Raw genomic sequence first — 67,129 nt, 5'->3', positions numbered from 1 at the left:
ATTAAAGAAGATACAGAAGAATATAATTTGAGAGACTACTTTGAAAAATATGGCAAGATTGAAACCATAGATGTTATGGAAGACTGGCAGAGTGGAAAAGAGAGAGGATTTGCTTTTGTAACTTTTGATGGTCATGACACAGTTGATAAAATTGTTGTTCAGAAATACCACACTATTAATGGACATAATTGTGAAGTGAAAAAGGCCCTTTCTAAACAAGAAATGCAGTCTGCTGGATCACAAAGAGGTCGTGGAGGTGGATCTGGCAACTTTATGGGTCGTGGAGGAAACTTTGGAGGTGGTGGAGGTAATTTTGGACGTGGTGGAAACTTTGGTGGAAGAGGAGGCTATGGTGGTGGAGGTGGTGGCAGCAGAGGTAGCTATGGAGGAGGTGATAGTGGATACAATGGATTTGGAGGTGATGGTGGCAACTATGGCGGCGGTCCTGGTTATAGTAGTAGAGGAGGCTATGGTGGTGGTGGACCAGGTTATGGAAACCAAGGTGGAGGATATGGGGGTGGTGAAGGAGGATATGATGGTTACAATGAAGGAGGAAATTTTGGTGGCGGTAACAACGGTGGTGGTGGCAACTATAATGATTTTGGAAATTACAGTAGACAACAGCAATCAAATTATGGACCCATGAAAGGGGGCAGTTTTTGTGGAAGAAGCTCTGGCAGTCCATATGGTGGTGGATATGGATCTGGTGGTGGAAGTGATGGATATGGTAGCAGAAGGTTTTAAAAACAATAGAAAAAGGGCTACAGTTCTTAGCAGGAGAGAGAGCGAGGAGTTGTCAGGAAAGCTGCAGGTTACTTTGAGACAGTCGTCCCAAAGGCATTAGAGGAACTGTAAAAATCTGCCACAGAAGGAACGATGATCCATAGTCAGAAAAGTTACTGCAGCTTAAACAGGAAACCCTTCTTGTTCAGGACTGTCATAAGCCACAGTTTGCAAAAAGTGCAGCTATTGATTAATGCAACATAGTGTCAATTAGAAGTACATTCCTGAGGTCTTTTATCTGTTCTAGCTTTGTCTTTGTCTTTTCATTACATCAGCTATATTGCCCTGTAAATTGTGGTAGTGGTACCAGGAATAAAAAAATTAAGGAATTTTTAACTTTTCAATATTTGTGTAGTTCAGTTTTTCTACATTTTAGTACAGAAGCTTTAACAAAATGGAGTAGTGAAGGTGTTTCCTTGTGAGTTAACAAGCAAAGATCATTGTTAATTACTATTTTGTATGGAGTTTGCTAAAGTTAACTGTAAAGAACCACCTGCTGACTTGCAGTTTAAGGGGAATCTATTCTCCTCATTTCCAAACCATGGTATGAATGGGGGCTGACATGTGGAGAGAATAGATACTTGTATGTATGCATCGTGTGTTTTGGATACATGGGATTGGGTATTTAAATTAGCATATGTGTGAATTTAATAGCATTAAGATTACCTTCAAATGAAAAAAAACTCTCAAAATCCCTAAAAAAAAATAAAAAGAGTCTCACAGACTTTCCTTTCCCTGGCTGGCTTTGAACCATGGTCCTCTCAGATCAGCTTCTGGAGCAGCTAGTATTTCAGGCATTAGCCATTGGTGCCTGGCTTGGGCTATGTCTTTGATATGCCCAAATGCTATTGACCCGAGTTCTACATGATGGCCCACAGTGGCTACCTGCTCTAACACCCCTAACGCTCTCCCAAGTTATAGCAGAACATCCCCAGTGCCAAAGTGGCTGTTGGCTGAAGGCCCACACAGGGTACATTCTGCTGCTCCAGCTCTAGCTGTCCCACTGCTGTGGGTCTGGAGGGGGTGGGGGTAGAAACATTGGGTGGGTGGTAGGAACATTGCAGATGCTCCCAGAACTTCTGATCTCTGGGGGTTGGGGGAAGGAATTGCTCCTCCCCCCCATGCCCGAGGTCTAAGTTACCCAGATCTGAAGAGGCTTCCTTGTCCTGGATACTTTCAAACTTTCTCTTTGACAACTGCTACTTTGTTTTCCCAGGTAAATGGAGCCCACAGGACCCAGGGTTGCAGCTGGAGCCTTCCCCTCTCCTCACATCGGCTCCTTCCCGTTCCCAAGCATCCTGTTTCTCCCAGTTGAGACTAGGATGTCCATGGTGGATGTGGGGAGAGAAGCAGGTAGGACTCCATTGATCACAGCTAGTTTAGAATGTCAATGGTCACAATGAAATCCCTTTGTACAACTAAGTTAATAAAAAAAAAGGGGGGGGAGATCACTAATGCAGCAGTTAAGATATCTTGAGAAAGAATGCATACATTGTTTTAAATGTTTAAACTAGGTCAGACACCAACAGCTCATACCTGTCCTTTTAGCTATGTGGGAGGCTGAGATCTGGAGGATTGTGGTCTGAGGCCAACTTGGGCATACATTTGAGACCACTTTTCAACCAATAGCCTGATGTGTCCTTGTCCTCCTAGCTATGTTGAGAGGCTGGGATCTGAAGGATCATGATTCCAGGTCACCCTAGGCAGAAAAATCCATGAGATTCTATCTTCATAGAAGAAACTAGATGTGGTGGCTGATGCTTGTGTTCCCAACTATCCTGGGAAGCATAAAACAGATGTATTTGGGTTCAGGCCTGGGTCTGGCTAAAGAGAGAGTGAGAGTGAGAGCGAGAGTGAGCGAGCGAGCGAGAGAGAGAGAGAGAAAGAGAGAGAGCAAGAGAGAGAGAGAGAGAGAGAGAGAGAGAGAGGGAGAGAGAGGGAGAGAGATGCTATTTCTAAATAACCAATGTAAAAAAAGAAGTGGCAGAGACTCATCTCAACAGTAGAGCACCAGCCTAGCAAGTGCAACCTGAATGCAACACCAGTGCCACCAAAACAAAACATAAAACAAACAACAAACAGAAATATAAAAATCAGGTCAGTCTTGGTGAGTACACCTGTAATCCTAGCCTTGGGAGTATAAACAAGGAAGACACACAAATCAAGCTTAGGTTCCCTTTGAAGATGACCTTTCCATCAGCTTCTCTGACATCCAGATTAAAATCTACCGGTTCAAATGAGTCATCTTCTAACCATTTACCAATCTAAACCTACCATCTATGTGCCTTGGTCTTTCGCTGCTTTTATTGTCCCCAATAACTGGTTCTGAGGGTTTTCCACATCCTCTGTTGACATTACTCACTGTCTGATATATTTTTTTTCCCTAGCAAGAAGGTTATATAGCTTATTTAACCATCCCTCAACCAGTGATTGCTTCTGTCTTTCCACTACTGCAAACTATATTTTAAAGAGTATCCTTTCCCATGCTTTCCTGAATACATTGCCAGGAGTTCTGGGCCATAAATCCAGAAGAGTGAGTCTGGTGGCTGTGTGAACTTCTAAAAATGAAGAGGCTTGAACATTGTTGTTGTTGTTGGTAGTAGTGGAGGTGTTATTTGCAGTTTGTTGTTGTTGCCTTTTGTTGTTTAGAGTACAGCAAGGAGGGGGGCGGCACAGAAATGGAGGGAGGAAGGGAGAACCCAACGCAGTCATGGTACCCAACAGACTGTATGTGGAAAATGGACTAGGCAACTTTGTGGGCAGGGATAGGAGGCGGGGAAGGCGAAGGAAGGAGGAAATTGTCCAAAAAGAAATAGACTTGTTACCGGACTTATGAAATGGTTACCACTCTGTGACAACATCTTAATCATAATAATTACAATAAAATTAGAGTAAAAAATGAAGACACTTGGAAATTTCCAAAGTACCTGCTACAACTCAGTGTCCTGGGCTGGAGTGGGTTTATTGCCTGCGGTGTTAGCAGTTACTGGAGACATGCAAATCTGCTGTCTTCGAGGGCATCTTGCTGCCTTAGCTGGAGAGAGCATCTGGGAGGTGGCTGTTTCCAGAAACTTCCAGCCACCCTTCTCATTTTGCCTTCTTCTCTTAAGGTACTTGGTGCTTCCCCAAATTCTGAGCTTCTCTGGGGGTGGGTAGGCTGGGAATTTGTGTGCTTCTCATGGTTTACCTGTCCTTAGGCTCTTGTTCAATCGTCTGTCTCCCTCCTGCTAGGTGATGACCTTTCTGGTCTTCTAATCTTTTACTCTCTTTAGATACTCCTTAGCTGTCACCTTAGCAGGGTTATAGATAGGAAGGAGTGAGTGTTAAGATGGCCACCGAGTCTGCTCCACTTTGCCAAAAGCTGGTGTGTCTCTGTAATCCCCTACAGAGAGTCGGTCAGTCTCTGAGAGACATGAAGTTCTTGTATTTGTTTTTGCATCTCAGCACCTAGCAACACACCTGGCATGGACACAGTCAGTGAACAGAGAAAAGCATAGAAAGACCCTAAGGACTTCCTGCTGATGGCCCCTGGCATCCAGGTGAAGGTTCTTCTCACAAATGACAAGTAAGTTCATGAAGTTGTCCACATGACTACCGTTCTTTCAGCAGGAAATCCCTTGTTATTTATTTATTGCCAGTCCTGGGACTTGAACTCAGGTTTGGAGTTCTTGCTTGGCTCTTTCACTAAAGCCTGCCAACTCAACCATTTGAACCATACCTTGGAAAAGTCTCATGGAATTTTTCTGCTGGGTGGGTGCTGCTTTTGAACTACCATTCTCAGATCTCAGCCTCCCGGGTAGCTAGGATTACAGGTGTGAGTAACTAGCATGGGACCAGTAAGAGTTCTTACGGGATAGAAAATTCTATGATCTCCTACATTGAGGGAAATGCTACTTAAAGTGAAATAAGAATTCTTGTAATCCTAATGATAATAACCACGTACCCTTTAACACCCATAATATTATGTAACATAATAACAATGTTGCTTGAGGACAACTATTTGCCCTGCACTCTGACCAATCCTTTTACAAGTACCATCTCATTTTATTCTTAGACACAGTCCTATGAAGCAGTCCTCATCACTATTACCACCATATCTTCCTTTTACAAATGGGAGATGGATGACTTCATGGTCTCCAGCCCTCTGCATTGTGAAACCTAGAAAGGAAGTTGCAGGAAGCAGTGTCTGCCTTTATAGGACAAGGTTTTCTTTCTTTCTTTGTTTTTGGTGCCAGTATTGGGCTTGAACTTAGGGCCTGGGTGTTGTCCCTTAGTTTTTGGCTCAAGGCTCTACCACTTGAGCCACAGCTCCACTTCTGGCTTTTTGGAGTTAAGAGTCTTATAGCTATGTCCACTCAGATTGGTTTTGAATCACGATCCTCTGGTAGCAAGCCTCCAGAGTAGCAAGGACTATAGGCATGAGCTGCCAGTCCCCAGCTAAGGATTTCTTTCTCTGGAATTGCATGGTGCTAGGCTCTGGTAGAATCTAGCATCCAGCCCCAGACTGGACTGTAGGAAAGAATATTCTGCTCCTTCTCTCTTCACCAACTGTGCCTACCTGGGAGCTAGGTGGCTTTGGGCACATCCTTGGCCTAGATCAGATCCTCTGATTCCTGAGGCCTACCCTGTGTGTCCCTCCGATGCAGCCCAGTCCCCAGGCCTGGAGACCTGGGCTTTGGAAGGGAGCTCCTCCCACTGCTTTCTGCCCCCTTGAAGCCAAGAGGAGGTCCAGAGATGCTCCGTGGTGGGCAGTCTGGTTACTGAATGAGAGCAGAGCTGGAACTTTCAGTTCCATCTCTGTGGGAAGATAAGAGCTGCCAGATTGTGCAGTTTGTCCTCCTGAGCTACTGATATGCCAGAGAAGGTGCCAAGAGCCACATAGTGCCTAGCTAGGCCGAGAGAGAAGGTGGGGGCAGGGGGGGGGAAGAGAGGGAAAGAGGGAAAGTGCGAGAGCTGTTTTTTTTTTTTTTTTTCCAGGACAATACTGTAGTCCAATCTGGGGAGGAATTCTCCTGGAAGTGGCACAAGAATTTGAGAGGAGAAGGACCCTAAAGATTTGTTTGGGGTGGAGTTGGGAACTGAAGATTTCTTCAGAGCCTCTGTCATATTCAGAACCTCAGGGTCAGGAGGCTGAAAGCCTAAATCTGATGGTACTGGCTGTGGCCCTTTGTGGCAAGTCACAGCCAGTGCTGTTTCCCCATCTGTAAATGAAGATAAAGCACCTTTTCCACAGGGTTGTAGGGAGGCTTCTGGTGATCTAAAAAGGGCCTGGGGGAACTCAGAACCCCTTAATCCCCTTAATCTTTGAAGCAGATGTGATTCTTTGTTTCTTCCTACAAAGTCACTTTCCAGATCTGCCCTATCAGTCTAGAAAATCAGTGGTGCTCAGTATATAGCAACCATCTGGCCATTCCTCCAGGCTTCCCACCTCCCCCTTCACCCCTCCTCAGGGAGTAGGCTTTTCCTTTGGGCCAGATAAGGAGTGACTCACTGCAGACCAACCCTGGAGGCTACAGCCTTTGTTGAAGGCCCAGCCACACCCTGTTTTCACCACGGGCCTGGAGCTCCCCAGACCAACTCTGTGTCCTCCTGGGATGGCTGAGGGTTGCTCCTGGGTGGGTTAAGGTTGGGGCTTGAATGTATGTGGTTTCCGGCTCTCCTTCCAGGAGAAAATGGTGACTAGAAGACAGTTTTCTGGGGCCAAGGAGAGTTTCGGAGGCCAAGGAGGATTCTTCATTTATTCACAGAGGAGGACTGAGCTGGAATATCTCTCCTTTCACAGGGGGAAACTGAGGCCTGGAAACAAGGAGTGATTGTCCCATCTCCCTAATGCTCTCTCAGGAGCACAGGGGTTCTGTCTTGAGACTGAGGAACTGCTCTGATGTAATGAGAAGAGGGAATCATAGGGATAATTTCAAGTTCAGGAGAGGTCAAGGACTGGGAGCTTGCTTGATGCTGGTATAGAGCATTTGGCCAGGCAAGAAAAGTAGCCAAAGTGTCACACAGGACTGGCTGCTATGTGTGGAAGGAGGGGCTCCTTCCAGTATTACAGGAGAGGTCAAGGACTGGGAGCTTGCTTGATGCTGGTATAGAGCATTTGGCCAGGCAAGAAAAGTAGCCAAAGTGTCACACAGGATGAACACAGGACTGGCTGCTATGTGTGGAAGGAGGGGCTCCTTCCAGTATTACGGAAACTCACTTTGTGTCCAGGCACTAGTGTGTTGCTGGAACCAGCCCATTGGTTCAGTTTGCTGTCTGTCTCTCCAGCCCCCTCCTTCTTGTTGGAGGAGAAGGAGGAGGAGAGAGGAGAAGGAGTAAGCTGTAACCTCTCCACCTAGACATTATCAGAATTCAAGATTCCATCCCATTTCTGTCTGTGGGGAGCAGGTATTAAATGCTTTACGTGCAGATTCCCTGCCTGTTTTCCTGCTTAGGCTCCTCATCTTGGGAACACTGAAGTAGTGGAATAAACAAATAGAGCTCTTGGGGCTGTTAGGGATGGGGCTGTCCTGGGGGGTGGGGGTGGGGAGGTGGTGGTAGGTCAAGATGGTTTGTCAGCATGGGAGTGTGCTGAGGCCAGGGCAGCTGCTGGAACTGCTCCCAGAGACTGCTTCCAGGTGTCTATGGTGACTTGGGGGCATTGTATGGCCAGGGCCCAGAAAACTGCCTTTGTTATAAGGTTCACAAGGGAAGTTGGGGGTGGGGTGGGGTGGGGGAGGGAGGTGGGTTCTGAGGGTGTGTGGGAATCTAGTACAAATATTTGGGCAAAGGTCTAGTTTTGATCCCAAGTGGGGACCTGTATAATCTCAAGGAGCTGTGATTCCTGGAGTGTTTCTCTTTAAAGGGCAAGGGTCAGCGTGGAGATTGGGGGTGGGAGGCTGGTGGTGGTGGAGAGCCAGAATGGGGGCCAGCTTCCCAAGTGGGCTGGGCTGGGGCGGCTCTGGGGGAAGGCAGGGGCCTGTGGTTCCTGGGAGGGGACAGTTGAGGGCAGAGCTACCAGGAACTGACCAATGGGGAGAGTGCAGTAAACTCATCTGGGCTCAAATATCCACCCCTGACCTTGCCCTGCAGCCCCACCTGTCTCAGGCATAAAAGGCCCCAGGTGAGGAGGATCTCCCCACTCCTGCAGCCGACCTCCATCGACTCTCAGGCCAGTGTCCTCCGGTCCTCACCCGACTTGCCATGACCACCTACAGCTACCGACAGTCCTCAGCCACCTCGTCCTACGGGGGCTTGGGCGGGGGCTCGCTGCGCTTTGGGACCGGGGGTGCCTTTCGTGCGCCCAGCATCCACGGGGGCTCAGGCGGCCGAGGGGTGTCTGTGTCCTCCGCTCGCTTGGTGTCATCAGTCTCCGGGGGTTATGGTGGGGGCTATGGTGGCTCCCTGGCTGTGTCCGATGGGCTGTTGGCCGGCAATGAGAAGATCACCATGCAGAACCTCAACGATCGCCTGGCTTCCTATCTGGACAAAGTGCGCGCCCTGGAGCAGGCCAACACCGAGCTGGAGGTGAAGATCCGGGACTGGCACCAGAAGCAGGGGCCCGGGCCCTCCCGAGACTACAGCCACTACTTCAAGACAATCGAGGACCTCCGGGACAAGGTAGGTGCTGGCGGGGTGCCAGGGACAGTGCACCTGTTGCTGTGGTGCGCCAGCCTGGAGGGACTAGATGAGGTTGGGGTACAAGACTGCAAGTGGCCTCTTAGGGCTTGGGAGTGCCTGCAGGCCAGAAGAGAAGCCGGAGACCGGGAGGAGAGGGGAGGGGAGGGGAGGAGAAGGGGTGGAGCAGGTAAGTGGGCAGGGCCTGGAGAAGCAGCTGGGAGGGAGTGCAGGCTGCTGGGCTGGGCTGGAGCACTGGGAGAAAGGTGGGTTTGCAGAGTGGGAGGAGATAATGCACAGCTCTGGAGGTGTGGATTTGGAGCTGCAACTGTTTGGCCTGGTGGGTGGGTAGGTGTGTGGGGGGGAGAGGGGGAGGGAGGGCAGAGCTTAATGGTCCACCCAGGGCCAGATCTGCCCCTGCAGTGACCTTTGTGGGTGCCCTCCTTCCCCCTCCTTCCCCCTATTCTTTGGCTGAGCAGGTCTAGTTTTTATCAGGCTCTGGCTTTCTCTCACTCCTCTTCTGTCCAGGGGCTACACAGGCTTAAGAGGAGTTCTAGAAAGAGAGGGAGAGCTAGTGGTGACTCCAGGGTCAGGGAAAGGGGGGACATAGGCAGGGGCTCCTGTGTTTGCTTTAGTGAACCTCTGCCAGGGAGAACCAGGTACTGGAGCAGCTTCTTGTGGGGGTGAGCCACACAAGATTTAAGCCCTAGGAGGCTGGGGTGGAGCAGGAAAGACTTCTCCCATGAAGAAATGTATCAGAAACAAAAGGAATGCACCCTGGGTTTCACCCACCCGCAGCAGGCCTGCAGCAAGCCCCCATAGATTCCTGAGTCCTGGGGAGGTGGGCTTATAGATTCCTACCCACAGACCATGGAGAGCTTGTGATGTCTGTAATTAGCTAGAATTGGGCATTTTGCAATTCTTAAGTTGTGACCTATAGTGACAATATTGTGTGTCACACACCTTTCTTTCTCCTGTTCTCTGACCTTCCTCACACACACACACACACACAATTTTTCCCTTCCTTCCTTCCCTTCCTCCCTCCCTCTCTCTCTCCCTCTCTCCCTCCCTCTCTCTCTCCCTCCCTCCCTCCCTCCCCCTCTCTTTCTTTCTCTTTCTTTCTTTCTTTTTTTCTTTCTTTCTTTCTTTCTTTCTTTTCTGTGTGCCAATACTGAGTCTGAAACTCAGGGTCTCATACTGTGCTTGGCTTATTCATTCAAGGCTGGTGCTCTACCACTTGAGCCACAGCTACTTCTGGAGTTTGGCTGGTTAACTGAAATTAAGAGTCTCCCAGATTTGTCTGTCTAGGCTAGCTTTGAACCAAGATCCTCAGATCTCAGCCTGTTGAGTAGCTAAGATTATAAGCATGAGCCACCAGTGCCCTGGCTGACAAAGTTCTTTTTTTTTTTTTTTGGTCGGTCGTGGGGCCTGAACTCTGGGCCTGGGCGCTGTCTCTTAGCTCTTCAGCTCAAGGCCAGTGCTCTACTACTTGAACCATAGCCCACTTCTGGCATTTTCTGCTTATGTGGTGCTGAGGAATCGAACCCAGGGCCTCATGCATGCGAGGCAAACACTCTACCACTGAGCCACCTTCCCAGCCCCTGACAAAGTTTCTTGAAACAGTTTTTACCCTATTGAGGGTAACCTCTGTCTGAGTTTTATATTCTCCTTGTTTCATTAAAAAATATGCAAGTTACTATCCAGTGACACAGTGACTAATCATTTGAGACTTGCTCTTTTGAAGTATGTTGAACCCAAGTACCCTCATGAGTGACTAGCTGGATGACATGATTGCAACCCTGATACCCCTCCCCCAGCCCCCTTTCCCTCAGGCTTGCCTGTCTGTCAGCTTCCTCCTCAGCATGCCCTCCTGCTCCAGTTCATGGGCATGGGCTGATACTAAGGCCAAGGAGCAGGTGCTAGGGAGAGGGAGTGCATTCATTTTTTCTCCATCTCCTGGGAAGAAAGTGAGCAGACAGTGCTGCTATGCCCCCGTGGTGCCAACCTCCTTACCCTCTCCCTTCTAGATTCATGGTGCCACCATTGAGAACTCCAGGATTGTCCTGCAGATCGACAATGCCCGTCTGGCTGCAGATGACTTCCGAACTAAGTAAGTGTCTGCTTTGGGGGCTGCGGAAGCCAGGGCACCAGGGTGCTATGTGTATGGGGAGCCTCAGGCCTTTATGGGGGACTAGACCCTGCCCTCACCCACTCCCAGCAGGCCTGAAGCAAGTCTCCCATAGACTCCTGAATCCTGAGGAAGTGGAGTATCATTAGAAGTACAGAGCCAGCTCTCGCCTAACTCCTATTTTCTCCAAAAGGTTTGAGACTGAACAGGCCTTGCGCATGAGCGTGGAGGCCGACATCAACGGGCTGCGCAAGGTTCTAGATGAGCTGACCCTGGCCAGGACTGACCTGGAGATGCAGATTGAAGGCCTAAAGGAGGAGCTGGCCTACCTGAAGAAAAACCACGAGGAGGTAGGTCAAGCTAGGCCTTCTGCCATGGCCATACTTGGTGTGGCTTCAGCTTGGCCCTGGGTGGCCTTAATGGCTCCCAGGAGCCAGGTAGAGGATAGTGACCACCCAGTCCACTTCTCAGTGCTGGCTCCTAGACCTACACGCACTCTGAGGGAGGTGGAAGTCACCTGGGGCAGGTCCAACAGGCTCTGGGCCCTGGCATGTCTACCTCTTCTGTGTCTTTCCAGGAAATTAGTGCCTTGAGGAGCCAAGTGGGTGGCCAGGTCAGTGTGGAGATGGATTCCACTCCGGGCACGGACCTAACCAAGATCCTGAGTGACATGAGAAGCCAGTATGAGGTCATGGCTGAGAAGTACCGGAAGGATGCTGAAACCCGGTTCATCAGTCAGGTATGCAAGGGACCCCGAAGCCCTTTTGGGGAATGGCAAGGAGAGAGGGCTTGATGCTTTCCCCTGCTCTGCCAGATGCCTGGCCCCAGTGCCTTTTCTCTTCCTATGCTTTTGTCATAGACCGAGGAGCTGAACCGGGAGGTTGCTGGCCACACCGAGCAGCTCCAGGCGCACACATCTGAGGTCACAGACCTGCGACGCACCCTCCAGGGTCTTGAGATAGAGTTGCAGTCCTGGCTCAGCATGGTACGTTCAACTTCAAGGGCTGCACGCTTGTACCTTTGCAGCCTTGGGCATCCTGATTGGTGCCTATGTGTCCCGGTTCTCTTTGGGAACCAGTCTCTGCCAAATCATGCCCCTTTTCTCTCTCCCCTTAGAAAGCAGCCCTGGAAGGCACGCTGGCAGAGACAGAGGCCCGTTACGGGGCCCAGCTGGCACAGATTCAGGGGAAGATCAGCAGCATTGAAGCTCAGCTGAGTGACGTGCGTGCTGACACCGAGAGGCAGAATCAAGAGTACCAGCAGCTCATGGACATCAAGTCTCGGCTGGAGCAGGAGATTGCCACCTACCGCAATCTGCTGGAGGGCCAGGACACCCACTACAACAACGTGCCTGGCTCCAAGGGTTTCTGAGTGGGCAGATTCCTGAGCATCTACCCTCCTGCAGGGAGAGTTCTCGGGGACCCCTAGCCCCGACTCATCCCCTGACCTGCCAAATAAACCTTTGTAGCCCAAGGGAGGAAGTTGTTTGGTTTGTTATTTTAGACCATGGAGACATGGGTCAGGCCTAGGCCCTGTTTAGGTTTTATTGGGACCCGACTTCATCTTGTCTCAGGAGAGAGAAGGGAGGGCATCTCACACACAGAAGCTGTAGTAACTTCGATTTGTACCAGGTCTTCCTTTATCTAACCTGTTTTTTTTACAGGTTCAATACTCTGTGAAATAAACAATGTTCCCATTTTGCAGAGAGGTCAAACTAAGGCTTCAAGAGAGGAGGCCTTGCCTATGTAACTTGCCTATGTAACTGCTCATGGCAAAGTAGGATGTGAAACTTCCTAGATAGAGTTTTCTTTCCTTTGCATGCCCTTGCTCACTGGTGTGTATGTGTGTGTGTGTGTGTGTGTGTGTGTGTGTGTGTGTGCAGACCATATATTGAATATCTTCTCTGTGCCATTTAATGGAAACAGTTGAAAGGTAGTATGAGGAGCTGCTTTTTTCTTTGTTGTTGTTGGTCGTGGGGCTTGAACTCTGGGCCTGGGTGCTGTCGCTGAGCTCTTCAGCTCAAGGTGGCGCTCGACCACTTGAGCCACAGTGCCACTTCCAGTTTTCCGAGTGGTTTATTGGAGAGAAGAGTCTCATGGACTTTCCTGCCCGGGCTGGCTTTGAACGGTGATCCTCTGATCTCAGCCTCCTGAGTGGCTAGGATTGCAGACATGAGCCACCAGCACCCAGCTTGGGCTGTTTTTTATAGATTAGGAAATGGATTCAGAGAGGTTCAGTACTTGTCTAGGGCCACATAGCCAGAATAAGAATCTTAAGTTTCCTGATGCATAGCCCACACTGTCAATTGACATTTGTGCAAGCCTTCCTCCGGAGGAAGGCTCAGTCCAGGCATCTCCTGACAGGGGTCTCCTGACAGATTTCTCCACCTTAACCAAACCCAGGCTTTAGTGTCATTTTCTGTAACTCAGAACTGGAGAACATGTCCTTGTTGGTGTATGTCTTGGGGCATGCGTTAACACCTTTATCTATTCCTAGGTGGTCCTGAAAAATAAAAAGCCTTTTACACTCACTAGCCCATACCTGGGCCCAGAGCCTGGAATGGGACCCAGCTGTGACCCAGACCTCCCATACCGACTCCCCCAACCTGGCTTGTTCTGGGCTGCCCTGGGCCAGCAAAGGGACAAAGTCTCAGCTTCCTGGTACAAATCTGCCCCTGGGTGGGTACAGTCCTGCCCTTGTGGTTTATAGTTAGTCTTGCCTCTGAGATTTACAGCTCAGCCACTAAGAACTGAGGTCAATTCAAGGTAAAAGAGGCCCATAAAGCAGGGACCTTTGCTGGCTGAGGGCTCAGGCTAAGCCTGTTGGAGCCGTGCGGGAGTGGGTAATGGTATGCCGTTCCTTGCTGAGGTCTGGAATACCATTGAACGGGGGCTTCCCTGTGTCCAGATCCTGAAGGAGATGTGATTTCCTGCTTCTTCCTGTAGGACTCAGAGATTCTTTACCTTGCTCCAAATCCCTTCTCTGTGGTCTCAGAGCCCGGCTTTTTCTTGGCCCTTCCCTGGCTTCCCAGGAAGATTTGGGAGCTGGTGGCAGACACCAGACTTCACTCCCAGGTTCAGATTGCTCAGAGGTTCTGTCCCTGCTCATAACAGCCTTTATTGCCACAGCTGAAACCCTTCCTCTGCTGCAGGGGGTCCTAAAATGTGGCTGAGGGTGGGGTCTGGCCCCCCCTCCCCCCGCCAGGTGTGGCAGGTAACTGTGTCCCAGGCCTTTCTTTGTGTGCGAAGGGTGGGGATACTTTTCTGTTTTAGCCTGGAAGCTGTTTCTGAGAAGACCTGGGGTAGGTGGAGAGTAGACGTTAGCCACCATGGCTGCTCCTTGTGTCACGCATTATTGCTCAGTTATCTTACTATATCTCTCTATCAGGCTGGACTGGAGTTACTTCCATTTTTCTAATTGGTAGACTGAGGCTCAGAGAGAGGAGGCATCATTTCCTGAAGCTGTACACCTAGTCAAGGGGAAAGAAGGGACTTGAAGTTGAATCTCTAGGGGCTTACATTGATGTTCCCTGTCCTTGCCGCCTCTTTGGGGGACAGGGGAGGTGTGAATGGGATCTAACATTTGTGGGGACTGTCTTACAAAGTGTCAGTAAACTCTCACTGTAGTCCTGGGGCTGGGGTCAATCTTATTGGTTCAATTGACAATCAGGAATCTGGCATCACAAGGGTGAGTCATAACCAGAGATGGAATTCATCCAGGCTCTTTCCACTGGGCTTCAAGGGCCCCATCTGAAGGAAGGCCAGCCCCATGCCAGAAATGCCAAAGATGTTTGTCTGGCTACAGTGGGTTAAGGACGGAAACTGGCAGACACACTGGAGCCAGAGTTCAGTCCTTGTAAAGCCATCCCAAACCTGGAGCTCACAGGAGGGTCCAGGATACAGTCAAGGAATTTTGTATTTGTGGCCAGGACAGCCAATAACGGGTAGGTGCTGCTCTTGGGGTGGACCAGGGAGTGGAGAGAAAGCTACCGTGAGGGTTTCTGGAGGAAAGTGAGCGTGCAGGAGGGGATCTGGCCTGGATCCAACCCTCCTTCACCCTGGAGTAATGGACGAGTGATTGTTCAGCTGTGTTAATTGCTGGGGCCGCCATGTCTGCAGAGGCTTTAATGAGCTCTGGCTGATTTAGGTCTGATTATTATTCTTTCAGAGGGAAAGACAATATCCTTCCACCCATGAGACAATGCTACACTGTGCTTGGCACTTGGACGCCGCCTGGCTGCTGGGAAGCGAGGCAAGGAAGAGCCCATCTGACCTACCTGGGTGTACGGTTTCCCCTACAGCCCAGCTCAGAGTCCAGCAGGAATTTGGAAGGAAGAACTCCCTTTCTTGTGTCCTGCTTGAGTGTGTGTGTGTGTATGTGTGTGTGTGTGTGTGTGTGTGTGTGTGTGTGTGTGTGTGTGGAGGGGGGTATCAGAGTATTAGAAATGCATGGCTGTCCAGTGTCAGAAATGAATAGACGCACAAGAGATAACACGAGATTTCATCAAGGCAATTTACTTTTGTACAAAAGGGTGAAATACTGTTATTCTATCTAGAGCCAAGTAGACACTGTACAGGACAGTTTGCTAGTTTTTTTTTAATATCAATCCAAACTCTTCCTCCTCCTGTCAAGGAGTTGGGCTCAGAGTCTAAATACAATAGACTACCGAGATTAGAAAGGGGGCCAGCATGGCTGGCTGGGAGTCGGGATGGCTGGAGGAAGTTGATGGGGTCAATGGAAAGCTCCCACTAACATCCCTTGTAACTTCTTCAACACAGGATTTATCTTCCTAATATGGCTAGCTGGTAACAAGCAGGACAGATGATAGCTACAGTTGAAGTAAACGAAGCAAATAATTCCAGGCAGTATCAGTACACAATACCAAATACACTTTTGTTTGACAGAAAAGACTAATTTTTTTTTTACTCTCAAGAGTACTGACAGTGCCCTGGTGTAGCTACACCATCTTGCAGGAACAGCTTTGCCTCTTGGAGTTCCTATTTTATTCCTTTGGAAATGTGGGCAGGATTACCTTTTGTGTCATAGGATTTGAGAGGATGGTAGAAGAAAAAGTCCTTTGTAAGCCACCAAGTTTGTGATGGGAGTAGGGGATTCTGTGATTACAGCAAAAATAAGATAGCTGGATGCTGGTGGCTCACTCCTGTAATCCTAGTTACTTAAGAGGTTGATGCCTAAGGATTGAGGTTCAAAGCTGGACCAGGCAGGAAAGTCCCTGAGACTCTTACCTTCGATTACCTACCAAAAAGCCAGAAGTGGAGCTGTGGCTCAAGTGGTAGAGTGCCAGTCTTGAGCAAAAAGAGTTCAGGAACAGTGCTAAGGCCCAGAGTTTAAGCCCCAGACTGACACACACACACACACACACAAACCATCTGATTGACCAGTTGGATCTGGCTGTGGTCAATGGTTGCTGCTAACCATAAGAAAATGTTAAAGTTTAAGTTCAAGGACAGAACCTTTCCAGAGTGTTTGCAATCCACAATCATACCTCCCTTAGATCTCAGAGAGAGAGAGAGAGAGAGAGAGAGAGAGAGAGAGAGAGAGAGAGAGCGTGCACTGAGAGTGAGTACCCTGTGCTCCAAGGACACTGGGCCTTAACAAGTAACCTATCTATAAAGTCTTACATATGTCATTGTTCAAGGCAGGTTTTGAACTTAGACCTGAGGGATTCCAGAGTGCTGTCTGCTGCCATTCTGTGATGCAGCCTTGGGCCAAGACCCCCTCCTCCGGCCTCCCTAGCTCATCAGTCTTGCTCACCTTTCCACATTCTGGCTTTGGACTCAGGCTCACCAATATCCAAGTGGCACTAACCCACAGCTGCCAATATCTCTGGGAAGTGGGGTTCCTGAGCCGGTGGCAGAGGCAAGGGTTTTCCTGAGTGTGCCACTGCCCTCTCTGGCCTAGCCTTCTTCTGTGAGTGAGTGAGTGCTGCTTTGGTCCACCGGCTCTGGTGCCTTCCACCTGCTTGTGAGGGGCAGGCGGGGTGGGGGTGGGGAATGTGTGGCACTCCTTCTCTCCTCCCCACAACACGTGCAGAGCCTCTTGGCTCAGCCCCTCCCCAGCCTGCAGGCCTCCAGGGGACAAACCGGGGTTAATCTGATTCTGCTAAGTAGGGACATGCCTCTCTCTGGAGAAGGCAGGGGCTTCTTGGAACTTGCTCCAGCCTTATCTGCAGAGGTTTGCCCCAACGTGCCCCAGGAATAAGCAAAGATTCAGTGACATGTGCAGTTGGCAGGTGACAAGACGATCCATCAGCTCCTTGTCAGTGCCAAGCTGGCTGGGCTTTGGCAAGCTGGCTAGGACCATGGGGCTAGAGGCCGAAGGAAACTAGAAAAGGGGGAGGGGGCTTCAGATATGGCAGGTGGGTGGGGTGGTGGTGGAAGTGGGAGAGGTGAGAGGAGGAGGTTTACAGCACTGCTAGGGAAAGGACGGGCACATGGACCCCTCTGATCACCTTGGGTGGAACTTGACTCACGACCCCCGCCCCCTCTCCTGTCAGCCTGAACCCATAGGTTCTGCATCCCCTTCCTAAGATCTTAACCTCTCTGCTCTCCTTACATCCGGAGACGCATGCGGGTGTGTGGGGGATGGAGAGTGGAGGGCTGTCTGCTTTGGGGGGTGGCTCATGGGCTAGGGGCAGTGGAATTTAGCTTTGGGCACAATTGGTCTCATTAGTTATGGACCAGGCGGAAGCATTAGGAGCTGTGCTGTGGTGAGACATTTTGTTCTCAGTTGCTTTCTTTCTCCTGGAGTGGACAGATGAACCTGTAATTGAAGTGTTAAAACCACAGCCCAGGGCCAAACACCATTAATTCTGAATCATCTCTTTTGTTGCCTTAAAAAAAAAAGAAAAAAAACCCCACACGAGCCACGTGGAGGTGTGGAGGCAGCTGTGTTTGTCAGGCAGGTAGAGGGGTTGGCTTGGCACAGGGGGAGGAGATTAAGGCCCCACAACCCCCCTCCGAGGGGTATATAAAGAGTCCTAGGCTGGGGTCCTCCGCAGCTCTGCCCTCTGGGTTCAGAGCAGCTCTGCAACTCCTAAGAGCATCTCTCCTGCTTGCTAGGAATTCACCATCGCTCGCTGGCCTGGCCATGGCTACTACATTTCTGCAAACTTCTTCCTCCACCTTTGGGGGTGGCTCTACTAGAGGGGGCTCTCTCCGGGCTGGGGGAGGCGGTTTTGGTGGAGGAAGTCTATATGGGGGAGGTGGAAGTCGTAGTATTTCAGCTTCTTCTGCCAGGTTTGTTTCCTCCAGCTCTGGTGGAGGCTATGGGGGTGGCCTGAGCTGTGGCTTTGGTGGTGGGGCTGCTGGTGGTTTTGGTGGGGGTTTAGGTGGTGGTTTTGGTGGGGGTTTAGGTGGGGGCTTTGGTGGGGGTTTAGGTGGTGGCTATGGTGATTTTGGTGGTGGCGATGGAGGTCTCCTCTCTGGTAATGAGAAGATCACCATGCAAAACCTCAACGACCGCCTGGCCTCCTACCTGGACAAGGTCCGTGCCCTGGAGGAGGCCAACACCGAGCTGGAGGTAAAGATTCATGACTGGTACCAGAAGCAGAGTCCGGCCAGTCCAGAACGTGACTACAGCCACTACTTTAAGACCATGGAAGAGATCCGGGATAAAGTAAGTTCTTAGATGTCAATGAAAGGGTGTGTGTGGAGGGAGCAGGTGTCTGGCTGTCCTCATGCTGCCTTGGGAAATCCCTTCTTGCCCCACTCATGACAGTGTCCTGTGTAACTTGGCAAACGTGGGGTGCCTGTGCAGTTGCGGGTACATACCTGTTCCACTTGGCAGGGCTGGGGGACAGAGAGGTTTGGGAATCTGGTTAGGACCGCTGGGACACAGGTAGGGGCAGACTAGCTTGGTCTCTCTGTCCCCCAATACTTTGAGGGTGCTGCGTGAAGTGTTCCCTTACCTTCTTGGCAAGATTGGCAAGAGTAAACTCATGAACTCAAATGCTGGGATCTCTTGTCTGTCTCATCTTTTAAAGGATGCTTTCTGTGCCAGAGGCACTGTGGGGAACTCAGTAGACAGGCTCTACCCCTCCCCTACTTTCTCTTCCACGCCCCGAGACTGTTTTCTTATCTGTAAAATGTCTTGCTTAGCCACGCTCCTAGAGCTTCCTACTCACTAGAATGTTCTGTAGAGCCAGGGCTCGGTCAGGATATGTAGGAGGCAGCCATCCTGAGTTGGGATGAGGAGGCTGAGGCTGATCAAGTGTCCATCCCTTAAGAAAGCTATCACCAGAACTGACCACACACACCCTAACCTAGAGCAACCCTGGCGGGTGGTTCCCCCAGGGGACTCCAGGCAATATTCCCTCCTCCTTAGTCTTCTGTTCCCTGGAGAGCAGTCCCTGGGGTATTGCAGGAAGGGTGGCATGGACCAGAGCAAGTACATGGGTGCTGGAGGTGAGGCTGGATGGTGGGCCCCAGCAACTCTACAGGTTTCCATTGGTGGTGTCAGAGGGGAAGGTGGCCATTCAGGGGGACCTTGAGCACAGCACAGACCAGCAGTCCTCAGACACAAATCCTTGTCTATTGTAGATCCTGGCTGCCACCATTGACAACTCCCGGGTCATCCTGGAGATCGACAACGCCAGGCTGGCTGCAGATGACTTCAGACTCAAGTGTGTTCCACTGCTGTCTTCCCTTCCTGCAAAGACTCCTCCCCCCACCTGTTCTGTACCCCGTTATTCATCCCTCCTTTTCCTGACTCCTCCCCTTTCCTGACTTTAGGTTTCTTCTGTCTTCCCAGGTATGAGAATGAGCTGGCCCTGCGCCACAGCGTGGATGCTGACATCAACGGACTGCGCAGGGTGCTGGATGAGCTGACCCTGTCTAAGACCGACCTGGAGATGCAGATCGAGAGCCTGAATGAAGAGCTGGCCTACCTGAAGAAGAACCATGAGGAGGTCAGGGAGCCGGGCTGCAGCTCTTGGTCGGGGGAGGCAGAGCTGGGCTGGTATTTTCTCATAGTTGACTGGGGTTCGGTGGCTCAGAAATACCGGCCCTTCCTAACTTAAACCAATGGAGGTCCCTGTGGCCAGGAAGGGGCACTGTCTTCTGGTAATTCAGACCTAAGGCCAGGCCAGGAAGGAACTGTCTTGGATTGATTTATGAATTCACACAAGAAACCTGCGATCTTGGGGTAGGGCGGGGGTTCTCACTTGATGGGCTCTAGAGGAGGAGGAGGCTCAGCGGAGCTGAGGGATCTGTCTTGACTCTCTTCTGCCTTCTCTCTCTAAATGGGCTCCCCCACCCTGCAGGAGATGAAGGAGTTCAGCAACCAGCTGGCTGGCCAGGTCAATGTGGAGATGGATGCTGCACCAGGCTTGGACCTGACCCGCATGTTGGCCGAGATGAGAGAGCAGTATGAGGCCATTGCGGAGAAGAACCGCAAGGATGCCGAGGCTTGGTTCTTCAGCAAGGTGAGTCTGACCTTCCAGTCCTGCCCTGCCACGCCCTGCCCTATAGCTCCTAGTGCAGGGGCCCACAAGGGCTCATGGTCTTTTTGTGTGACCTACAGACGGAGGAGCTGAATAAGGAGGTGGCCTCCAATACAGAAATGATCCAGACCAGCAAGACTGAGATCACAGACCTGAGACGCACCATGCAGGGGTTGGAGATTGAGCTGCAATCCCAGCTAAGCATGGTAGGGTTTATCTGGGCCTCTCTAGCAACAGATACTTCCACCTTCCCTAGTTTGGTGAAGCCTTAAGGTTTCTGAGCACCCCCATCCCTCCCACCTCCTTGCCCGTCGTTGATGGATTCCTTTCTAGCATGATGTATCTATGGATGTGTTGTTCCATCAGAAAGCCGGGCTGGAGAACTCACTGGCGGAGATTGAATGCCGCTACGCCACACAGCTGCAGCAGATCCAAGGGCTCATCAGTGGTCTGGAGAGTCAGCTGAGCGAGCTCCGCTGTGAGATGGAGACTCAGAGCCAGGAGTACAACATGCTGCTGGACATCAAGACACGGCTGGAGCAGGAGATCGCCACTTACCGAAGCCTGCTGGAGGGCCAGGATGCCAAGTAAGAGCCTGGGCATGGCAGGGGTGGGGGGTGGGAGAGGCAGGGGGGCAGGAGGGGCTGCTTGTGTGGCTGGCATGCAGGATCATCTGAAAGAAACAAGCCCCTGTATCGTACAGTGAAAAGAGCTGAGCAAGGAGTAAAGCGTCTGAACCTGGCACCTGGCTCTTTGGCTGTTGCCTTGGGCAAGTCATTTCCCCTCTTTAGATTTATGTTTCCCTTGTTAATGACAGAGGTTGGACTAATGATCATGAAGATGTAGTGTTCCTTCCTTCTCTGCAGGAGATGGATAGAGATCAGAGCCTGTCTGAGAGTGGCTAGACCAATGGGCTGTCAGAAGGTCTCAGCACTTCAAAGATGTGAGGGTGGCGTGTGGTGGGGCTGTGAAGGAGTGCTTAGCATCCACCAGAGCATCCTCTCTCTCTCTCTCTCCCTCCCTCCCTCTCTCTCTCTCCTTCTCCCTCTCTCTCTCTCCCCCCCCTCTCTCTCCCTCTCCCTCCCTCCCCCCCCTCTGTATGCACGCACACAAGGCACTGCTCCTGGGGCTTGAGCTCAGGGCCTGGGTGCTGTCCTTGAGCTTTTCTTTTTCTTTTTCTTTTTTTTGTTGGTCTTGGGGCTTGAACTCTGATACTGGGCAATGTCCCTCAGCTCTTCAGCTCAAGGCTAGTGCTCTACCACTTGAGCCACAGCACCACTTCCAGTCTTTTCTGTTTATGTGGTGCTGAGGAATTGAACCCAGGGCCTCATGCACACGAGACTAGTACTCTACCACTGAGCCACCTTCCCAGTCCCCAGAGCTTTTTTGATCAGAGCATCTCTTAAGGATACTAGAGCTTTTGTCCTTTACTTAATGTCTGTTGCCTCTTCTGTTTTAGGATGGCTGGCATTGGCATCAAGGAAGGTAGGGAGGCTTAAAATTCTTCTGGTGGAGGGTAGGGAATGGAGCTGTTGAAGCCACTGGATCAGGAAGAAGAAAAAGACCAAACATGGATGGAGCTGGGATGTGGAACTATTCTAGGATATGCCCCCTTTACAAAAGTAGACCTTATTTGGCCCCAGTGGGGCTGATATGGGAGATTTCCTAAGAACACTCTAGACTAAGCAGGCTTTGTCCTGGATCGGTCTCTCTCCTAGGCTCCGCCTTCATCACGCATGGTCAGATGCCCACAATTACTCCTGCTCTGCCTTATTGCTCACTGCCGGGCATACCTGCCATCCCCGTCACTCATCTCTGATGAGTGATTCAACACTAGACCTCCTGGTAGCTCTGGCAGGATTGGCCAGTAGCCATTCTCAAAGAGTCTAATTTTCCCACAGCTCAGCCCAGATCCTGGCTATTTTGGGGAGACAAAAGGAAGGTTGCCTCATGCTAAAGATGATTTCTTCTTCCTATAGGCTCCCTGGGAGGTGGCACTGGTGGTGGGAGCAGCAGCAGCAGCAGCAGCTTCCGTGTCCATGTAGTGGAGTCTTCAGATGGAAAGCTGGTTTCTTCCAGCAAGAGAGATATCTGAATACCCAGCATGGGAGAAACATACCTTGCCAGCCCTTGGCTTCCCCTGGCTGAGCAGGGAACTGCCCAGCGGGGCTGGAAACGTAAACTCCAGGCCCCGCTGCAGCGAGCAACTTGCTGAAGAGGGGCCTTCTGTCTTCCAGTTTGGTGTTCTGCACATTCTTTCTCCCCACTAGCTTTTCTCTTCTCCACTTCCTTTTGAGCTTGGAAGTGCAAGAAAGGGCTGTCTGGCATAACAAGCTTGTTGGTACTTGTATCTGTTCCTGTAATAAAGAACCACTTTTCTTTTTGCAAATACTTAGTGGTATGTCCAGTTTTGCTTGGTGGGGTCTAGGTTGGCCTCTGAGTTCTGAGGAGGCCCGGGGTCTACATGCTGATGCCTGCCACCCCTCCCACCCCTGCCATGTTGGTCTCATTCCTGGTGATCATGCAGAATTCATTCTTTAGGATGTGCAGGGTGCTGTATCCTGGACAAAGAGTGCTGTTTGTGTGAGTTGCTCTTCTGGCTTACCCCCATGACGGGGGACTGAGGAGGTGGTGTGTGTGTGGGGGGGTAAAAGAGTTCCCTAGGCACTCAGCACAAACTCATCTAATAGTTATTTGCCAAGTTTCTAATTGCATGGTGGACCCTGGTTCTGTACTTATGGCTGGCTTTGTGCTAGGCCCCCTCACCCCCATGTGCCTCAATGATAAAACTGTAAGGTGGTCATGGTTAATTCTTCCCCTTGAGAAGATGAGGCTCCTGATACCGGACAGATGAGGGACCTCATGGGTGGGCAATAAGCGGCAGGGTTGGCCTGGGCTCCCTACTTGCATGACTTCACGACCAAGAATTGGTCTGGGAATCTGGGCAATAGCCTCACACAGACCAAGGCAGGGCAGGACGGTGGCTTCTGTTCTCACTGCGGCTTGAAGGGTGCCTCCTTTCTAGCCACGTACACTTGATGTTCAGGGTAGATGGTCAGTTCTCATCTCCATCTACTAAAGGGCCTTAAAGTAACCAGAGGAAAAGACACCTCCTCTCGGAAGCCTACTCTGGTTTCCCCAAACTCAAGCCCAAAGCAGCACAAGCCCTTGATGACTTTATAAATTTTTTTTAAATACGGGGGTGATCCTTATCGGCTCATGCTGGCCCCCAAACTTGTGATCTTCTTGCTTCCCTTTGCTGTGTGCTGGGATTACAGGCATGCACCACCAAGCCCAGTACTGTTGCTTGTCCTGATCTAAATCTCCAAGAGTTTCTTCTTAGGCTTGGAGCAGTGAAACCCCCACTCATTCTTGTGTTACTCTGAGCTACAGGATTCATAGCCTTGAGCAGAGAGAAAGAGAGAGAGAGAGAGAGAAAGGGAAAGAGGGGGGAGGGCTGGAAAGGAGGAAATGGAGAAGTCTGGGTTGGCTCAGTTCTGGGGCCTGGGGTCATGGAGGGAGAACCAGTTTTGTAGTCCTGCTGGGAAGAGGAGACACCTCTGTTCTTTGGAGACACCGATCTTTTTGGGGTCCACATGCATCACGGAATCCTGTCCGGCCAAGCGTCTTCCTCATTCACAAGCCTTCTGTCAAGGCCAGACCCTGGGTGGAGAGAAAAGAGCACCTGCTCTTTCTGGAGAGATTTAATGTCTCCCAGAGCATGCAGAGGCAGGACTTCTCAGGCTGACAGAAGGACAAGGGATTTATTGAGTGTTTATAGCGCGCTGGGCCCTGGGCAGGGCATTCCTCCATGGCATCTCATTAATTCTCCCAGCGACTCTGTGAAGAGGGTATCAGCCTTCGGCATCAGTTTTAGAAGAGGAAACAGAGGCCTGGGGACATTCAGTAACTTCACTGAATAGATCACCCGCCAGAAGTGGTGACAGCAGGCTGGGAACAAGTTCCTTTGACCTAGATCCTTGCTTTTCAAACACTTCGTGTGGCAGAAGCTGAAAGATCATTCTTCTTTCCTTCTTCTTCCCTCCCTCCCTCCCTCCCTCCTTCTCTACCTCCCTCCTTCCTTCCTTCCTTCTTTCCTTCCTTCCTTCCTGGAACTGGGGCTTGAATTCAGCCCTCATGCTTTCACCTGTTTTTTTTTTTTTTTTTTTTTACTCAAGGCTGGCATTCTATCACTTGAGCCACACCTCCACTTCCAGCTTTTTACCTAGTTAATTGGGCAAAAGAGTTCTACTGGCCTTTTTGCTAAGGCTGGCTTTGAACCTTAATCCTCATATCTCAGCCTCCTCAGTTGCTAGGATTACAGGCATGAGCCTCCAGTGCCTGGCTGTAAACCCTTCTTAAGAGGGTGTATGAATCAGAACTGGTCAGGCTTAGTTTGCAGCCAACTTGGGAGGCAGATAGCAGGCAATGCCTGGTCCCCATCCCTACAGAAGAGAAGAGCAGGTGGCTTTGGGAATCAGATGATGTCTAGGCTTCCCATAGCAGGCATTTGCTGCTTGCCATGGGTTCCCTGAGGACCAAAGCAGGCCCTTGTTCCTCTGTGGGTCTCAGACTGAGGAGTATGGCTGGACACGAGGACCATGAAGCTTGCCACGAGGCCATCTGCACTCTGAGACCTCAGCTCGGTGCCTAGATTGTAGGATTGGGGGCAGCCGGCTAGATCAGCGATGTAGGGGCTACAATGTTTGTTGAGCTGATACATATGCTTACTTTTCCTTGCTTTATCCTGTCACAGGTTCAGTTTTAGGCACTCACTAGTGTCTTGGGCATGAAGTCTACCTGGTGGCAGCCTACATGGGCAGCCGGTTATATGGGGAAAATAGGTTCAGAAAGACAGCTTCTGTCCTGAGATTTCAAGACAAAGAATCCCTGGAATAGCTTCTCAGATGTTCCTTGAACAGTGTTTAGAGACAGATTTCACAAAGATCCTGTCCTCAGGAAACCTAAGATGAGTGGTTATTTGTCTGTTGTTATTTGTCTGGTCACTGTGGGTACTCTGCTAAGCAGTTTCAGGGATCAGAGAGGGAAGGGGGCAAAGCCACATGCCAGGGCAGGGTGGAGGCTCAGAAGGTTCTTGGACAGGTCATCTAGTACTGATGACGGTGTTGCATTTCCTGATGTGTGACAGGGAGGTATAGCAGCTCTTCACCTGCCCAGTGCCTCCTGCATGTCAGGTATTTGAGAAGCCTTCACTACAAACTCATCCAATACTTGTTTTGCATATGTGGCTATGGAAACACTGCAAGGTTGAGCAACTTTCTCAAGGCCACACAGCTAGTGGGTGGTCGAAGGAGGATTGAAATTCAGGTTCACCTCATTCAAAGATTTTGCTGACAGTGCGGAGTTTCTGGAAAGGCTGGGTGATAGGAGAAGGATTTTCAGGTTGAGGATTGTGGGGATCCAAGGGCCTGAGGCATTGAGGCTCATTTCAAATGATTGCTGAGCCATGCTTTATCAGATGTCTCCAAGAAGAAGGAGCTGTCCAGAGTCCTGGATGGATGGTCCTGGGGGGTTCTGGTGGGGATCTTTGAGATGATGTTGGAGGTGGGTTAGCCACCCTGGAATCCAGGGAGATAGGTAGGCTCTCTTGTGAGAGGGACTGAGGGACAAGATTTAAGCCTTAGTTCTGCAGATGAACTATGTGGTGAAAACAGAGAAATTGTTGAGAATCAGAGGCTTGGAAAGGCAGCATGCTGGAGGGAATTTATTTGTTTATTTATTTTTATTTTAAAGATATCTTTTTTATTGTAAAGATACTGCACAGAGGGGTTACAGTTACATGAGCAAGATAATGAGTCCAAGAAAGAGTTTCAGTGTAAGGCCCGTGATGAGCTGGTGGCAGAGCTGGAAATCCACACATTGCTTTGTATTTCTCACTGTCCGGGGTCTCAGTTTCCCCATCTGTAAAAGGAGAGGATTGGATAGGAAAGTTCCTATGACAATCCTGTCTCTTCTATCCTGTGCTGAGTGAGTACATAGACAAACTCCTGATCTTTGGAGCTAAGACCAGGGACAGGCAGTAAGCTGAACAGATGTAGCTACTATGGGAAGTGGGACCATCCACTGTCCAGGCCCTGGGTGTGAATAAGCCCAAGTATGGAAAACCTAATAGATGATGCTCTTGCCTGAATGGGGATTGGCTGGCAATGGACTGAAAGTGGCTTATCAAGATGCAGACTCTGGAGCCAGAGGTTCAAATCTTGGCTTTGACACCATTGAGCGTATAAATTCCAGCAGTGTTTTTTTTTTTAACCTTCTTGGGCCTCAGTTTCCACATCTGAAAAATAAAAGCATGATATACATAGTAAGATCATGCATGCAGACTCTTTGATGAGTGTTAGGTACTACTAGTTTTTATTACCTTTTCACATAGATAGAACAAAATGAAACTGTTTTCCTTTTTCTCTCTATTCAACACAGAACAGAGTATGAGCCAGCATGTGCCCCCCCCCCCACCACAGTTAAGCAATTCTCTGATACCATCTCTTGTATCTTCCAAAGTCAGTTCAATTCTGATGCTAACCGCAGTTAGCACAGACCTCACAAGTTAGGGGTCATCCGACAAGATTGTCCCCTCCCCCCACTTCAGGTGTCAACGCCACACAATGGGTCCCTTGACTACTGTCCAGCTTGGCTATCCATCACAGGTACCATGACCTCAGTTTTGAGTAGAATAGCTCACAGTAAAAACAGTCTACTTGTTATTCTCCAAGCTATCTTAAAGGCAACAGTGAGCAGCCCGTTGAAGGGATACGTAGGGGAGGCTTGGAGGGATTCCAAGTATAGGACCTGCTGTGCTCATAAAGTTGCAGGTGTGTCCGTCCTGGCACATGGACATGTTCTTATTTACTAACCAGGGTTCATTCTGAGCCCCATAGTGTAGGAATTTTGCATGCAGGCTCAACCAGTTATTAAGTCAATATCCAGCCCCTTTTCTCTGCCCAGAGGATTAGGGAGTGGGGGCTGAGGTGGACAGGGATGAAAATCATTCTGGTGACCAGGTTTCATCCATGAGCCCACCGGGAATCACTCTGGTAGAACCAACGATGCTCGGATTACCAGGAAATTCCAAAGGAGCAAAAGATCTGTGTCAGAGACGGATACCCAAGACCAATTATTAGAATCAATGATGCGTCTAATAGCACTAGAATACCTCGAGAAATCACTAAGGGATCTGTGCTAGGATTTCAGGACAAAGATTCATCTCCCACATCTATCTATCTATCTATCTATCTATCTATCTATCTATCTATCTATCTATCTATCTTGATTTACAAAGTCGCAGAATGACATACTCAGAGGTCATGAAAGGTTGTCTCACTAGGTGAGAGAGAGAGAGAAAGAAAGAGGGGGAAGTATGCCAGATTTAAAGCTTAAGTTCAGGGTATCTATGAGAAAATTCTTTCCCTTCCCTGGACCTCAGGTGCCTCATCTGAAACCCCTCTTTCTGTGGTGAGACTAAACAGCAGTGTGCTAACTAACAACTGCGATGAATGTGGTTTCCTTCACTTCACCTTGAGATGTAATTGGAGAGGAGACAAAATCCCACATTTATTTTGCTCATAAGCAAAGCAAAAACAAACAAGCACACACTATTTTCATGAGTTCTGGAATGGGGAGAGGGAAATCGGGGTTCCTGGGATGGCTCTGCACAATTCCCTCCAGGAGCATCTGGCCCATATTTACCCTCGGGATCGCTGTGGGTGGGAGGAAGGCATTGCTGTGGCTGGGCTCCAGGAATCCTTACTTGGAAGGGGGTAGCCGTGCTCTGACCCTGCAAGGGCAGGCATGTCATGACCGTGTCATGTTTGTTCTGCTGGGGCTTTGAAGGATCTGCAGCATTGTTTCGTGAAAAGGCGTTGGTCCCAACTTGCTTGTTAGTCTGGCACGGTTGGGGCACTGTCACCTCGGGCCTGGCAGGTTCCATTAATCACCTTCTTGTCAGTTTTGATCCTCCATGGAGAGAGCCAGAGCTCCCATTGTGGGCTGAATCATGCCTTTTTAGAGAGAGAGCTGAGCCATCATGTTGGGGAGGGAGGGCTGGGCAGGGTCAGGGGTCAGCCTGAATCCTGCCCTCACTATAGCATGCATTCTAGCTAGCATGCCTTGGTTCTCTTGGCATTGCCACCTACTTGTTGGGTGGACACAGGCTGCCTTCCATACCCCAGAACACAAAAGGCAACCAAGTGCTGACTCAGTTCTCTTTCTTCTGGTCTTGCTGAATCAGCCGAGGGGTTCCAGGATAATCTCGTGCCTGTGCCCCACCCACCCTGCTCTGAGAGGCCATCATTGGTGCATGGGGGCCTAGGAGCCCCAGATTAGGGTCTTAGCCCCTGGAAAATTCTATGCGAGGCTCTGGGAGGCCCACTCAAGGTCTTTGCCTCTAGCTTGAATGGTGTGAATTTCCCTGGCTGTGTCCCCATGCAGTCCCCGAGTGAGAGTCTCAGCCATACTGCACCACCTCAACCCAGTTCCTGGGTCCTATCCTTCTATGTGGCCTCTCAATGAAACACACTCTAAGAGTGATGTCTTACAAGAAGGCCCTGCTCGGGCACCAGGAAGCCTGTTTTGGATGGGGTCTCTGAAGTAGATGGCTCAATGGAATTTTGAACACATGCGCTGGATTGATCCACAAGGTCTCAGTACCTGAGCCCTTTTAGGCTTGATAATTATTCATTGTAGGGGCATTTCCCTGTGTATTGTAGTATATTTAGCAGCATTCTTGGTCTCCACCCTCTACATTCCATGAGGAAAAAAACCTTCCAGTTGTGACAGACGAAATATCTCTACAATGTGCTCTGGGGAAGCAAACTATCCCGAGAGAGAACCTCAGAATTGATCTCTGGGTGACAGACATTGGAGGAATGGTTACTATTGGGAAAAAGCACAAGGAACTTTATGGGGTTCTAGAAAGTTCTGGATGGTGGTTTACACAGTGGTATGCATAGCCAAAGATGCATCGGGCTGAGCACTTCATGGCTTATAGTCTGTAGTGCCTGAAAAATATGTCTTGCCTGAAAAATATGTCTAAAAGCGATTCTTCCCTGTCAGGCAGAACTCAGTTTAGATCTTCACCATTAAGGTTCAGTTTCCTTATGTGTAAGGATATTAAGAGGTCTTGCCTCAAGGGACTCTGCAAAGATCAAATGAGACAGAGAGTGTGATGTACATAGCCCATCCCTTGCATAGGGTAAGAGCTGGCAAATATTAGCATGTATAACTTACAGGGGTATGTCTTTTTCTGGGCTTCATTTTCTTCATTTGTATTTGGCCCCTGAAGGCCTCAAAGGACTCTTGTCACCATTACATTTTGTATATGTCTAAGAAGCCATTTCTTTCTCTGCATAAACATGCTCAAGGTAGTTGATTCTCTAAGATCAACACCGCTGGTCATCAGATTTGTTGGGTGAACTGGCAGGGCTGAGGTGCTAGAAGGAGCCTATAGCTTTGTAGTCAGAAATTTTAGAGTTGGAAGGCTAGAGCAGCTGGCTCATGTCTGTAATTCTAGCCACGTAAGAGGCTGAAATCTGAGGACCAGGGTTTGAAGCCAGCCCAAAGCAGCAAAGTCTCTGAGACTCTTATCTCCACTTAATCAGCAAGAAGTCAGAATTGGGGGGAGAGTGCCAGCCTTGAGTGAAAAAGCCAAGCAAGAGTTCTAGGCCCTGAGTTCAAGCCCCACTACCAACACATACACACAGACACAGACACACACAGACACACACACACAGACAGACAGACAGACAGACAGACACACACACACTTTAGAGATGGAAAGAAGGAAGTCTCAGGGATGTGAAGACTTCAGAAAGCACAGGTCTACTTTGCAGCTACCCCTTCCCTCCTGAAGGCTCCCTGGAAGAAGGCTGCAGCTCAGTCCCCATTCTGATACAGGGTGGAGCTGACAGCCTGGGAGCAAGCTCCTTCTGTGAAGAGGTGAAACAGAATTCAGTTGTCAAAACCACTGGTCCTTCTGAATCATCCTTTTTGTAAAGGATTAAAAAAAAAGCCACCCCCAAAAGGCACAGCCCACCTTGGAGAGCAGGGGTAACTGGGATTATGGGAAACAAAGTATCTTGGCACCAGGCACCAAGTCAGAGGGTGGAGAAGGGAGGATCGAGCATGTACCACCCCCACGGAGGGTGCATAAAAGGCATCCACACCAGAGCAGAAGCCACAGTCTTCGGCTCCGGCCAAGCCACGCTTCCTTCTGCACCTACTCTCAGTCTTACTGCTACCATGAGCTGTCGCCTGCAGAGCTCTTCCACCAGCTATGGAGGTGGTTTTGGAGGTGGCTCTTGCCAGCTTGGAGGAGGTCGAAGTATTTCTACCTGTTCTTCTCGGTTTGTCTCTGGAGGATCGGCTGGAGGCTACGGGGGTGGCATGAGCTGTGGATTTGGCGGAGGAGCCGGTAGTGGCTTCGGTGGTGGCTTTGGAGGTGGCTTTGGTGGAAGTTTTGGTGGTGGCTTTGGTGACTTTGGCGGTGAAGGCAGCCTCATCTCTGGCAATGAGAAGATCACCATGCAGAACCTCAACGATCGCTTGGCCTCCTACTTGGAAAAGGTGCGTGCTCTGGAGGAGGCCAATGCTGACTTGGAAGTGAAGATCCGTGACTGGCACCTGAAACAGAGCCCAACTAGCCCAGAGAGGGACTACAGCCACTACTACAAGACCATCGAAGAGCTCCGGGAAAAGGTGAGCCCTCGGATGGCCAGAAGGGTTCCTTGGTGTTGAGTGGAGCCTGGAAAGCCAGACCAGCACATGCCATGTTTCAGGAAACAGGTGTGAAGCAATTCTTACCCTTCTTGCAGGGGACAATTCTAATCGTGAACTACCGAGAGTCTACTTCTGATGGACTTTCTTTCTCATACCATGACTTCTCAAACACATCCTTTCTATGATTCATAATTCTTGATGTTATTTTGTTAAAAATGGTGTAGCTTCCTGAGTGGTTATTTCATTAGTGACTCTATCTATATCATCCAGACCCCATGGAGATATTTGGAAATATGGCATTTAAAAAGAAAGTCATCATGCATGGTTGACATGCACAGAGAAAGAAAGGCATCTTCATTCAAAGTTCTGGAAATAGCTGTTGATTTTTTTTTTTGCTAGTCCTGGGGCTTGAACTCAGGGCCTGGGCACTGTCTCTGAGCTTCTTTTGCTCAAGGATAGCACTCTACTACTTGAGCCATAGCACCACTTCCGGCTTTTTCTGTTTATGTGGTATCAAGGAATTGAACCCAGGACTTAAACTATTGATCTTTGGAAGGGGTCCATGTAACCTCTGATTCTCAATTGGCCATGGAAGGTAGGAGGAAGCAGAGGTTGAGGACAGTGTGGGGCCTGGAGCTTCTCCATGAAGCCTGTCTTTCATACTGTGACATTAGCTTGTCAGGACAGAGAAACCCCAGTCTGGGCTGAGTCCCAGCTCTAAGTGCTTTGGACTGTAAATGTTTGGAGGAGAGATTCAAATGGATGAGAAGACTTGCTTGATGGAGTCTCAGCTGGAAGGTTGGCTCAGGGGTGTTACTGGAGCATGTGTGGCATTAATCTCCCCTGACCTTAAGAAGAAGGCTTTCCAGACAGCGGGCTAGAGAGGTAGAGGGTCTGAGGCTATGGGCTACTCAAACATGTGTATTTCAGAGTACTTTCCTCTGAAATCGATATCCTGGATCTCCCACATCCTGGTCAGATTGGAGATGCTAAAGTCACAGAGTACTGGAGGAGCTGAGCCCCACCCCTCAAGTTCTGCCCATCCTTTGCTCTCTAGCCCTTCAGAGATGACTTCTGTGTTTTGCAGATCCTGGCAGCCACCATTGGCAACAACCGGGTTCTTCTTGAGATCGACAACGCCAGGCTGGCTGCGGATGACTTCAGACTCAAGTGAGTTTCCATTCCCCCGTTTATAGCTCTCATTTTAGACAAAGGCTCTTCTGATGGGGGGGGGAGGAGGGACACTAAAAAACAAGCAGGAGTGAAGGTCTTGGAGAAGTAGTAGAACCTAGAGCAGGGGGAAAGGGCAGGGCATATTTTATATTCTTTATGCCTTGCTTTTAAAGAGAAACCATTCTGATGCTTTCAGGTATGAGAATGAACTGACCATGCGACAGAGCGTGGAGGCTGACATCAACGGGCTGCGCAGGGTGCTGGATGAGCTGACCCTGTCTAAGACCGACCTGGAGATGCAGATCGAGAGTCTGAATGAGGAGCTGGCCTACATGAAGAAGAACCACGAGGAGGTGAGAGGGGGTGAAGGCCTGCCATGGGGTGAGGGACCTCCCCCGACCCCCGCCCCGAGGTAAAGAGGCAGCCTCTGCTCCATATGGGTTCTGGAAGCCCTTTCCAGAGTGATCTACAGGCCACTCAAGGCCAAAGTGAGGGAAGACCAATACATCTTATACATGTTCCTTTCCCATCGTGCAGGAGATGAAGGAGTTCAGCAACCAAGTGGTAGGCAAGGTCAACGTGGAGATGGATGCCACCCCTGGCATCGACCTGACCCGCGTGCTGGCTGAGATGAGGGAGCAGTATGAAGCCATGGCAGAGAAGAACCGTAGGGATGCTGAAGAATGGTTCCAGAGCAAGGTACTAGCCTGCCAGGTGATGCTGGCTAGGCAGACATGAACTCTTGGCCAGAGGGTGGGCGTGACTTTGAGTTGAGCTCCCCCCATCCTTTGCTTCCTGCTTGACTTTCAGAGCGCAGAGCTGAACAAGGAGGTATCCTCCAATGCTGCCATGATCCAGACCAGCAAGACAGAGATCACGGAGCTCAGGCGGACACTTCAGGGCCTGGAGATTGAGCTGCAGTCCCAGCTCAGCATGGTACCCCTCTGCCTTGGCCCCCTCACTCTCCCTCACCTGTAGTTCTCTCTCCAAGTCTGGCTCCTGCTGTAACCTATTCCTTATTGCTCCACCAGAAAGCTGGGCTTGAGAGCACCTTGGCGGAGACGGAGTGCCGCTACGCCCTGCAGCTGCAACAGATTCAGGAGCTCATCACCAGCCTCGAGGCCCAGCTGAGCGAGCTGCGCAGTGAGATGGAGTGCCAGAACCAGGAGTACAAGATGCTGCTGGACATCAAGACCCGGCTGGAGCAGGAGATCGCCACCTACCGCAGCCTGCTGGAGGGCCAGGATGCCAAGTAGGTTCTGAGGCTCTGTTCTCTTGGGAGAGTGGCTGCCAGCACTGGTGCAGATCGGGCAGGGCTTTTGAGACAGCTTAACCCATGCCAGAGAGGGACCTGGCCCTATCTGAGTATAAAAATCCTAGAAGCAGAGCTGGGGTCAGAATTCCCCTAGTCTCTCCAGTCAGACCCAGGGACCTTTCCATAGTGGGCTGCAGGATTGACACCTTTAAAGTTTATAATTCAGGCCTTTGCGTGGGCTGGCAGGAATAGGGGTATATTAATTTGGATGCAGCCCAGCCAAACGAAAGTATTGAGATGGTGGATTTGTGCTGGGTATGTAGAATGCTTGCTTAGCATGCAAGAGGCCCTGGGTTTGATCCCCAGCATGCCAAAAGCCAAACAAAAGTCAAGCTATCCTTGTGGTTAGAGGGTACTGAGTAAACCTTAGGGTTTACCTGCAGGTGCTCTGCCTCTTGGGACCAAGAATAATTCCTTTAGAAGGGCTTTTGGACAGGCAGGACAGGCAGAGAGGTAGGAAGGTCTGTGGATTCCTGGTGTTACTGCCTGTAGGGCTGCAGGTACTGCTAGGGAAAAACAAGTCTAACTTAGAACTCCAAACAATGATCTGAGCCATTCTATGAGGCTGGGGAAATACCTGTTTTCTATCACCCTCTGATTACTGCCATTTCTTTCCCTTCTAGGATGTCAGGCTTCTCTTCAGGAGGTAAGTTCTCTGTGGGAGGTGTGTTGGGTTCCTGATGGGAGCTGGCAGGAGGTAAGCCTTACTGCCTCCTTCCTCAGTGTAGGGATTAGGGGAGTTGGGAATGGAAGGAGTCACTTGTTACCTATTTTCCTTCCAAAATTGAAGTCTTTGCTTGGAGAAAGCCATTGCTAGGGACCCTTGAGTCCTCATCCATCCACCTCCTGACTAATTAGGAGTTTGTGAGCCCTCTGGGGACCCTGGCCTGGCCTAAAGTGGAGTTTTCACCCCCCTCTCTCCTGATCACCTCTTTCCCTTCTGGATCCTAGGAACCATCACCCACAGCAGCAGCACTACTATTAGCTCCAGTGCCAGTGCCAGCGGCAGTGCCAGTGCTGGCACCAATAACGCCAACGGCAATGCCTTTGCCCGAAGATTTTAATTCCTCCCCTCTGTGGTTCCCTAGCAGGGAAGACAGCTGATGGTGTCCAGAAGGAGGGGGAGGGGCCCGCAAGGTCTGAGGCCCAATCCCTCTGCTTCCAGAACCCTTTGGGCCTTGACACCCTCTGAGGGTGGACCCTCCCTGCTCTTCTTTCCTGGTTGGATTCCTCTTCTCCCTACCCGGCCTTACCCCCTCTATGGTTTCTCCACTTCTTGACTCAAAAGAACAGATCATTCAATAAAGTTTCCTGCCTTTCTGCAAATGTATTTTTTGTTTCTGGCTGATTTTCTGAGGGCGGGCCCCTGGGGTATGGAGGAGGTGGGCCCAGATGGACTGAGAGACTCACCCAGTAACAAATAGCATTTATTTATTTTGCTGAAGGTTATTCAAGTTAAGTCCTTAGACCAACCCCTGGCACATAGTAAGTGCTCAATAAACACCACATTCGGCCATGACCTTTCCAGTTCTCTTTTCTACACTGTGAGTTCCTGCAGGGCAGGGATAGTTACTCAGTCATCCACACCCTCATGGCTAACTGGTTATAGGAGATAAATGACTGTTGAATGGAAGAATGAGAAGATGAATAGATAGAAGCTATAAGAAATGGAAGAGCAAAGTAAGCACACTTCACTGAGGCACAAAGGAAAACAGCCTCTGTCCCAGACAGAGAGGGTCTGGGACCATCTTCCGTCTGCCCCCAAAGCTGAGCTGCCCACAGTTGGTCTAATGCAGCCTGGTATCCTGATCTCAGGCCTTGCTGGGCCTGGGGTAGTTGTTGTAATTAGGGGTAGCTTTATCCCCTTCCCCCAGGGATGGCTACCTGGGCGGGGCAGGGGCAGGTGCTGAACTTCAGGCCTGGTAGGGTCTCTGGCCTGGGAGACTTTCACCCAGACCCAAGAGAGAATACAAAGAAGCGGTTCCCATCTGAGCACCTTTGCAGCCTCATTGGGAGTGCTGGGGGAGCTATGCAGGCCAGACGCTTCTGTCCGAGCCAGCCCAGGCTCATTCAAGAGCTATGGAGGAGGGTGGGTCATCCTGGCTCTCTGGTCTGGGAGGTGGTTGAAGCAAGAGTGGAGAATCCTGCCTTTCTGTCCAGGGCTTTTCACCCCCCCCCTCCCCCGGGGCTGTCCTAGGTATCCAGGCCACCCTCTGGCTGCTGCCTGAAGCTGTGAACAAACACCCCTGTGCCTCTGTGTCTGACTCATCTCTGTGTCATCCATTGTGAATGAAGAACCCCAGGGGTAGGGGAAAGGACACATACCCACCCAGGACCACATACTCAGCAAAGCTCCTTCACAGCCTTTATTTCATGTTGCCTCGGCCGGAATTGTTAGGACCAGGTTAAATAAAGCAGATATTAATTAGATTAAGGAAGAAGGAAACTCAACTGGGATAATTAAGTCCCAGGGCCTAAAATTAATAAGTGCAAACTTCAGAGAGGGGAACAAAACTGTGGCTTGACATTTGCTGAGAATTGCAGAGTGAGTAAAAGTAGGCCCAATGCTCTGCAAGGCTAGCCACCAGTGTCCCAATGTCTGGTTTTTTGTTTTGGTAATTATTCTTGCTCAGCAAATATACTAAAACATGGAATTTAGCAGTTAGCTTTTATTGATTAATAAGGCCAAACTTGAAAGGAGGGATCTCCCTCTAGAAGAATAAAGGGAAGATCAAGGATGAAAACTTTGTCTTGACTGATTATTGGAATTGTAATCGCCATTTGTGATCACTAACTGCTAGACTGCTAGCTCTGCTTTTGTAACTTGCTTTCTTGCCAACAATGAAATGTGGTTTTTGCCTTTATAATCCCTGAACTATTTGAGTTTTGGGCCATTCTTTGTCCCCTGAATGATGGAGAGTGGTTTTTTTCCCTTTTTTTTATTGTGAAAATACTGTACAGAGGGGTTACAATTACATGGGCAAGATAATGAGTACATTTCTTATCAAGCATTGTAGCCTCCTCCTTTGTTTCCCCTTCCCATCCCTTCCCAGCCTCCCCCCCATCCTCGCCCCCCTCTCCTCACCAAAGTTGTAAAGTTCGTTTTCGACGTGATAACTTGTACTTCTCATTGTTGCAATGGGTCCACCTGTATCCTTATTTAAACGACTTGTTTTTCCCCTTCCCCTCCACAAATTATACCGACATCAAATACAGTGGAAGCAGGGGTTATACTGTAGGGGGAGGGACATACAAAGCAATAAAGAAATAATCTTATAAATGCGTGCGTTAGAAACAAATGCATGAAAGAAAAAAAATGGAGAGTGGTTCTTGAACAGAGAAACAAAACATCCTAGCTCGATTGGCTGTGTGTCTGGATCTCATTCTGGGATTTGGGATTTTTTCTGGATAAAACAGTAATCTCATGAGCCAGCATGGCTCACCCATTTCACCTATAGAAGGATGGAGGCCCTTGTGTGTTTAGTGACTCATGGACAATAAGACTTTTGGTGTGTGGCTCCAATGAGATACAAGGCTCTCCCTCAGACCCCAACGCCAGGGGATAAAGGACTCAATCATAATGATGTTCCTGTAGCGTACAGGTTTCTCAGCATTGGGTCAGATTCTGGAAGGAAGAGCCTGACACTTGGCAGGTGCTGCACCCAGGTGGCTAAGTACTGTGCTGCTTTGAAAGCTCCTGACTTCTCCTCATCTTGAACCAAAGGCTCCTCCCTGTCCTCAAGGCTCCTCCCTAGGTTCATGGGCCAGTGCACTTCTGCCCTTCCCATGGGCCTGTCTGTCCTGCCCAGGTCCTGCAGGGGGCAGGCTCATGCCAGAAAGCAGACCACTGCCTCTGGTCACCTGCTGGGATCTAGGGTGGAGGGGTAGCGCCAGAGATTCAGGCTGGGTTCCAGCCAGAGGTCCTGTCCATCCCCAGTGCTAGGCATAGCAGTACTAGGAGTGACCACGGGGTGTGATGAGGCATTGCCCAGTATCCTCCATGCCATGTCTGGGCTCCTTCTTCCCTCCCTCCCTGCAGTGTCTGGGTCTCAGGAGCTGCCTGGGAGACTGCAGCCCTTTGGGTGGTGTTTCTGGGGCTGCTGGTGGTTGGGGAAGAGCAGGGGATGTGGGGCATATCTGTCTAAGTAGCTCCTTGGGGGTTGTAGGAGCATTGGACACACCACTTGACTCCTTCCCTTGGCTCAGGAAGGGACAGATGGTTAGGTGTGCTTCTGAGATTTGTACAGGCACCTGTTGGGGTAGGCATTTGGGGGAGTTGGTAATTTACTCTCTGGTCCATTTTTTTTTTAATATGAACAGTCATAAAGCTTTTTCATCTGGGCATCTCAGGGCAACTTAAAAGGAAAAGCCACAGCACAGAGCATGTTTAATGACAGCCTGGAGCCCGAGGCCTGGCCACAGACAAGAATGATGTTAGATGGACTGCAGGCCGGCCCCTGTAAATGCAGACTACTGAATCCAATCAGACAGGGTGCTCTGGGAGTTTACTTTGTGGTTCAGTTAAATGACACTTGAATCAAGGGGACGCTGGACACTGAAGTACCACACTCTGCATCACCCGCAAACCCCAGGTTCTGCAGATGCATCAAGGACAGGAAGGATGCTCTGGAGCTCTCCAGGCTATAAAATCTGGGGAGAGGGAGGGAGAGACTCAGTGGTTCTGAGCAGGAGTCCTCAGACTCTTCTAGATGGCAGCTGCTGGTCAGCGTGGGTTTGAAGAAAGAGCTGGCCCACAGGCAAGAGGACTGTGGCCTATGGGATACGAAGGCAGAATGTGATTTCAAGACGACCAGGGAGGTATGGCTCCAGACTGAATCACCACCACGGCAAAGAGCCACTTGGTGCAACATCTCAAGGCCTTGGGCAGTTGCCAAAACTACCTTCCAGGAGAAGAGAAAATACTTTGTATCTTAGGAGAGGTATGATTTCTAAAACATTCTGGGCCTAGAAAAGTGGGACTTTCAATGCCTGATTAGAGTACGACTGACCCAGTGGGAATTCAGGACTACTATAGGGAGAGCCTGTGAGGGCATCTGGACACCCATGAGCTTTGCTGAGCTTGAGAGTTTTAGGAAAAGCCATTACTTGGAGCCCTGCCATTTCTCAAGAGAGAGAGAGAGAGAGAGAGACAGAGAGAGACAGAGAGAGACAGAGAGAGACAGAGAGAGAGTGTGTGTGTGTGTGGTATTGGGCATTGGGGCTTGAACTCAGATTCTGGGCAGTGTTTCTTAGCTTTTTCACTCAAGGCTGGCACTCTACCATTTGAGCCACAGCTCCACTTCCAGCTTTTTGGTGGATAATTGGAGATAAGAGTCTCATAGCCTTTCCTGTTCGGGGTGCTTTCGAATAGCAGTTCTCAGATCTCAGCCTCTTGAATAGCTTATTGGTACCAGGTGCGAGCTGCTGGCACCCAGCTTTCCAGAACTCTTTTGAAGACCTTTATGGAGAGGCAGCCATGGAGTCGGGGGAATGGCTTTCTTGGTGAGGCCTGGTGACGGTGGATGCAGATGAAGATTTGGGGCCCCTGGGAGACCAGGAAATGGAACACAGAGAGAGACTTGCAACTCCTGCTTAGGAAGGTCTGAGTCATTGTGCTGAGGGCAGCAGGAATGAGGGTGGAAGTCAGTCCCCCAAATGGCCAGGACCAGAGGGAGGACAATTAAGCCCCTGGGCTTAGGAAGGTAAACATGGCAGCTGCTGAGACCAGGCTATATAGGAACCAAAAGGCACATTTTTTTCCCCAAAGGGAAGCCTGAGGTACATTTCCTGAGCAGATCATGGTGACAGGCTACGAGACAGGAGGGAGGCATCTGCCTCTTACTTGGCCAAGGCTTCCTCATAAAGAGTTGTCACAGAGACACCGAGTGGCCACCGAAACTGGCATTGCAGGTAGACAATAACATTTTAGTATAAATGGGTCCAAAATATTAGGTGTATTTTTATCTGTTGAGTCTGGCAGCTTGGTTCTTCCTAGGTCTGTGAAAGACCCTGAATCTTTCACCGTTGGAATGGAACATGGTCATTCTTGGATCCTTTAGAAAAAAGAAAATTAAACATGTTAGTTAGAAATGTCTGAATTTGTAAGTCTTTAAAAAAATTTTTTTGGCCTTGCTAGAATACTTTCTTTCACTTCACGTAGTTGTTCCTACATGTCTGTACTTGAGCCAGACATGAACTGTCAGCAGCTTTGGTGGGTGCTGTGGACGTGGTTTTTGACACAGAATAGACAGCAGCGGATCCCAGGTGCTTTGTGGATTAAGTCAATTCTTGTGTATTGAAAAAGTCAAGTTTGTTTTTGTCACAAAACTGAAAAAAAAAAGTTGAGTGGGGGACATGATGATCAATTGTGTCCCCCTTCCCCATTTTTCTGGGTGGGGCCTTGGTAGGATCTGCAGAGGTCATGGATGGGATTAGGTGTCTTGAATGGTGGGGAATTCTCTGGAGCTGTATGTGACTTCAGGCTGGGCCAGGCACTAGGAGGAGGATGAAGGCTGACCCAGCAGGTTTCTCTAAGGAAAACCGACACTGGTCCTCTTGAGTAATCTTGTGCCCATTGGCTGGAGGCCTAGCTGCCCCTTTGGGCTCTTGCCCAGTTTTCTTTCTTTGCTGTCTTTGGGATTTCTTGGAGATAGTAAATGGAACACTCTGACCAAAGCCCAGAGGAGCAGAGAAAGCAGATACCTTGCTTAGAGATTGCGTTCCTTCCTTGGAGACATTGTAACAGGCTACGTGGTGTATTCAGTATGGGAGAGACTGCACAGAGCTGGTTACAAGGGGACTGAGGCTTGCTATTTTGGATCTTGGTTCATGCAGACCCATGGCTTCCAGGTAGAAGCTTTCTGGGAGGTGAAGAAAGAAGTAACCATAGAGTTAGCAGGTGATCTTGAACTTGATAGCCTTACAAAATGGGATTGGGAAAAGTCAGTGTCTTTTCTAGGCATACCACTTCTGTTCTTCTCTGAAGTTGGGTGATGGAGGACAGAGACCATCTTCTGAGCACTAGAACATCGGTGCACTAGAGCACTAGCATCTAACTGGCACCTCTACCTGCAGCTCAGCTGTGTGCTTTTGGGAGCATCTAGAGTAGAATCCTGCTCAACCTACTGCATCTCTGGGCAGCAGCCCAGCCACTAGCCTTCCCATGACTCCCTTCCATACTTCCTTTAGAGAGGTGGCCTTGCATCCTACAGTACACATAAGACAGAGGAGGGAAGGTAGCCCCAAAGCCATCTCCTTCGTCTAGCTTGTCACCTGCTCCCGGAGAGGAAGGATGCTCTCTCCATAGCCCTGGAGACATCTCTGGGGTCTACTGTGGCCCTCCTGAAGCACCGGTGTGGGTGACAAGGACCACAGAGCAGCTTGTGTCCCCTGTTTATACAGAAACCGAGATTTCACAATACAGGGATCGAAAAAGATGGAAAGGAAAACATTACGTTCGCCTGTCCACCATCTAGGGACCCCAGACAAGGGCTTAGCACGGACCATCCACTGGTCAAGCATTCTGTCACCCTGGAGGCAAATTGGAGCAGGGTATTAAGGATTTTCCTGGGTGTACCTCAAAGACTGCTAGTTGTTTACAAAACCAGGGCTGACAGAAAGTGCGTTTGGAGCTCAGGCTCTGTTCTGATTAGCCTCATGGTTCTCTACTCCCCAGTGGATACTGACAATGTTTGTAGCCACTTTAGGAGCAAGGAGTTGCCATTGGCATCAGGTGATAAAAGCCAGTAATAAGGTCAACATTTTTTACAATGCAGTGAACAGCCCCAAACAACATGGGACCGCCCAGCCCACAATGGGAACAGAGCTGACTTAGGAGCAGTGCTGGGCTGAGAAACTCTGCCAGGGGATAGTCCTACTCCCCCGAGGAGCGCTGGGAGATGGCAGCTGTGAGGAAGCCATTGTTGAAGCAGATAGGGGTCTGGGTGCTGTTTCTCGGCTCCTATTTTCTGGGAGGAGCAGCATGAAGCAGCCTCCAGGAGCCTGTCACCAGCTGTTCTCAACCACCTCATCCAGTTGGCCAGGCGTGTCCACCAAAGGCAATCCTCCTCCTTGGGTAATTTCAGAGGGAAGCTTATAAAGCGTTTTAAGAGGTTGGGAATTACAACTTCAGAAGCACATAAATGCTTCCATAAACGCCAGCTTTGCAAACCAAGTGTAAGAGAAAAAGCGAACAGGTTCCCTAGTTCTTGGGAAAGTCCACATTTCAAGATAGAAGGATGGGTTTTTCCTTCTCTTCTCTTCTTTTCTCTCCTTTCTTCCTCTTTCCTCTCCTCCACCCTTTCTTTTCCTTCCCTTTCCTTCCCCCTCCTCCTTTCCCCTCCCTTCTTTTGTCTTCTCCTTCCCTTATCTTTCTCTTTCCTTCCCTCCCTCCCTCCCACCTGTCCTTCCTCTCTCCCTCCCTCCCTTCCTTCTTTCCTCCCTTCCTTCCTTATTTCCTCCCTTCCTTCCTTCTTTCCTTCCTTCCCTTCATCCCTCCCTCCCTGTCTCTCTATACCCCTCTCCCCTCTCTTGCTCCTCCTTTCCTTTCATGCTGGTACTGGGGATTGAACTTAGAGCCTCGCACTCTTACTTTGCTTGAGCCACACTTCCACTTCTGACTTTTTGCTGGTTAACTAGAGATAAGAGTCCCCCAGATTCTGTTGGAATGGCTTTGAACCAGAATCCTCAGATGTCAGCCTCCTGAGTATCTAGGATTACAGGTGTGAGCCACCTGCACCCTGCAAGATGGAGTTTCTTGGTCCTTCTCGGCTTGCTTAACTATTTAACTCTATTTGCTACTTATTTAGTTTTTGATTCCTTCTTTGCTGTTGAACATCTCTGTGACCTAGTCAGGTCTGAGTAGACTAGACTCAAAATGCTGACAGCACAAAAGGAACTGCCTTCTGGCTCCTTCCATTGGTCAGACAGTAGATTCTATAACAGCAGGAGACTGTACAGTGATGCATTCATGGACTAAGGCTTGCTTCCACACTACCCTCTTCCTCACCACCATCATGCTATACCTAGAAGGCAGAGAGACTCAGCAATCCCATTGGAGGGCTTACACCTGTGACTCTTTGCTGGCTCCATCATAAACTAGCACCAGAAACTGCTTTTTTTAGCCTAACCAACTCATCTATAGCCCCCCTGAATGGTTTTTAAAACATTTACTTCTGTCTTGTCTGACCCTCCTTAGTTCAGGCAAGACTGAAAGATGAGCTTTGCTGTTCATTCCCATGAAGACATGGAGAATCCCAGAGAAGGGATGCACTCAATATCATCAACAGAGTTAGGATGGGAACCCAGCTCTCCTATTTCTACATTCTGTCTACCTAGACTTGATCGCAGTTGTGTGGAGAAGTGGGCTGGGGGGAGGGGCAGTACATTGGTGTTTGACAGTTCTCCTTTTGGATCCAAATTCTGCCAGGTTTCTTTTTTTTATTGTGAAAATGCTGTACAGAGGGGTTACAATGACATGGGCAAGGTAATGAGTACATTTCTTATCAAGCATTGTAGCCTCCTCCTTTGTTTCCCCTTCCCATCCCTTCCCATCCTCCCCCACCATCCAATCCTCCCCCCGCCCCCGCACCAAAGTTGTAAAGTTCGTTTTTCGACCTAACGACTTGTACATCTCATTGTTGCAATGGGTCCACCTGTATCCCTATTTAAATGATTTGTGTTTCCCCATCAAATTCTGCCAGGTTTTTATCCATGGCAAGCCTCAGTTTCCACATTAGTAAAAGGCAGACACTATCAGCCAGCCCTTCCCAGAATTTCGAACTATGGGACTAACATAGGTAGAACCATTAGTAAAAGGCAGACACTATCAGCCCCTTCCCAGAATTTCGAACTATGGGACTAACATAGGTAGAACCATGAGTTGTAGTTTGCTTTGATCTGTTTTTGTCCTGCCCAGTGGCTCAGGCAGAGAGGAGCTGCTGTGAAGGTGGGGGAAGGGAGTAGAGGTGACAGGAGAAGGCAGAGAAAGAGGGAGGGAAGAAGGGCAGGAACCTAGTGCCCTGTGTGAGGCCACTCCCGGCTTATGGGATCTGGGGCAAAGACTCTTTGAAGTGGCAATAAAATTCAGTCTGCTAGGAAGTGACAACAGCAGAGAGTCCTGACTTAGCAAACCAAAGTCAATTTTTTTTTTTTAAACAAGGAAAGGAATTCTGGATGGATAGCAAAAAAAATTTTACATCCTGATGAGATTAGTTTTCTGGGATAGGAAACAGGCTTTCCCAGGAGTCAAAGATGTGTAACATGACAACACCCTGCAGAGAGTGTATATAAGTGTGGAGAGAGGCCTGGAGAAGTCAGAACCTGAGCTCCTTGCTAGGCTGCCGCCTTCCTCGCTAGCATCATGAACACCCAGATTTGCACCCCGACCTTGTCCTCTGGCTCTGTCAAGGGCCTCTGTGGCACAGCAGGCGGTTTTTCTCGGGTGTCTTCCATCCGCTCCGTGGGCTCCTGTAGGCCCTGTGGTCCTGCAGGGTCCGTCTCTTCCTTCAGGACGAGCCTGTCTGGTCTTGGGAGCTGCTTTTCTGGCTCCTACCTGCCCTCTGGATGCCATTCCTCTGGCTTTGTGGGGAGTGGGAACTGGCTCTGTGAGGGTGCCTTCAATGGCAATGAGAAGGAGACCATGCAGTTCCTGAACGACCGACTGGCCAATTACCTGGAGAAGGTGCGGCAGCTGGAGCAGGACAATGCGGCGCTGGAGAGCCGCATCCGGGAGTGGTACGAGTGTCAGATCCCGTACATCTGCCCCGACTACCAGTCCTACTTCAAGACCATCGAGGACTTCCAGCAGAAGGTAGCAGTGACCTGGCGGCTGTTCAATGGAGAAGCTACATTCCCACAGGAGGAGGCAGCCTCCCCAAACCTTCCCAGATGAGCACGCTCGTTTATAGGAATGGAAGGGCAAACTTTTGCTTTTGGTTTTCTTGAGGACCCAGGTTTCTCTTCACCAGTGCCAACTTGCCAGCCATTCCTCATTTCCCCTCACTGTCTTAGCTCAGGGAGGAAAGGACCATTTACTGACTTCCATTTAGTTACAGCACCATGCTTTACACTGGCTCAACTTGGGGAGAGGGGTATTATTGGACTCATCTAATAGATACAGAGGTTGAATTGTTAGAAAATGTGTGTGTGTGTGTGTGTGTGTGTGTGTGTGTTGCACTCTGAACTCAGTGTCTTTTACTCATGCTTAGGTCTTTGTGCTAAAGGCTGATGTTTTGCCTCTTGAGACATACCTTCACTTCCACCTTTATGCTGGTTCATTGGAAATAAGAGTCTCTTGGATTAGCCAAATCCAAATGCCTGCGCTGGCTTGGAAACCTTGATCCTCAGATCTCAAGCCTCCTGGGAAGCGAAGATTGCAGGCAGAGGTTCAGAAACTTGCCCCAAATCACTTAGCCTGAGTGTTGGATGTAGAACTCAAATCCTGTGATGTCCCGTCTGGGGCTCATGCTTTCTCTTACACCCACGGTCCTGGTTCTGGGCGGGAACACGAGATGCTGCCTGTTCTTAAAGTATGTCCCTTCCTGCTACCCTTATATTGCTGGTCAGCTCATGGGAAGTGTCTCATTCCACAGATCCTTCTGACCAAATCTGAGAATGCCAGGCTGGTCCTGCAGATTGATAATGCCAAGCTGGCTGCTGATGATTTCCGGACCAAGTAAGTTGGCTGACTGGGGAAGGCAGGGGTTGGTTTGCTGGGTTTCTGTTTAGTCTCAGCTCCCTAACTTTTTGGAGCTGGTTCAGTGGGAATAAAGCCAGATGGACCTGTAAATAGGGAAAAGTTGCACAGTCCCTGGATTCCTCCTGGGACTAGGGAAAGGGCCACCGTGATTTTGACCCTTCAGGCAGACATTGAAGCCCAGGATCCTCTTTGCCCAAGCCTGTCTTCCCCTTGCTGCAGACTTGGTAGGATTTTATGCCTACAGGTATGAGACGGAGCTGTCCCTGCGGCAGCTGGTAGAGGCTGACATCAACGGCCTACGCAGAATCCTGGATGAGCTGACCCTGTGCAAGGCTGACTTAGAGGCGCAGGTGGAGTCCCTGAAGGAGGAGCTGCTCTGCCTCAAGAAGAACCACGAGGAGGTGAAGCCGATGCCTCCTGACCATTCCCCATCCACCCCTACCACCCCCATGGTTCCCACCTGGCTGACATGCCCTTGCTGGCTTTTTGGGCTTGTTGTTTGCCAGAAAGTAGATCAAACCCTTGCATTTCATTTTTTATCCTCCCACGAATCCTGAGTTAGAAACCATTCCAAGCTCTAGCTCATAGACTTAGAAGATGGAGGCACACAGCTTAAGTCATTTGCCTGGGATCACACTCACACAGAGTTCACATTCTTGCCTGGGATTCTCAAACTCCATGTGGGCTATCATGCCCAATAAGAGTTCAAAGGGCTGATAGCATCCCACTTAAATCTCCTAAGTCCCCAGGAGAAGGTAGGTACATGCCCACTGAAGGGAGAAAAGTTAACTATTCCATCTAATGGTACACAGCTGGCAATGGGAAGAGAGTTTGAACTCAGGTTAGTTGACCCCTCAAGCCTTCTACCATCTTCCTCACTGTAGGAAGTCAATACACTCCGCTGCCAACTTGGGGACCGACTGAACGTGGAGGTGGATGCTGCCCCACCCGTGGATCTCAACAAGATACTGGATGATATGAGATGTCAGTATGAGACCTTGGTGGAGAACAACCGCAGAGATGTCGAAGCGTGGTTCAACACCCAGGTCGGGCAGCCCTGGACTCCAAGCACCTGGGGTGGGCTGACCCTTTCAAGGAGCTTTCCTTGGTCTTAACATATGCTCTGCATCTTTTCATGCACTGCAGACGGAAGAGCTGAACCAGCAGGTGGTATCCAGCTCTGAGCAGCTGCAATGCTGCCAGACAGAGATTATCGAGCTGAGACGCACGGTCAACGCCCTGGAGATTGAGCTACAGGCCCAGCAGAGCATGGTGAGTGACCTGTGACTGAATGAGTGGTCACGGCTCAGGACAGGCCCTCTGATGCACCGGCCTCAGCCTATGGGCTATTGTGGGACCTCATCCCAGCCACATGGAGCTACCCAGGTTTCTAGGTACAAGAGTGGGTGGGATTCCTTCCTCTTGGCAACTTTCTCTTTCCCACCACAGCGGAATTCTCTAGAATCCACTCTGGCTGAGACAGAGGCCCGCTATGGCTCCCAGCTGGCCCAGATGCAGTGTCTGATCACCAATGTGGAGTCCCAGCTGGCTGAGATCCGCTGTGACCTGGAGAGGCAGAATCATGAGTACCAGGTGTTGCTGGATGTCAAGGCCAGGCTGGAATCGGAGATTGCCACCTACCGCCGTCTGCTGGAGGGCGAAGATTGCAAGTGAGTGTGCCATGGGCTGTGGGCCCTGGGCCCTGAGAATTGGGCTGGGGGAAGGGCTTCAATCACCCCTGCCCCTCCCCCATGTGACACGGAGGACATCAGTCTCTGACGTGGTTGTCATATAGATGAAGGTAATGGAGCCAAAGCTGAGAACAGAATCCTCCTGGAGTCTCAGGGGGATGTGCCAAGCACCTGCCTCTTGAACGTTTTTTAAAATTTTGTTTTTGGTTATTTGCTTTTAGTTTTTGTGGAGGTGGGGATTGAATCCAGAACTATACCTTCAACCTTTAAATTACTGGGAAATTCTATTATCCTCTCCAGCAGCCTCTATCAACCTTTTTACCCTCAAGGATTTCCATGGAGGGAGGGATTTTCCATGAACATCCCCAGGGATTTTCCTTGGTCCAAGGCCATTGGTTGTCATCCCCTATTGATTCCTCCATCCCCTCTTATCTGTTCCATACTGGATTTCAGGTCACTGCCCCCTGGCCAACTGTATCCTAATGCATGGTTTAACTTCCTCAGGCTTCCTGCCCACCCTTGTGCCACAGAATGCAAGCCTGCAGTGAGAGTCCCCTATGTCTCTTCTACACCCTGTGCCCCGACTGGGTCCTGTACCCCGGCCCCTCAAGTCAGCACCCAGATCCGCACCATCACTGAAGAGATCAGAGATGGGAAGGTCATTTCCTCCAGGGAGCATGTGCAGTCCCGTCCTCTGTGACCAGCCACCGGCTCTCCAGCCAGAGCCTGCGGTCAGGGGAAAGAGGACATCCCTGAGGCTCCTGGCTCCTAGATGATTCTACACTTCTCTAGAGGGTTCCTCTGCTTAGCAGGTTTTTCTATCAACACTCTTGTTGTATTTTGCTTCTGATCTTGACTGTGCTTTTCATGCCAAACCAGGTTCCCCTGGAAATGTACCCAATAAAGTGTGTCCTCTTGGCATAGCAAACCCGACCTTGGCTGGTTTCTGTTGATTCTCCCATGGTTAGTGAAGTGATTGGGCAGGAGAGGCAGTAAAGTTTCTAGGTCTGGCTTCAAGGCTCTTTTCTAGCTCTGGGGGGGTAGCAAGTGCTGGTCATCTAAAAATATTTAATACCAGGGAAGTCTCTGGGTGTGGTCAGACGGAGCAGGTGCTGAACCCATCTGGGTGGGAGTTGACCACAGTTCCCAGCTGTGCTCTGTCTATGGACACCCACTCAAGGGTGGCCTGAGAAGAGGCAAAGGTCTTTCTCTCCAGGCCTCCTCGATCTGGTGGTGATCTTGCTCTTCTTTCCATCATCTCCTCCCTTGCCTAGCTCTTGTTCCCCTGCTTCCAAGACACTGGGGACCATTCAGGCAGCCAGCCTGAGGCAGTCATGTTAAGAGTTGGGGTTGGAACAAGCTGGGAGGGGAAAGGCAGGCCAGTTCATGCTTTTCCAACCCAATGTGGGGAATGAAAGGCTGTCAGGGACCTCATGGTGGAGAGAGGCTCAAACAGAGCATTGAAAGGAGACAACCAGACCTTGACATGGGGCAGACATCACATGGGCCAGATTCTAATGCTGAACCATATAGGTTTGGCTGTGGGACCTAACCAGGCCAGGCCCTGGATACCCTGCTCATGAGAGAAGCATGACCTGTGAGAATTACCATGGCCCCACATTGGTTCCTGTGTCCCTTAACCTATTGAGAACACAGGTCCAGAGAGGGCAATGTCTCACCTCAGGCAGCACAGTGGTAAGTGGCAGAGATTTGGTCATTACTTAGCTGTTGAGCGTTCTGTTTGGGAAAGACCTCACACTTCCTGGTACCACATCTGGGCAGACAGACCACATGGCAGGGTTTACCTGATGTGTAATCATGCTGCTGGTGCTTTCTCCCACCATCTGGGACTTCCTTTGTTTTGAGACAGAGTCTACCTATGCAGTCTAGTCTGGCCCCAACCTTGTGATCTTTCTGTGTCAGCTTCCCAGGTGCCAGGATTACAGGCAGACATCACCACATCCAGCTTAGTGCTTTCCATTCTATAATTACTTGACAGCTTGCAGAGGACATGTGTATATCACCCATGACAGTCCTGTGTGGTTGTGGGCATGCAAGGCCTACTTGCTTAGACATTAAATTGTTCAGAGGACGTCCTTTACACTCAGTCTCACCCAGCCCCTCAATTGAGTTCTATCTGGGGCCATTGGTCAATGTATAGACAGAGCAGAACGTGACACTTGTGCAATAGCTGATGATTTACCCAAAGTCATACAGTTAGAGGCAATTCTAGAATGCTTTGGCAGTGTGTGTGTGTGTGTGTGTGTGTGTGTGTGTGTGTGTGTTTAATTGGACTTAAGAGTGTCATAGACTTTCCTGCCTGCGCTGGCTTTAAATCATGATCCTCAGATCTCAGCCTCTGAGTAGCTAAGATTACAGAGGTGAGCCATTGGCACCCTGATTGGTGGGGCTTTTGGATTCTCATTCCATTGTTCTTCCCATTATACCAAGAAAGAGATGATGTGAAACTCGATAGCTTATAGAATTTCCCCCAGAGGAAACATGCTCTTGGATTCTAAAGCAGTTGATCTCTTCTGCACTTTTTATATAAATGTGGCCATTTTCCTCATGTGAATGTGTTCAGGGTTCAGTGGATCAGTGAGGAGGCAGTATACTGGAACCTCCCTCTCCCCTCTAGCAAATCCAGTGCCAATCAATATGAAGCTAAGCTAGGGAGAAGCAAGGGGGTCCTGGAAGCAGCTGGACTAATAGTAGACGAGCAGCAGAGTTGCCATGGAACACCAGTCCAGATGTGAAGACCTGCTCACCACATCCTAGGATCAATTCCTTGGATAGTAGGAGGTGGTGCAGCTGGTGAGGAGAAGGAGGAGAAGTTTGTGGAGAGTTGAGTTGACCAGGTAAGGCTCTGGGGCAGGTTTGGATTTAATGAAAGTCTGCAGAAAAAGAAGGAGGGCAAAGGGTATGTGAGGGCAGAGTTGAGTGTGTTTGGTGTGTTATAGAGACAGTGTAGGCCCCGTCTGAGCAGAGGACAAAGATCCTGGAAGGAAAGTTATTAAAAAAATACAACAACCTTCCTGAACAGTCTTCTTGCCTATAATGGTTTCTAGGTAATTATTTCTTTAGTTTTTTTTTGGGTCTGGTTGTGGGGCCTAAACTCTGGGCCTGGGTCTGTCCCTCAGCTCTTCAGCTCAAGGCTAGTGCTCTATCACTTGAGCCACAGCGCCACTTCTGGCTTTTTTCTTTTTGCTTATGTGGTGCTGAGGAATCAAACCCAGGGTCTCATGCATGCAAGGCAAGTGCTCTACCACTGAGGCACCTTCCCAGCCCCTAGGGTTTTTTTTTTAATAGCTAAAAAAGAATGGCAATAGACTAGAATATGATAGAACTAGATAGGATACTTTGTAGCTGATAAAAACCACTTGTATGAGCTGGGCACTGGTGGCTCAAGCCTGTAATCCTAGCTACTCAGAAGGCTAAGGCCTGAGGATTTTGGTTTGAAGCCAGCCTGGGCAGGAAAGTCCATGAAACTCTTATCTCCAATTAATCACTAGGATACTGGAAGTGGTGCTGCGGCTCAAAGTGGTAGAGCACTAGCCTTGAGCAAAAGAGCTCAAGGACAGTGCCCAGGCCCTGAGTTCAAACCCATGACTGACAAAACAACAAACAAAAAACACTTGCATATTTTTTTTAATTCAAAGACTCCTTAGTCTTTTTTAGGACGAAGTTGGCTTAAGGTAGCTATCTACCTTGGCTTTTGTTCTCTTCTAGAGGATCTGATTTGCTTGGCAGGTATTGCTCCCTGAAGAGAGATGGCAGGTCCCTTCCTGTCTTAGATCCTAAACTTCCTTATCTGCAAGAGTGGGATTGGGAAGACAGTTCTTCTCCCCCTCCAGACTCACTTTCCTTTCTTTCCTTCTCCTTTCTCTCTCTTTCTAGGCTTCTTTCCTCTAAAAACCCTCCCTTTGTGTTACCTTAATACAGCTCATCACAACTATTCATTCTGTCATTCCTCATTCTGCTACAGCACTGTACTGGACACTACAGGAAAAGCTATTATTTATAGTAGGGCTGGGCAGAGCCCTGTATCCATATGGGGAGAGTTCCTCCCCCCTCCCCCAACTGCCATTTCCCCCAAGGAGGCTCAGGTAGACTCAGCTGAATCCGTTGGCACAGATTTCCAGAGGGGAGAGGCTGAGGCATCCAATGGGACTCTAGAACTATGTTGGGCCACACAGGGTTCCTGGGTGTGGAAGGGGCATGCGTAGTGACTCAGGGGAGTGGAAGGGGTGTAGTGACTCATGGAAGCTGTATACTGGACAGCCCCAAATCCATGCACCTGGCCCATGGTTCAATCAACAGGTGGAGCAGTGTCCACCTCAACACATAGGCTCTGCAACTATACTAAGGGTCAGCGTCTGTCTTCCTTGGTCCAGGATTGAGGATTCCTTATATTCCAGCAAAGCCAGGATAGTCCTGGGGAAAGTGAGATTTCTGGTCATGGTGGCCATATCTTCTGGGCCAATCCAAGAACCTTTTATGTCTGCTTGGGCTGGGAGATCCAGGCTTTCCTCCAAGCTATGTCTGCCCTTCCTTGGGAGCCAGCCCATCAAAGAAGACAGAGCTAGAATGGGCAAGACAGTGGCTGGACTCCCACGCTTGCTTGACAAGGAGGCTGAGGTCTGATGACAGGCCGCTTTGAAGAACTGACAGAGACATGGTCTTCCCAGGGACACAGGGGAATAGGGATGAGTCTTCATGAAGCCATCAGTCCAATGGGGCTCCTATTTTATGAGGCCGGGAACTGTTCACGGGAAAACAAATAAGTGGTTAATGATGGGCTTTGATAGAAAGTGGTATTAACTTTAATGAGGAGAAAACACTTTGTAAGGGCCAGCCCACACCCACTGGGGCCCAGGTATAAAGCCTGGCGGAGGAGCAGCTTTTCCACCTTGGGGTGTCTGGTCTCTGAGATTACTGCGTGCTTGCATCTGGGCTGCTGTGGACATGGCTTCCAAATGCCTCAAGGCCAGCTTCTCCTCGGGGTCCCTCAGGAGTCCGGGTGGGACTGCAGGGGGTTCCACTCGTGTGTCCAAAATGTACTCCAGTAGTTCTTGCAAGCTCCCCAGTCTCTCCCGCGGGGCCCGGAGTTTCTCCGTGTGCTCAGCAGGGCCGGGCAGAAGCAGCTACAGGGTGGCTAGTTGCCTCCCTGCTCTCTGCCTCCCCAATGGAGGCTTTTCTAGCAACTACAGCATGGGAGGAGGCTGGTTTGGGGAGGGAATCCTCACTGGTAATGAGAAGGAGACCATGCAGTCTCTGAATGACCGCCTGGCCAGCTATCTGGAGAAGGTACGCCAGCTGGAGCAGGAGAACGCCAGCCTGGAGAGCCGTATCCGAGAATGGTGTGAGCAACAGGTACCCTACATGTGTCCTGACTACCAGTCCTACTTCCGGACCATCGAGGAACTCCAGAAGAAGGTAAGGGGTTCAGGGTGGTTTTGATATAACAGCCTGGTGTCACTAGCTCTGTGATACCAGCCCTGATCCCATGGATGTGTTTCTATCTGTGACTTCTTTTATTCTTCCCAATAACCTTAGGAGGGAAGTATCATGAGCTCATTCTGTTGGGGCTCAGGCTGGTGAAGTGGACCCAAGTGGCTTTAGTAGAGCCAGAGTTTGAACGTGGGTTTGGGTGAATTAATGTGTCGTATGTCTTTGGTACTATTGCCTCTCTCTCTGAGTTTTCATTTCCTCATTTTTCATTAAAAAAAAGGTAAATGGTGTTGGGTGTCATGGCTCAAGCCTGTAGTTCTAGCTATGTGGGAGGCAGAGATTGAGGGAGCATGGTTTTAGACCAGCTTGGGCATAAAAGCTTACAAGACTCCATTTCCATCTCTACAGCTGGATGTGGTCCCATGGTCATATCATCCCTGCTTCATGGAAGCACAATGTCTGGGTACATTGGATGTGGGTCTGTCAATCTCAGTGACATGGGGAGAGCACAAGTATAAATCGAGCCCAGGTATATATAAATCGAGAACCTGCTTAGAAAACAACCCATACAAAAAGGAGGTATGGAGGCAGGGTGGTACAGAGCCTGCCTGGTAAGAGTGAGGATCTGAGATCTACTCTCCTCAAAAAGAAGGAAAGGAAAAGTTAAATGGAGTTGATGTGTTCTGTGCAGATCAATTTTCTCATAGGTAACCCAGAGACATTTCCTTTTTGTCCAGATTACATTCTTTGAATGTCATAGCTGGATCCTGAAAGGGTACCATTGATGACCAGAGAATCATAGGGTTTGCTGTTAGCGTTGGCCTGCATTGGACCTCTGGCAGGTCAGAGAGACAGGAAGGCCAGGTGAAGCCTTGTTTCATTAACATGTCCACATCCTTCCCTCTAGCCCCAGGCTACAGGTCACAGATGGACGCACATGAGGAAGGACCATAGGTTGTTCCCCGCAGTGCCCGCAGTCCATCTTGGGAATGGGGGATGGGCAACTTTCTCCCTTCAGGAGCAGCTTGTGCCAGAGGAGGGTAGCTCCCTTTCTTATGCTGAAGCCACTTCTCTGTATCTCTAGACCCTGTGCAGCAAGGCAGAGAATGCCAGGCTGGTGGTGCAGATTGACAATGCCAAGCTGGCTGCAGATGACTTCAGGACCAAGTAAGTGGTCCTGGTCACCCTTGGTGGGTCGTGTGTGGTGTGTGTGTGTGTGTGTGTGTGTGTGTGTGTGTGTAAGGGTGAGTGGAACTGGACACTAGTGATGTCTGGAGTCAGGATTTAGGCTGCACTCAAGTCACTGAAGCACGAAGGCAGGGCTTACAGCACTAGGCCAGTCTGGGTTGGGCCCTGCCCTATTCTATGAAAGCTGCAGGTGCCCTGTACTGTGTCTGTAGGTATGAGACAGAGGTGTCCCTACGGCAGCTGGTGGAGGCTGACATCAATGGCCTGCGCAGGATCCTGGATGACCTGACCCTGTGCAAGGCCGACTTAGAAGCACAGGTGGAGTCCCTGAAGGAGGAGCTGCTCTGCCTTAAGAAGAACCACGAGGAGGTGAGTGTGGAAGAGAAGGGGACATAGGAAGGAGTTGGGCATGGAGAAGAAGTGTGTATGGGCGAGGGGAAGAGGTGAGGCTAGCGCCCACATGTAAATCAGGGGAGGAGGTGAATGTGGGGGAGCCAGTCCATTAATGCTGACCCTGGTCCGTGACACAGGAAGTGAACTCACTGCGTTGCCAGCTTGGTGACCGGCTCAATGTGGAGGTGGACGCTGCTCCACCTGTAGACTTGAACCGGGTTCTGGATGAAATGAGGTGCCAGTATGAGACGCTGGTGGAGAACAACCGCCGGGATGCGGAAGACTGGTTTGACACTCAGGTGGGTGCCCAGAAGCAGGCAGTTCAAGAAGGACACACGTCAGATACACGGAAGTCATCCTGGAGCACAGCTCGCAGCTGACTTCCCTGCGCCATCTTGGCTAGTTTGTCCTCTATGCAGTGAGTAGGAAATGAATGGGCCAGATGAGGTCATCTGGAAGGTCCTTTACTCAGGCAGATTCTAAATAACCTCTGTAGATCTTTGAAGCCAAGTCCCCATGATTCCTGACAAGATCCTGGGGATATATGTTTCAGACCCAGGAACTGAACCAGCAGGTGGTGTCCAGCTCAGAGCAGCTGCAGTCCTGCCAGGCAGACATCATCGAGCTGAGACGCACAGTCAACTCTCTGGAGATCGAGCTGCAGGCCCAGCAGAGCATGGTGAGTTCTGAGGTGGGGTGGAGTTGCATCTGGTCTAAGCCTGAAAGTACATGATCCTTTGGCCCTGCTACCCCAGATTTCATGTTCTGACCACAGGGGTTCAAGTTCTTGAACAGCAGGGCAGATAAGAGAAATAAATGCCAAAGCCCCCAAATCATAAACACTCCAGTGGTGAAAAACCTGAAGATGTGTCCTGGCAGTAGTCCTCTATTTGTGTAGACAGATCTATTCTCTGAGGAATCATCAGCTACTTAGAGATGCCATTAGTAGAGATACTGTCTGGATTAAGGAGGCTAAGAGGGGTTGGTTGGCTCATCTCAAATGAGTCTTCTACCTGTGCAGAGAGATGCTTTGGACTCCACCCTGGTGGAGACAGAGGCCCGGTACAGCTCCCAGCTGTCCCAGATGCAATGCATGATCAGCAGCGTGGAGTCGCAGCTGTCTGAGATCAGGTCCGACTTGGAGCGTCAGAACCAGGAGTACCAGGTGCTGCTGGATGTCAAGGCTCGGCTGGAGTGTGAGATCAACACATACCGGGGCCTGCTGGAGAGCGAGGACAGCAAGTGAGTACCACTGCATGTGTTCTCCTCTTCTGGATACACTCTCGGAATAGCTGGGAGACCACACGAGTCTTGGGGAGAGCTTGGTGTCAGGAGGTCAGGAGCCCTGGGTGGTTTTAGGCTCTGCTCTTGGCACAAAGTCATCATGCTATTCCATTGGTGTTTTGTTTCTCTGGTTTTCCTCTTTCCTACCAAGCGGGTAGGATTAGGTGATTGTAGAGGTGGTGGCTTCTATTTTGGCATATTCTGGGATGTCTGAAATCACTGAAAACAGCAAATGGAAAAAAAAATCATCATAACCCGACTCTTTTCTGTCTTCTAGGCTCCCATGTAACCCGTGTGCTCCTGACTACTCGCCCTCTAAGTCATGCCTCCCCTGTCTTCCTGCTACCCCCTGTGGTCCTAATCTAGCCCGCACCACCTGTAGCCCCCGCCCTGTGTGTGTGCCCTGCCCAGGGGGCCGGTTCTGAGAGTGCCTGATCCAGAAGTCCAAAGCCCTTGTTTCCATGTCTTGGACCTGTCATCCAGTTAACTCTCTTTTCTAGCCCACCCTCTGTCTCCATGAAGATTCCAGGGTCCAAGCCCCAAGAAGGAATCACTGCAAATATATGTCCCAAAGTTTCTCAGAGCCTGCCACTAAGGCTGGCTCTTCATCATTTCAACCTGCACCAGGGCTTGCTTTCCTTCTGTACATGTTCCAGTAGATTTTGAAATGTAGCTTTTGGTAGAGCAATAAAATGCATTTGTTCTGGCTCTGATGACTGGCTTGGCATCATTTATGAGTTGGTTTGTGTCCCTCCTGGGTTTAGGAGGTGACTATTAGGCAGATGAATGGAAAATGTTTGGCCAAGGGTGACCTTGGGGTGTGGAGAAGAAAATCCTATGTCCCTATCTGGTGTTGTTAGAGGCCTATGGTGAGATCTATTGGTTGGCTGCCCTGATGACTTTGCTCAAGATGCCAATGTGACAGTTGTAACCAGATCTCTTCTGCTGTCCCTCTCAGTATGCATGGCCATGCCTGGGATCCCAGCACAGGACTGAAAAAACCAAGCTCAGCACAACCAAAAGCATTTTAGACCACGTTAATAGCTTCATGTCTGTGGTCCTCATCAGAGCAGAGGGGCAGTGCTACCACCCGGGGTCCTTTTAGGGGTACATTTCTATCAACTCCCCTTTCAGTTCAGGAACTCCTCCCCCTGAAAAATGCAAGTCCCACACTCCCCTGCCCACAGGAGAAGACCACTGGAACTTCCACCTCTAACTAGATACTCATCCTTATGAAGCTCCTGCAAGGTCATCTGTGGTTTTGGCATCTGATGAGGAGCAGGGATGGGGGAACTCCTAGCTTCTCAGCTTGAAAAATCTCGCTTATGTTCAGAATATCTTCCCCAAACAGATGAGGAAAACATCAAGTTCTACCAGTCCTCGTGGGGAAAGGAGAAGAACAAGAGCAGAGCTTTTGGAGCTAAAGAGGAGGGCATGTGTTCTCCAAAGACGCCAAGGGCACTTGCTAAGGAGCCCGAGTGATGTTAAAAGGACTGTCACATCCCCGACATCTCCAAATAGCCACTGGTTACTTTGGAACTGGAGGCATGGCTCAAGTAGTAGAGTGCCAGCCATGAGCAAAAAAGCGGAGCAAGAGCACAAAGGGTTTTCAGTCTAAGCCCTAGTACCAGCACACACACACACACACACACACACACACACACACACACACACACACACATGCCAAGGTTGATACCAGACAGGTGAGCGGTGCTCACTAGGCAGGCCTGCTCTTTCAGGGTGTCTGCAGAGTTCATTCTGATTCACCTATAGGTTCTTCTTCCCCTTTTAGACAAGTGCACAAGAGGCCGGGGCCTCTGGTCTCTGTCAGTCCCCTTGCTTTTGGCTGCCTGTATCACCTAACTTCAGTCTCCTAGGAACCCCTTGACTGATTTTTGCCAAGGATCACTCTCCCAGAAGGATCCTTCACTGTGTTCAACAAACCTTCACCAAACACAGAATGCTACGTACCAGAGGCAGGATTGGCCAATGTGGGAGGGAGGAGGCCTGGGGATGGAGACTCACTGGGTCTACCTCTTCCCACCTCTGTGGTGGGGGAAAGGTATGATGTTAGCATAAGGAATACAGGCTAGGACATGGAGTCAGACCCATCTGGGTTCAGACCTCAGCCACATCACCACAATGTGTAGGAAAAGGAGTAGCAGGTCGCAGTCCCATTCTGAATCTCAATTTCCTCTTGAGAAGCCCTCCCACTTGCTAAGCCTATAATAGGCATTTAGAAACTTCTTGGAGTTGACTCTTCTAGTGGGTTGACTGGTTGGTTCTGGGATGGCTGTCTATCTTTTCCCTGGGATTTCATTTCTGAAGGTTTCCTTCCAGCCAGTGTCTAGCTACAGCAGGCCAGATGTACAGAAAATGCCCTTACCTCATTCACTACTTAATTCTGACTGGCCAGTCCTGAGGAGAAGACAGTGGCCATGTAATGCACCATGTTAAAAGTGCAATGTGTGGGCTGGGAAGGCGGCTCAGTGGTAGAGCGCTTGCCTTGCATGCATGAGGCCCTGGGTTCGATTCCTCAGCACCACATAAGCAAAAAGAAAAAAGCCGGAAGTGGCGCTGTGGCTCAAGTGGTAGAGCGCTAGCCTTGAGTTGAATCGCTGAGGGACAGCGCCCAGGCCCGGAGTTCAGGCTCCACGACCGGACCTTCCAAAAAAAAGTGCAATGTATGAATCCATGGCTTTTGCAGCCAGGACTGCAAAACACTGGTCTGGGATGTTGCTTTAAGGGAATGCTTTAAGCACCTACAATGGAGGATACTACTCCTGGTCTCCTGGCTTAGCTCATGCCAGAGCAGAACATCCCTTCTCTGAGGAGATCCCAAAGTCAGTCCTCCCTGGTCACTATGGCAGAAAGTAAAAGCAGAGCCAGTTCCAGCTGGCTTAACCTCAGTCTCCACAATCAATACTGGACAACTTTGTCCCCAGAATCATGACACTCAAGGGAGCCCAGCGGTGGTCAAGTTAGAGCCTTTGCCTTCTGGAGATGCTCATGACACCAGTCTGCTTTTCCAAGAGAAGGGAGACCTCATCTTCCTTATTTCAATTGCCACCATCTGCAAAGGCTGGGAGTTTTCTGTATCTTGAGTCCATTCTCTCCTCCCTGGGTCCAATGTTCTTCCCCTTGGTGGGAGGATGAGACATATTTGTTAGTCTTGGAGGGGTTCTTTCCTCTCTGCGCAGATTTATGCCCCTACCAGTATCGGGGCAGCTCTGTCACCTACGTATTTCCTTGTTAAGGGACCAGGCCTCTTCCCACGAGGGATGTTCTCATTAAAAAGGGGATAGCTGTCTCGCTGCAGACCTGCAGGCTTTCACAGGTGGGAGTTCAGTGGGCAGGGTCAATGTTGGTACAGGGCAGCCACACCCTGGTAATGAGGGCCCAGGTGTGCAGCTGATCCTTTGAAGATGTGTCTGGAAGCTCTCTCCCTTGGTGACCAACAACAGGAACCCAGTGTCCTGCTTTACCCAAATGATAAGTTTGGTCTCTTTTATGAGGACGGGTACTCCTTATTGGAAAGGAAATTACAAAGTAATCAGCAGCTTCTTCTGGGGCCGATTGTAAACATCAACATCTCCCCTCCCTGGCTTCTCCCCACCCCTACCCCAGCTCCCAACCACCAATCATGATGACTTTTGAGCCTGAGCCCCCTCACTCCAAGACTATAAAAAGGCCTGGGCAGGATGGGATCCGTCGACACCCAGAGAGAACGGCGGCTGAGGGGAAAGGGGCCTCCCCAATATGACATCCAACTTCTGTGTCACCAATACCTTGTCGACCTCCGCAAAGGGCTGTCCTCAGCCTTCCTCTGCCTGTTCCAGTAGCATGAGCTGCCGGCCTGAGCTGTGCCTTGGGTATGTCTGCCAGCCCGTGCCATGCATGCCTTCCATCTGTATGCCCACCACCTACCGGCCAGCCAGCTGCCTCTCTAAGACCTACTTGTCTAGCTCTTGCCGGCCCAGCAGCTGCCGGCCATCCAGTGGCTTTTCCAGCTCCATGGCTACGTGCAACTGGTTCTGTGAGGGCGCCTTCAACGGCAACGAGAAGGAGACCATGCAGTCCCTGAATGACCGCCTGGCCAGCTACCTGGAGAAGGTGCGTCAGCTGGAGCAGGAGAACGCCTGCCTAGAGAGCAAGATCCAGGAAGCCTGCCAGTCCCAAGTGCTCACCATGTGTCCCGACTACCAGTCCTATTTCCAGACCATCGAGGAGCTCCAGCAGAAGGTGAGGACGTGCGGTGAAGGGTCTCGCACTGCTGGAGGAGCCCATGCTTTAGATTTGAACTGCTTAAACCCATTAAAGCTAAGCTCAGAGGAAAGAGACCTCTCTGGGGCATAGAGTTATCTTGTAATTTGAACACCCAGCCAGAGCCTTAATGAAATAAGAGCCTGACATTTAGTCTCAGCTCGATTATTGACTCATTGAATACCTTGGAGAAGTCCCTTTCCTTTCTCTAGATCTCAGTTTCCATATCTGGAATACAGGGAATTACAATGGTTCACCCGATGAGACAATTCGAGTCAGGTGCTTAGGAACAGGCCCTAGCACAGGTTACGCTTTCAGTAAACATCACGTTTCAAGTTATATAAGGATGAGCAGCTCACTAAAGATTTCCCCAAGTTCCAAGAAAGAGGGGCTTCCTAAAGGAAGGGTACAGGTGCTGAGTTCTTCCTTGGAGACTGACTTTTCCTCACTGGGTTCTTTCTCCATCCTTCTATCCTGGACTAACTTCTCATGTGTGCCTTGATCCACAGGTGCTGTGTACCAAAGCGGAGAATGCCAGGATGATTGTGCATATTGATAATGCCAAACTGGCTGCAGATGACTTCAGGACCAAGTGAGTTTGTCCAGGGGCCTCTCTCTCTCTCTCTCTGTTGTCAGATCTCTTTTTTGGGGGGCAGCTTTCCATTACTTTCATAGAGGGTTGGAAAGTGCCCACAGTTCAAGGCCATCCCTCAGTCCTCTATATAGTCCACCCCTCTTCTCAATTGTGACCTTGACCCTGTGCAGGTACGAGACGGAGCTGGCCCTGCGGCAGCTGGTGGAGGCCGACACCAATGGCCTGCGCAGGATCCTGGATGACCTGACCCTGAACAAGGCTGACATGGAGGCGCAAGTAGAGTCCCTGAAGGAGGAACTGCTGTACCTCAAAAGGAACCATGAGGAGGTGAGACCAGAAGTCAAACTGAGGTTGCCCAGGGGGTGGGGTGGGCAGAATGGTAAGAACATGGAGATTGAGGTTGGATAGAGGGTGGATTGAAATTGCCACATGTCATGTCTGTGACTCTATCCAATTTATGTAACCTGAATTTATGAGGCTCCTTATCTAGCTGCATACCGTGAGGATTTATTGGAGGTGAGATGGGTCGTGGACATGATCCAGGCAGGCTGTGGGTACAAGAGTATAGCTACTTCCTTCTGAACTTCCTGGGGCCATTGCACGCTGGTGTATGGCAACTACATATGTCTTCTTCTCGAGAGCCACATTCCAGATGGATGTGGGGTCAAGGGCAGATTATATTCGCAACATGCATCAAATAACCTGTCCATCGGTGCCAGGCTAACTACTAGGGGTAGTACCCCTGTCTCCTAAGGGAGTTGAACTGCAGTGATTTTTGTTTCTCTGTCCCTGTCCTCATTCCTTTCTGTCTTCTTGGTTTGTAGGTAAGATATGAACCAACAGGGCAGCCCAGTGATTTCTCTCTTCCCTTACCTCCCATGGGTCCTTAGAAAGAAAGCTCTCTGCCCTGGGCGTTCATGTATTTACAAAGCCCATCTGAGCCACCAGGTCATATTCCTCCTTCTCCAACCTCTTCACTTGGGATTTGAATGAACCAGTGTCTCTGGATCCTGTCTGGGATTACTTAGGCCGGAGAGTAAAGTAACAATCTGTCACTATGCATTCACAAAGCACCCTTGGGCGCCTGACTCATCCCACTTAAACCAGAGAGCTGGGCACTGCGCCAAGAAGCCACTAATGAGCTGTTATCTCACACTCCCCTTGGCCTCAGTGACAACTTTCTCTGCTTGGCAGCTAAGCCTGGGGGAGCTAGGGGAAGCCAGACTCCATTGCCCTCCATTCCAGATGAAGAGGGCTGGTAGGATGATTGAGAAGCTGGGGACACAAGCTTTCCATTTTGGCCCCCACGGATCAAACAAACGCTGGCATTGCTTTTGGTTTCTGTCCACGCAACAGGAGGTGTCATGGAGGTAGAGCTGGACCACTGAGATACTAGAGAGTGGATTCCAGGCCTCCAAGGGTCGCACCTCAGATGATCTGATGGGGTTATTCCTCACACATGTACTTGTGCCTTTTCAGGAAGTCAGCGTCCTCCGACACCAGCTTGGGGACCGCCTTAACATCGAAGTGGATGCCGCCCCTCCTGTCGATCTGACCAGGATGCTGGAGGAGATGAGATGTCAGTACGAGACCATGGTGGAGACCAACCACAGGGATGTGGAGGAATGGTTCAATGTGCAGGTGGGTGCACCTCTCACAGTGGGCCAGGCTGGGCTCTTCAGCATTCTGAGGAAGATGCTCCCAGCTTTCTCCCTCTCTCCATCCTCCCATTGCAGATGGAGGAGCTTAACAAGCAGGTGGCCACCAGCTCTGAGCAGCTCCAGAGCTACCAGTCAGACATCATTGATCTAAGACGCACAGTCAACACACTGGAGATTGAGCTGCAGGCCCAGCACAGCCTGGTGAGTGCAGCTTGTGGGTGGTTTTGGGGAAATACTGAGTATGGAGGGTTGGGCATGTGAGAAGGAGGAAGAGGAGGACCAGACTCAGTGGCTGTGATACTCCTCCAGTTGACTTTCCTGGAGGGATGTTTCGCCAGTTCAGAGATAAGGAGAGGATGTTCCAGATTGAATGTTGATTGGGTGGATACCATCCCACATGATTCCCTTCCAACTCCTGGCTCTGACTGTCACTGGTACAGATCTTAAAAGTCCCAATACCAAGATTCTTCTGTAGGCCAATGGAACCAGAGTCTCTGGAGGTAGAGCACAGACTTGAAATTTTATTTTATTTGCATAAGTTAATTGTACAAAGGGGCTTCACTGTGATATTTACCTGGGTTTATTTCCTTTCCTTTTTTGTTAAAGCTTCCATGTGACTCTTATGTATAGCTAGGTTGAAAACCACTATTCTAAATAATATCATACTGAAGGTAATTGGTGATCTTCAAAGCCAAGTCCTGCGGCCAGCCTAAAGTTATAGGGATTTGGGATCAGATTAAGGACTTAAGGATTTGGGATCAGATTAAGGACTTCAGATTTAAGATGTGGCTTCAATCTGTTCTGTTGTGTTACTCAGCTTTCCTGGGCTTCCAGTTCTGATTCACGTAAGGACTCAATACCAAATTGAGTCTTGGCTCTTCATGGTTCTGTCTGCAGCAGGCCATGCAAAAGAGCTGAACTTTCAAAATGATATCTTTTCTCTGCCTCAGAGGGACTCCCTGGAAAACACGTTGGCAGAGACTGAGGGCCGGTACAGTTCCCAGCTGGGTCAGATGCAGTGCATGATCAGTAACGTGGAGTCCCAGCTGGCCGACATTCGCTGTGACCTGGAGAGGCAGAACCAGGAATATAAGGTGCTGCTGGATGTCAAGGCCCGACTGGAGTGTGAGATCAACACATACCGGGGCCTGCTGGAGAGCGAGGACAGCAAGTACGTGGGCACTCGGGGGACTCGGTAGAGATGTATGCCATGGTCGGGGTGGGTTATAGGAAGCTAGGCGTTGTATGCTTAAGGAACGTCAGCTTGGAACCTTGTCATGATGAAGAAGCCATCAGTAAGCCTTCATGAGCTGAAGAAAATCAGGAAATGGTGCCCAGACATGGCCCAGGTTAGACCATTTTGCTTCACTCCAAGTTAATGAACTCCTTCCAAATGCCTACCATGAGCTAGGCACCATGGGGGCTGTTGAGACAGAGGCCAAGAAGGCATCTGCTCTCAAATTGTTAGCGGGGCAGGCATACGTGTCACTGGAGATCCTCTGGGAAGGGTTCAGAGAAGTGTTGGAGAAGTGAAGGGCAACAGGTATCTGTGATCGAGCTGTGGTAAGCAATACAAAGGTCATACTGTTGCTGCTGGTGATTTATTTCCTATTTATTTATTTACTTTTTGAGGCAGGGATGATAAAATCTGCTTGTCCCACTAAGCTGGGGAACACCTAGAATGTAGAGACAATTAGTTACAGTTGTCTGCCTGAACTTGGCACAGAATAGATGTTCAGTCAGTGTTTTCTTGATTGAGTCAAGGATACTTCAACACAGCTCGATGGAAAAATTACCCCGAGGGTAGCAGAAAGAACCCAGGTAGAGCCACTTTGAGGAGGTCTTGGCCCTGGCCTGAGCAATGGGGAAGACCTGATTAGGTCAGTAGGCTTTGATGTTGTACCAGGACCTGCAGGGTCCTTGGGAGTTTTCTAGCCAGAAGACCACAGGTTGTGGACACCTGGTGGGTTGACTCCTGTTATGGCAGTTTCTTGATCTACCTTTAAGCCTTGCCTGTCTGTCATTCAGAATCTTACCCTCCAGAGGCAGGGGTTGCAAAATCAAACTTTTGCAAGCCCAGGCCATTAACACACACTCCTGATGAGGATCATGTGGGGGCTGTGGAACTCAGGGAGCTTGTGCAGGGTCCAAGGAAGGAGGGTGGGGCAGGGCCAGTTCAACTGAATAAGAGGCAGGTCCAGTACTTCTGGCTCTTCTGACTGATAAGAGAAAGGAACAATCTGAATTTCTTCAAATGCTAAGTTCTTTTATTTTTTTTTTAAAGGAGTGCGAGTCAAATTAAATATATTTCAGGCTGTATGTGGCCCTCAGGCTGCTGGCTGGGCATCTGTGCTGTTTTGGTCTGTGTCCAACATCCAGTGTGTTGTTTCTGGTTTGGAGCCCAAGCCTGTCAATGTCTAAGATCAATCATCTTGTTTCCTTTTGTTTCCACGTCTTCTTATTCAACACGTTCTTATTAAGTGCCTGCTTTTCCCCAGGGGATGTAGGGTGGGCACACACACAATTGCTGACCTCATTCCCCAGCAGGGAAAATAGACCATCACAGAATAATTACTGATCACTACGAAAGAGAACATGGTACCTTTGGGAGAGTTTGGCATAGAGATCCGGAAGGCTTTCGGGTAGATGTGCCAGTTGAATGAAGGAAGAGAAGAAATGGATGATTTTAGTGGTAAGGAAGAGTGTTCTGGAATTAGAAGACAGGGCACAAGTCACATGGGCCTGAGCAGTTGTAGTCCACAGCTCATAGCACCAGGGCTATGAGCTGAACTGGGAGGAAAAGGGCGTGTCTTATTAAATGAGCTGCTGCTCTTGCTAGCACAAGTGGGAGCCACTGAAGGTCTTAGGCAGGAAAGGGGCACAATAAGACTGATGATGCCCGTAGAAGATCACTCTACCAAGCGGACAGTTGTAAGCAGAGGCCAGCGTGGGGTTGGGGAGCATCAAGGAAGAGGTCAGGATAATGGAAGCTGGCCCAAGGGGATCCAGGTGGAGAAGGTGTATAGGAGACCCATCTGAGAGGTGTCCTGGGTAGAACCGTTAAGATCTGCTACTGAGTTGGGCTCCTTCAAAATCCTGTTCCTTTGTGACTTTTTCCCCCCTGCAGGCTTCCCTGTAACCCGTGCTCCACGCCTTCCTGCCCGCCTTGTGCCTCTTCCCAAGGTGCACCCCGCTCCGTCTATATGCCCTGCACCGTCTGTGTGCCTTGCCAGCCTTGCCCCCAGAGCCGCCACTGAAGTCCCCCCGCTTTCCTCAGAGTGTGGATCCTGGAGGGACTGAGCTGGGCCACCTGGGGGCCTCCTCAGGCTAGGCCTGACCATAGTTCAGTGGCCACTGAAAGCAAAGGGCCAGCTTCCGCTAACGAGGACACCCTGAGCAGGACCAGGAAACGGAGGATCTGTAATGCATCCCGATACTAGAAGAGTGCGCTTACCCTCATTGCTTTGAAGCTGCCTCCTCCATTTCCACAGGCAGATGGTCCTCTTGGATCATGTTTCTGGTTGTCTCTTCTTTAAGAACACCCTTTCACCGCAAATAAAGCCTCGTTCAGTGGCCCTGCAAAGGTCCTGTTCTTGATTTGTCATATCGATAGGCCAGTCCTTGCTTAAGAGGAACTTACCCCGATTTTTAATTTACTTTTAGGCTCTTAGTTTCTACACGGGCTCAGGAGGTCTTCACTCAAAAGGTATTACCTAGTTAAAACCAGGCACTCTCTCCAGTGCCAAGAAATAAAAGAAGAAAGAAAGAGGGGGAGATGGTGGTGCCAGCAACCAAGGCCAAACTACCGTGACTGAGGATAATACTGTAATAAATCTACCCTAAATCTCATTGCAGCTAGTACAAGGGGACCATTCATTGACTCAGGAAATCAGCATGGAGGACCTACTAGGTTCAGGCTCTGCATTAAAGGCTGGTTAACCCAAGCGACGACCTTCAGACACCCCGTTAATAAGTGCTAAATTTAATTCTGCCAACAATCTATAAACAAGGTGCCACTTGTCTCTCCATTTTGAAAATAAGGAAACGGAGGGACAGAGGGCTTTAAGGGGCTTGTTGAAGAGCACAGAACTAATAAGTGATAGTCTTGGTGTTCAAATGGAAGACTTCAGGCTCTAGAGATCCTCAAATAATTCACATTTAGAGCCCTCACTATTTGCAAACTATGGCGTGTCTGGGAGAATCCCCAAAGATACAAGCAGTACCAATTAGATACTTATAGTTTGAAGGGGGATTAAGACTAGTGCAAGTAAGCCCCTAATCCTTCCTTATCAATAACAGCCAAATAATAATAATAATAGGAACAAAGACAATTGCTTCCACTTGCTGAGCACTTACAATGCCCCAAATACTTATATAAATTAACATCTTATAAAAATTAAAATATATAGCTTTCATGATCACCTGGTAAGCATTGCCTCCATTTCAGATGTGGGAAACTGAGGTACAGAGAGTGGTTGAGTTGTCCAGAATGATATACAAGGATAAAGATTTGAACTCAAGTCCAGCAAGCCAGTGCTTTAACCACCATCTTACCTTGCCCAGTTCTAGTCCAGAAAGACTAGGCTGTGTAGTAACAGATGTGTGTGTGTGTGTGTGTGTGTGTGTGTGTGTGTGTGTGGGCAAGTATTAGTTTTGGGTACCCTAACAGGTTTCCCTTGCTGGTGGCATTTGAGACAGACTGTGGAGGTTGCATAGCATCTGTGGGGCACAAGAGAGGTGAAGGGGGTCCACAAAGCAATATCTGTCACACTTGACAGGCCTTAAGTAGGACTGCTGGCCAGAGCAGCAGATCCCTGGTTAAGCAACTGATGAGAACAATAATAAAATAATAATAATAGTAATAACAACAACAACTCAAATAGTAGGAAGGCATCAGGCTGGAGGAGGGGGCTGGGGAGCCCCACAAAGAGTCTGGCCTCTTTCCCAAAGTCAGTGGGAGGGCTGCTGCAAGACTTGAGCCCAATAATGACGGGACCCAAGTAGTATTTGCATAAACTTTGATGAAGTTTGCAGAGACAGGACAACTGAAGTCAGGGAGAAAGCTGACTGGCTATTTATGGAAGAAAGGCAAAGGTGGTGGAAAACGAAAGGCTGGATTGTAGAGGCGAGGTGAAGTACCTGTCTTCGCAATGGAGGGCCATGGCAGAGAGAGCGGAAAGAGCTGGGAATGCCTTTCTGAACCTCACCTTCCAAACACACAGCTCTTCCTTAATGAGCCGAGTGATGTTTCTATGAAGTACCTGCCCTGTGGCTTTGCCAAGAAATCATGAAACGTGGACTGGATCCTGAAGCTGCCTGGGGGCTGTTTCTGGACATGATCATATATGCCTGGCTGGAAGGCCAGGTCATTATCCAGCAGCAAAGAGACAAATGTGGGCCTCAGCGAGCTGTCTCCTTGCTGGTTGGTGGGTGGATAGAGTCTCAATACACATTGATGCCAAGGGAAAAGGACTCTTGGCTCATGGGATTTCTTTCTGTAAGCAAACAGGTCATCTTGTCTGTGAAAAAAAAATTTTTTTTTTCTAGAGTGTTCTTAGCATGAAAGTCACATTAATGAAGATCAAAATCTTTGGTTCTAGAATCCTAGGTCTGTTCTGTCTCATAGCGTAGTCACTAAGGACACCTTGGTATTTAATTTAGTAAAATGAAACAAATCCATTTGTCGGTACCCCTAGGCCTATTGTGACCACGC

At 49.8% G+C, this 67,129-nt stretch overlaps 6 protein-coding genes and 1 pseudogene across 8 annotated transcripts; all 7 read left to right on the top strand.

Annotated features, from left to right (window-relative positions):
• The first annotated feature begins 6 nt into the window (after nt 1-6).
• On the top strand, nt 7-1,475 carry LOC106003138 (annotated as a pseudogene). Its single transcript, XR_001175981.1, has one exon. The product of XR_001175981.1 is annotated as a heterogeneous nuclear ribonucleoprotein A3 pseudogene (transcript).
• A 6,395-nt stretch (nt 1,476-7,870) lies between these two features.
• On the top strand, nt 7,871-11,980 carry Krt19 (keratin 19, type I). The gene is made up of 6 exons (XM_013037940.1): nt 7,871-8,382; nt 10,407-10,489; nt 10,701-10,857; nt 11,085-11,246; nt 11,367-11,492; nt 11,624-11,980. Exons 1-6 carry the CDS (start codon nt 7,966-7,968, stop codon nt 11,876-11,878), a joined length of 1,200 nt encoding a protein of 399 aa, XP_012893394.1. The 5' UTR covers nt 7,871-7,965; the 3' UTR covers nt 11,879-11,980.
• Nucleotides 11,981-17,555: 5,575 nt separating this feature from the next.
• Krt15 (keratin 15, type I) lies at nt 17,556-22,305 on the top strand. The gene is made up of 8 exons (XM_013037939.1): nt 17,556-18,145; nt 19,069-19,151; nt 19,280-19,436; nt 19,791-19,952; nt 20,051-20,176; nt 20,337-20,557; nt 21,430-21,455; nt 21,950-22,305. The coding sequence occupies exons 1-8, from the start codon at nt 17,618-17,620 to the stop codon at nt 22,063-22,065; spliced, it is 1,419 nt and encodes a 472-aa protein (XP_012893393.1). The 5' UTR covers nt 17,556-17,617; the 3' UTR covers nt 22,066-22,305.
• Nucleotides 22,306-30,227: 7,922 nt separating this feature from the next.
• On the top strand, nt 30,228-33,133 carry Krt13 (keratin 13, type I). The gene is made up of 6 exons (XM_013037941.1): nt 30,228-30,683; nt 31,792-31,874; nt 32,074-32,230; nt 32,415-32,576; nt 32,688-32,813; nt 32,909-33,133. The coding sequence occupies exons 1-6, from the start codon at nt 30,228-30,230 to the stop codon at nt 33,131-33,133; spliced, it is 1,209 nt and encodes a 402-aa protein (XP_012893395.1).
• A 10,408-nt stretch (nt 33,134-43,541) lies between these two features.
• Krt36 (keratin 36, type I) lies at nt 43,542-47,510 on the top strand. The gene is made up of 7 exons (XM_013037504.1): nt 43,542-44,002; nt 44,784-44,866; nt 45,135-45,291; nt 45,775-45,936; nt 46,037-46,162; nt 46,340-46,560; nt 47,086-47,510. The coding sequence occupies exons 1-7, from the start codon at nt 43,553-43,555 to the stop codon at nt 47,279-47,281; spliced, it is 1,395 nt and encodes a 464-aa protein (XP_012892958.1). The 5' UTR covers nt 43,542-43,552; the 3' UTR covers nt 47,282-47,510.
• A 4,000-nt stretch (nt 47,511-51,510) lies between these two features.
• Krt35 (keratin 35, type I) lies at nt 51,511-55,322 on the top strand. 2 transcript variants are annotated; one of them, XM_013037514.1, is made up of 7 exons: nt 51,511-52,017; nt 53,117-53,199; nt 53,433-53,589; nt 53,751-53,912; nt 54,167-54,292; nt 54,635-54,855; nt 55,175-55,322. In XM_013037514.1, exons 1-7 carry the CDS (start codon nt 51,547-51,549, stop codon nt 55,320-55,322), a joined length of 1,368 nt encoding a protein of 455 aa, XP_012892968.1. In that variant the 5' UTR covers nt 51,511-51,546. The 2 variants fall into 2 exon arrangements, with proteins under 2 accessions (XP_012892968.1, XP_012892974.1); XM_013037520.1 differs by lacking the exon at nt 55,175-55,322 and having other exon boundaries at nt 54,635-54,859.
• A 3,334-nt stretch (nt 55,323-58,656) lies between these two features.
• Krt32 (keratin 32, type I) lies at nt 58,657-64,673 on the top strand. Its single transcript, XM_013037752.1, has 7 exons — nt 58,657-59,139; nt 59,670-59,752; nt 59,926-60,082; nt 61,235-61,396; nt 61,492-61,617; nt 62,367-62,587; nt 64,544-64,673. Exons 1-7 carry the CDS (start codon nt 58,657-58,659, stop codon nt 64,671-64,673), a joined length of 1,362 nt encoding a protein of 453 aa, XP_012893206.1.
• Nucleotides 64,674-67,129: the final 2,456 nt, after the last annotated feature.

This window comes from Dipodomys ordii, unplaced genomic scaffold, assembly GCF_000151885.1.
Source record: "Dipodomys ordii isolate 6190 unplaced genomic scaffold, Dord_2.0 Scaffold7, whole genome shotgun sequence".
Classification (NCBI taxonomy): Eukaryota; Metazoa; Chordata; class Mammalia; order Rodentia; family Heteromyidae; genus Dipodomys; species Dipodomys ordii.
This window is presented reverse-complemented; position numbering and strand designations above follow the sequence as displayed.

Bases quoted from the DNA above. Each gene is read 5' to 3' on its own strand.
- Krt36 (XM_013037504.1), top strand. From the start codon at position 43,553: ATGAACACCCAGATTTGCACCCCGACCTTGTCCTCTGGCTCTGTCAAG. The intron at 45,292-45,774 runs GTGAAGCCGATG...TCCTCACTGTAG, and splicing joins TCAAGAAGAACCACGAGGAG to GAAGTCAATACACTCCGCTG. The intron at 46,163-46,339 runs GTGAGTGACCTG...TTCCCACCACAG, and splicing joins TACAGGCCCAGCAGAGCATG to CGGAATTCTCTAGAATCCAC.
- Krt15 (XM_013037939.1), top strand. From the start codon at position 17,618: ATGGCTACTACATTTCTGCAAACTTCTTCCTCCACCTTTGGGGGTGGC. The intron at 19,953-20,050 runs GTGAGTCTGACC...TGTGACCTACAG, and splicing joins AGGCTTGGTTCTTCAGCAAG to ACGGAGGAGCTGAATAAGGA. The intron at 21,456-21,949 runs GTAGGGAGGCTT...TTCTTCCTATAG, and splicing joins TGGCATTGGCATCAAGGAAG to GCTCCCTGGGAGGTGGCACT.
- Krt35 (XM_013037514.1), top strand. From the start codon at position 51,547: ATGGCTTCCAAATGCCTCAAGGCCAGCTTCTCCTCGGGGTCCCTCAGG. The intron at 53,590-53,750 runs GTGAGTGTGGAA...TCCGTGACACAG, and splicing joins TTAAGAAGAACCACGAGGAG to GAAGTGAACTCACTGCGTTG. The intron at 54,293-54,634 runs GTGAGTTCTGAG...CTACCTGTGCAG, and splicing joins TGCAGGCCCAGCAGAGCATG to AGAGATGCTTTGGACTCCAC.
- Krt13 (XM_013037941.1), top strand. From the start codon at position 30,228: ATGAGCTGTCGCCTGCAGAGCTCTTCCACCAGCTATGGAGGTGGTTTT. The intron at 31,875-32,073 runs GTGAGTTTCCAT...TGATGCTTTCAG, and splicing joins GCGGATGACTTCAGACTCAA to GTATGAGAATGAACTGACCA. The intron at 32,814-32,908 runs GTACCCCTCTGC...TTGCTCCACCAG, and splicing joins TGCAGTCCCAGCTCAGCATG to AAAGCTGGGCTTGAGAGCAC.
- Krt19 (XM_013037940.1), top strand. From the start codon at position 7,966: ATGACCACCTACAGCTACCGACAGTCCTCAGCCACCTCGTCCTACGGG. The intron at 10,490-10,700 runs GTAAGTGTCTGC...TTTCTCCAAAAG, and splicing joins GCAGATGACTTCCGAACTAA to GTTTGAGACTGAACAGGCCT. The intron at 11,493-11,623 runs GTACGTTCAACT...CTCTCCCCTTAG, and splicing joins TGCAGTCCTGGCTCAGCATG to AAAGCAGCCCTGGAAGGCAC.
- Krt32 (XM_013037752.1), top strand. From the start codon at position 58,657: ATGACATCCAACTTCTGTGTCACCAATACCTTGTCGACCTCCGCAAAG. The intron at 59,753-59,925 runs GTGAGTTTGTCC...GACCCTGTGCAG, and splicing joins GCAGATGACTTCAGGACCAA to GTACGAGACGGAGCTGGCCC. The intron at 60,083-61,234 runs GTGAGACCAGAA...GTGCCTTTTCAG, and splicing joins TCAAAAGGAACCATGAGGAG to GAAGTCAGCGTCCTCCGACA.